Consider the following 72,089-nt stretch of genomic DNA (forward strand, 5'->3'; position numbering starts at 1 on the left):
GACGCTCCTTCTTTGTTAGATAAGAGTTGGTCCCAATTTGCGCCTCCTTTCTCTGTGCATGAACGGTGACCTTCTAATGGGCAAGCATGCCTTACCTCTTGGCGAAAAAAGTGTGAAACCAACCATACATAAAGAGCGGGAGTACAGCAGACAATCCTCGTACTGCTCTTCTCACATCTTCGGTCAAAGGTGTCATATAGGTCGGCTAGCATAGCGACGACCGGGCTTTCCTAGTGGTTATGATAGGCAAGGAAAGCGTCGATCGCTGCTAGGTCCACCAACCCATCCATATTTGGAAAGAGGATTCCTCCAAAGATCAACAGTGCGAGAACGTCTATGAACAGGGCCCATTCGCTTCTACCTGCCAAGATTCTTGCATTTGCCTCCAAACATTTTCTCGGTACCCTGACCACCCTATTTTCGACTTGCTTTTGGCGGTCTAATTCCTGTGCCGAGATTTGGACTATTTTAGAAATTCTAGCTAATGAGGGATAGGACCCTGAGAAGAGGTATGGTTTCCTTCCCCCTAGAGGACATCTTAGGATTTCTTCGAATTCTTCCACCATGGGTGATAGCTAGAAGTCCCCAAAAGTGAAGCACCTCAACGGCTGATCATATACTGGGCGAGGGAGGCAATGGACTCTGTGGAGACTTCTACCATGGCTAGGTCCCAGATTTTACCGTAAGCTTTGCGAAAAGCTTGCCGCTGGAGCTGACCCATCAACTGCCCTAGCTCTTTTAGGCTGGTGATTCCTAGGCTCTTGACCTTGACTTGATAGAACCTCTTTTTAAGTGAAGGCTTTTGACTTGATCCCATGTTTTACTAAAGTGAACCCAGCACGAATAAAAACTCCGACATCTATCATGGGTGGAATCGATGAATGCATGAAAAAATACATATGATACAGATGCAATTTATGAACACAGGAGCCCGAGAAATTGTCTCCTTCTTAGATACAACATCTAGGGGTAACACAGTGCCCAACATATGTATTTAAGAAGGTGACATGGACCTTCCGTTGGTTTGCCAAAGAGAGGGGATTAAGATGGGACCCACGCATGATGCATATGCGAAAGGTACAACACGGGGATGTACATAGTACGACAATATTCACAGACAAATATAAGCAAAAGGACACTTAACACTTATGCATGGCAGTGTGAAAAAATGGCACGCAGCGTGTTTGCCCCGCGCCCCTATTTAAGGGACCTATATGGGAGGGAGCTAAAAGGGCTTTTAGTGATAATTCCCAAGGTGGTCATATCTCTCTTGATGGTCTCTAGAGGTATCATCCCCTTTGAAGAACATATTGCAGCAGTAGGGACTACTAGCAACAATATGTTATCAAAGAAAAAAAACTCTAGATGAGGGTTCACTGTAATCAAGCAAGTCGGAGACCTAGCATGATCACAGATTCACCTCCACTCCTTAAATTCCCATGAACTCGGGTATAGGGCCCTTTTTTTCAAATCACCGTGTGTGCAAATAGTGTTGGGTGTTTGTGTGCATCAAATGAAAATATTTACCACATGCATACATTTTAAAACACACTAAAAGCATCAAAGAGTTATATACACAAGAACATAAGGAAAATAGAGGGAAACAAACAAAGGAGGATGTTATGATAAAACATTGCACAAGATTAAATGGCCTAAGTCTCAAAAAATAGTCCCCAGAGGACTCGTCAATTGTTGCAACCTACCCTTCGGCGGGAGGGCGACGCGTGACTCGCGGGTGCGATGTTCCAAGAAAGGAATACACGCGGAGTCGCCACCAACGTTTATTTGAGGAAAACGTCGGGAAAACTGGAAAAGACGTGGTCTACGCATTTTAAGTGAAAGGTTCGGGAGTTGTATTTACGCACGGGGAAGGTATTAGCACCCCACACGTCCGTCACAAGGGACAGCAGCCTTTAATTAAATGTGCAAACATGACTTCAATTTGTTTTATGTTCCCTTTTACGTCTTTTTGTACCTTTTATATTTTTTATCTTTTTGTGGTCGACAAGGGTATTTCCCTTGCTCCTACGTATCCCTCGATTGTGATAAGGAAATCAGACCTACGTAGTTCTTTTGTGAACAAAGCGTTTTGGTAAGGGTGTTTCCCTTCTCCTACGTATCCCTCGATTGTGATAAGGCATTGGACCATTAATGATTTCTTTATTTTTGAAAGAGGTAACAAAGTTACATATTGATTTTAGGCTTTTTAGAAATCTACATTTAACCAATAAAAGCGGAAAAGACCATTTCAAGGCGTTGGACCTTTGAAAATGGCTTTTTTAGGTGATGACAAAAGTTTGGTTTATGAATTGATTTTAGCCTTAGTTTCACTTTGGTTATTAGTCGATTCGATTCAAGAAAGAGAAATCCCAAAGAAAAACGTCCGATTGATTTTTTGATTTATTTTACTAAAAGATATTTTTTATTATTATATTATTATTTTACCACTTCTGGAGGAACATCCTGGAAGGCCCAAGTGGGCCTTCTTGCTATTTGCACCCTCATTTTTACTAAGTACACCCCCTTGCCTTTGTTTGGTGATTCTTTTTTCATAACGTTACGAAACTTTACGAATTTCGTAACGACACTTGTTTTCCCTCGGTAATGTTATGGAACCTTGCGGATTACATAATCATCCCCTTTTTTTTACTTTCGGAATGTTACGGAACCTCACGAATTGTGCAACAATGCTTTCTTTTGATTTCCGGCATGTCACGGAACTCCACGAATTGTGCAACGATGCTTTCTTTTGATTTCCGGCATGTCACGGAACTTCACGAATTGCCTAACGATGGGTGCCAAGTACCTCGAAGTGGTCAAACGAAAGTTGCATGCCACCAAAGAATGGTCCCCGGACAAAATTAGGGTATGACACAGTCATATGCATAATGTCCCAAGCCTTGGCACTGAAAACACTTCACATCCCGGCTCTTTTTTTAGGATTGTTCTTGGAATTTTGGAGGAGTTTTTGATGGTATAGGTGCTGCATTAGAGGTGGAAGCCCCTTTACTCTTGTCCTTCCAACTAGAAGAACCATAATTAGTGGAACTCCTTTTGGCCACACCTTTCCTCTTCAATTGTTGCTCTACTCGGATTGTTTTGTGAAGCAAATCCTCCATTTCAACAAATTCCTGCAGCTCAACAACATCATGAATATCACTATTTAAACCACTAAGAAATCTAGCCATAATTACCTCTTTATCCTCTTCTATATTGGCTTGAATCATGAGCACCTCCATTTCTTTATAGTATTCCTCAACGCCTTTGCTACCTTGGGACAACTTTTGAAGTTTGAATTTTAAGTCCCTAGTATAGCTTGCCAACACATACCACTTCCTCATGATCCTTTTCATCTCAACCCAAGTTTCCACCAAAGGCTCCTCATTTCTAGCTCTCTCCCTTTGCACTTTGTTCCACCACACAAGAGCATAATCCGAGAATTCTACGGCTGCTAGCTTCAATTTTTAGGCCTCCTCATAGGTGTTACATGAGAAGATATGCTCTATCTTGAGTTCTCACTCCAAATATGCCTCCGGATCACTTTTGCCTTTAAAGGGAGGAATGTTGAGCTTGACTCCTTCAACTCAGTTTGGCCTTGGACCACCACCATTTCCTCCTTTCCTTTCTTCCTCATGACGTTCACGATTCTCTAACCGCTTAATTCTTTCATACAACTCCTCGTTGTTCTCTCTCAATAGTCTTTGCATTTGAGCATTGAGAGCATCCAACAAGAATCTTTGTACCCCATCCAATTGATGTTCACCACCACCTGACATATTCAAAATGAAAATAATAATAGTTATAAAGAAAATAGAACCTCACCACACTCAAGTGTATCTCTCAAATATGGCTTTTTTTAAAAAAAAATTGTGCACACTTGCCTTTTTCCACTCTAGATTTTGGAAGCTATTATAGCATGAACCATTCAGCCCAAATATATATATTTTTTTAAATAAGTTTCTGCCCTTTTTTTAACAAGAAATTAAAGGCCTAATTTTTGCAATTGTTCAACCTCAATAAAAAAAATAGCATGAACAAGGTAATATAAAATGGCAAAGAATAAATTAGAAGGATGTTACCAAGAAATTTCAGCCTAAGCAATCTTGAAAAACCCTTGAACTGGAGCTCTGATAACCAAAATGATGTAAACCCATTTGCACAAGGATTGAGGATGGATCTTCAAATTTTTTTTTATTACTTGTATGAAAATTCAGAAAACGGAATGGACAAGGAGAGAGAAAGAGGCGAGTTTATGGAAGGTTGAATGGAAGGGATTTGGTTCAAAGTCTAAATGTGTTTGGATGGAGAATGATGAAAAAAGAGAATAAAGAAGGTGATTGGAAGAATCATTCCTCCGGAATTGGTGTCACACACAAGATGGTGTTCCTTGATGAACCAATTTCTTGAATTACTCAAGTAACTAAGGAAATTCACTCTCACACTTTAGAAGGTGATTAAAACTCAAATTCAAGGTCTCTCCTTTTATTAGAAAATGTGCAACCCATAAATAGGAATGACATCAAGTTGGTTACAAAAGTGAGAAGATAAAAGATCACCAATAACAACAATTAATGGTGTCATTATACCTAATTACAACTAGAATTAAGACAAAAAAACATGTGGGAAAATGTGCAACTCCTAGTTAGCCAAGAGGCAGACACAAGCCTAGAGTTCCCACCTTATTAAATCTTAATTTCTTCAAATTAAAACAAGTCCATAGGTGGTGCAAATCCAAATATAATTGACAGTCACTTTAACACAAGTTTGAGCCTTTATTTCAACTAACAAAATACTAATAAAACCACTCAACAAAGGTGGCACCCTCTACTCTTCTTGGAACATGGTACAATTGACAATCTGAATCTTATCCACTTGTAACTTGGGCCTAAATTCAGATAGCATGGTTAACACTTGTTGAAGAGCTTCCTTGGTCTTCTTTGTTCTAGCCCTTGACATAGGTCCTCCAAGTCCTTCTAAAGGTTCCTTGCCCTTAGTCCTTGTCATGTCCTCATCACTCCTACTAAGTAAAATCATAGGGAGACTAGTCAGGATCACCCTGTTTTGCAAGAATGCTCCAACCATGTGGGATTGACACAAGCTTAAAGGAGCACTCAAACTGAGTGTTTTACCCCCAAGGCCTAGACTTCGAGGAGTCAATCGAGGCCTCTCTCTCCTGATTCAAGTCCAACCCAGAAATTATTTTAACACAGAACTACTCAATTGTTTTCAAAATTTCAATTATTTTCAAAATGTTTTTAACTTATTGCACTTCCAGTGATTAAACTCGTCGAGTTCCCATAGTGGAGCCCATCACAAAACTCATTGCGCATGAACTCGTCGCCCTTAAAGGGTATTATAGTTGTGTGACTACACAGTTCATAGCTCACAATTCATCGCATACTTCACTTATTCTCATATATCATATTATACATTCGTAGCAATGTTTACAAGACCCAACCCATATACATATACATCGACTCGAATAATTTTCAAAATCATATCATAGCAAAACTATAACATCTTTAGTGTCAATTAATTAATAAAATATAAACTCTATGTAATATACACACACTAACCAAATCAAAATAGTAAGTATAAAACACTGATATACACCCCCAAGTCTCAATTAACTAACTACAAAACATACTTAACAAATAGATAAGCATGTATTATAATAATAAAATATATCTAACTTCAAAGCTTTTAAATATATTTACATGTAGCAAGTATATATAACATGTCGCAGGAAATTGAGTTATCATGACAAAAAAGATATATGTAAATTTTAAAAAAATCAAAAGGATTAGGAAAGAGGAAAAATAAAAATTCTACTAAGGTTTATACTGTGGAAGCAATGTCTTCCAAGGTTATTGTGATGATGCCAAAGAATCAAGAGTTAAGCAAATTCCAAAGATTAGAGAATCAAGATTCAAGATTCAAGAATCAAGTTTCAAGAATCAAGATTCAAGAATAATCAAGATCAAGATTCAAGACTCAAGATTCAAGAAACAAGAGAAGACTCAATAAAGATGAGCTCTAAAAAGTTTTTCAAAACATTGAGTAGCACAAGAAGTTTTCACAAAATCATTACCAAAGAGTTTTACTCTCTGATAATCGATTACCAGAAGGTAGTAATTGATTACCGGTATTTTAAAACGTTAAGATTTCAAATTTCAAGAGTTACAACTTGTGTTTAAACATTTTTAACTTGTGTAATCGATTACACAATACTTGTAGTCGATTACCAGAGCTTCTAAATATTTTAATTTTCAAAATTTAAATGAAGAGTTACATCTGTTGATGTGTAATCGATTACACCTTGATGGTAACCGATTACCAGTGACTGATTTCTGATTTCGAAAAATACATTTCCAAAATTCACAATTCTTCAAGTGACTTGTTAATGAAGATTTTTTCAAAAGTCACAACTTTTTAAATGATTAGTTTTAAGAAATTACCAAGAGTCACAAGCTTTGACTTGAGTCATCAAGAGATTATAAATATGAGACCATGGCATGAGTTTAATAGAATCCTTCAACATCTTAATCAATAATAAACAATCATCTATCTTTCAATCTATCTTTCAATATCTTCTTTCATCTCTTTCTACAGAATTTTCTGATTTATTTCTCTTCATCTTTCTAAAAGTTTTTTATCAACACTTTTTCTTCCAAGAAAAGTTCTTTGTTCAAAAACTTGTGTTATTCATCTTTTTCATTCTCTTCTTCCTTTGCCAAAAGAACGAAGGACTAACCGCCTGAATTATTTTGTGTCTCTCTTCTCCCTTTGCCAAAAGAACAAAAGACTAACTGCCTAAATTCTTTTGTGTCTCACTTCTCCCTTACAAAAGATTCAAAGGACTAACCGCCTGAGAATTCTTTTGATTCTTCCCTTCCCCTTAAGCAAAAGATTTCAAAGGACTAACTGCCTGAGATATCTTTTGTTTCCCCTTTACAAAGATTCAAAGGACTAACCGCCTGAGAATTCTTTGTCCCAACACATTGGAGAGTACATCCTTTGTGGTACAAGTAGAGAGTACATCTACTTGGAGATTGTAATACTGAGAACAAGAGAGGGTACATCTCTTGTGGATCAATTCAAGTGGAGGGTACATCCACTTGGTTTTTCAAAGAGAACAAGGGAGGGTACATCCCTTGTGGATCTTTGACTTGTAAAGGATTTTACAAGGTTGAAAGAAATCTCAAGAACCGCAGGTTGCTTGGGGACTAGATGTAGGCACGGTTTGTGGCCGAACCAGTATAAATCTTGTGTTTGTCTTCTTCTTCCCTACACTCTTTAATTTCCGCTGTGTACTTTTAATTATCGCTTTTACTTTTGGTTAAAGTTTTTGTTTATGTTCTTTACTTTCTTAACTCAGTAATAAAAGCCTAATTGAATCTAGTAACATTAAGAATGATAGATTTTTAATTTGTCAAGACACGTTCATAATTAATTCAACCCCCCCTTCTTAATTATTCTGAGGCCACTTGATCCAACATATACAAACAAGAAAAACTATATCAATTCACGCTAATTAGAAGGAAAAAAACCCCAATTTCCAAGGATTCACACTCAACATAGGAACACATCAATTTCGCAATAAATTCACATCGGGATACCAATTGGTCTGTCAAATACAATCACTCCACAATTAAAAACATAAGAACATAATTGAATTTCATAAAACAACCCAAAATAACCCAAAAATTGATCCTCTAGGAATCCCTACACATGTTCGTTCTAATCCTCAAGCATGAGTAACACATCCCTTATCTCGATATAGTTACTGAAACGTTCTCCGTTAGCATGGTGGCATTTTTGGTGCTCTCTAGAGCTCCTCCTCCGATTGCTTTGTTAGAGTTCTTGAGAATCAGAGAAAAAGGAATAGAAATGTTTTGTAAAACTGTTTTGGGGTTAAAAGTTCCTTTATATAGTGGGAAATATGATTACCTAATTCTTATCCTTTTATTTATTTATTTAAAAAAAAAAAACAAAGGAACGGGCTGTTACATATGCAACTCTGTAAAATATGTCGTAACACTAGTTGTTGAGTAATCTTTGTCTCTAAAGAAATGCAGTTCAAGGCACTCACCACATACAGGGTTGGTGGAAGCTTCGGTAGAGACACAATTTTCCTACAATCATCTAACCCTTCCCTTGGGAATGGGTTCTCTTGATGGGGCAGAGACACAAGTTTCCTACAATCTTTTAAATTAAGTTCTCTTAGCATTTAATACAATTTTATATTTGTCATTTCCTCTGACGCCGCTAGCGCACAGGATTTTGGTTGGTAATCAAAGGGAGAAGACCACTTTTAGGTCATGGTTTCCCTTCTTTTTCTTTTGTTCATTTCACTTAAATCCAAATATGTAAGCTTGGGGAGAGATGACATTGATAGCGAAAATGCACATATAGTGGTGCCAGATAAATTCAATGTATTCATTTCCTCTTATTCCACTGAGATTTCCTTTAGAGATGAACAACCATTGAGATTAAGTTCTCTCAGAAATTTTGAATGAAGACTAAGTCTTTGAATCACTGTGTAGTCACTTAAACCTAAATATGTAAGCTTGGAGAGAGATAACATTGATGACGATAATGCACATATAGCAGTGCCAGATAAATTCAATGTATTCATTTCCTCTGATGCAACTAAGATTTCCTTGAGAGAGGAACAACCACTAAGATTAAGTTCTATGAGAGATTTTGAATGAAAGTGAAGTTTTTCTATCACTCTACATTGACTTGAATCCAAATATGTAAGCTTGTGGAGAGAGATGACATTGATGACGACAATGCATATATAGCGGTGTCTGATAATTTCAATTTTGTCATTTGCTCTGATGCCCTTGAGATTTCCTTGAGTGATGAACAACCATTGAGATTAACTTCCCCGAGAGATTTTGATTGAAGGTGAAGTCTTTCAATCACTCTAGTTACTTAAATCCAAATATGTAAGCTTGTGGATAGAGTTGGGCAAACAGGATTGAGCCCACAGGCCACCTGAAACCCGCACGGTATATAAAATTTTTTAGAGCTCATTTAAATTGCAAGCATTTTAGTCCGGTCCGTTTTACCCATGGGCTTTGGGGGTCCCACAGGCTTTTTATAATTTAATATAAAAATATAGAATACTACTAAATAAGGGACATAAACTTAGTAAAAATAAAATTAAAAAAATATATAAAATTTATGTAATTTGTATATGGTTCAATGGTTGATGAATGGTCATAAAATATTTTGATTTGGTATAAAATTAAAGATTAAGTAAACATGATGTAAAAAAAATGTTTTTTAGGTGGCTTAAGAAGTGAATTTCCTTATTATTTTGGGCAAATAATTTTTTTATTAGACATTTCATTGTTAGTTTTTAAAATGGGTCAAATTTTATATTTTAAAATTTAATTTTGTTTTTTAATTATTTTTATTTAATGCGGCTAAACCCGCGGGCTATGCAGGGCGGGTGCGGGCTTGCTAAAATTGAGCTTGTTTGAAATGTGGGGGCTTCGCGAGGCGGGTTTGGTGGGCGAACTTACCCGCATGCCCAGCTTTACATGGAGAGATGACATTGATGACGGAAATGCACATATAATGGTGTCAGATAAATCCAGTGTTGTCATTTTTTCTAATGTCAGTGAGATTTCTTTGAGAGATGAACAAACATTGATATGAAGTTCTCTAAGAGGTTTTGAGTGAACATTAATTAAGGCTTTCAATTTCTCTACATTCAAACAAGTTCAATTTTTCCATTATCTCTTATGTCACTGTGATCTCCTTGAGAGATAAACAATAATAGGGATCAAGTTCCCGAGAGATTTTGAATGGAGGTTGAGGCTTTCAATCTCTATGCAACACCTTAAATCCAAACATGTAAGCTTATGATGAGATAAAATGGATGGATGGAGCTGATGCAAGCTTACACAACCACTAAGATCATCTTAGTACCGTTTCAAGTTTTTCTGCTTTAGATAAGTCTGGGATCTCAATCAAATCTGGGGAGTATTTAAGGTCAATTTTCTTTAAATTCACAAGATTCTGTAACAAGAAAAAACCATCACAATGTTCAGAAATTATTAAATTCATAATCACGGCCTTAACTAAAAGAAAAATCTAATCATTCAGATGAGAAAGTGGTGAATAGTTAAACATAGAAGAATCGTATATCGTTCATTAGTTTACACATTGTTAGTTGAATTATACATTTCCTAGGGTACTATTTGATATAGACCAGAACTCCAGAAGGGAACCTGAAGGAGGTTTTCCCGAACAGTTCTGGAAACCGCATATGTTAATGATGAAGTAGTCTGTAAATGGAAAACAAAACAAGCAAGATAAATTTTGTCAAAAGTGCTGGCAGGGTATCCCAGCAAAAATGACAGGCCAGTCCTGTATCAATTCAACATTGGAATTTGTGATATGCGTGGCGAGAGAGGCATCCTGCAATAGTGGTGATGTTGGAGAGACAGGCTATCATGCATACCCATCATCGAGGATGGACCACTTTTTGGATTTGCAGCTTGGCTTTCAACTACAACATCTGAGATTTCTTTTTCACCATTATACATGTCAACCTGCTGTTGGGATGAGTTAAGACTTGTTGTATTGTCCTTACAATCACATTCTATAGTCTTTATTATAATGCCGCATTCCATGTTATCAGATTATTCGGATTGCTTGGAATCATTCCTAAAAGAAATTCCCAATCCTTTGCAAGGGAGGCATGCAAGCATGTTTAAATTTTGAGGCTCAATCTCCATAATTTTTGTTTTATATTACCCTTTCTCATAATATGATATTTTCAATTTATTTAAGGATTAATATAGATCTTTGTCATAACTACTATAATAGAATAAACGGTAAAAATTGCAACTTGTAACACAATCATGATGTATTAAACTCCTGAGAAAAAGTCATAAGCATCAACATATGAATGTATAAAATTCATAAGCATGCGTCTACATATGCCTGCACTTTTACATCTAAATTTTGAACCATCAATATATTACTAAAACAACTTGATATCACTTATATATTGTCCCCTTTTATTTCTGAATGAAGAGAAATAGATGACCATACAATTGCAGATTTGACTCTCCCAACAAGCTAATGTTCATTTCCTGTCAATATTCTCTACAAGGGTTTCGAAAGAAAAGCTTTTCGGCATGTTAAGATAGTAAGTCATTTTTTATATTTTTCTTATTTTACCTCTCCTTCAGTGTATTTTAGTCTTCCTGTTAGTTGTTGTTTTTAAGTTTCCCGCATTTTCACTATCGCATATTCAGACTTGGTTAATGGAAAAGAGCTCTAACACTTCTCTTCGCTTTGTTATCCCTTATTCCTATTATCTTCTTCTCTATATTTGTATTTGTATTGTTAACAATATTACAATAAGAAGCATAATTTTCTAGCAGCAAAAGTATTTTTAACAAATAATTTCTATATTTGAAGGACTAATTCCATTAAGAAAAAAAAAGTAGTCTTCAATGAAGGAGTGGGTGAAGTTTCATATCGATGAAGTAATCACAGAAAATTATCATTTCTGGCTAAGCCCTCCTCCTCTTCAATGCAGGAAGTTGTTCGCCATCAATGGATTCTGATTCAAAAGTTTCCTGCTTAAACCCCGATGCTGTGGCATATAATGGTAAGACCCAAAACCCTTTTATGCTTTCTTTATCTCCATCAAATTTGAATACAAATGCTATATCCCAGGAACGATCATACACTTCACTTATTCTGTCATATCTGCTGATGTCAGGATATCGAAATATCACGTCTGAAATTAGATTTTCGCAACATGTATACTTGTCGTCCCAGCCATCCCAGATATCCCAGACCTTTACATCATCCTGATAGATAGATACCAAAATATCACGGGAGGCTGATCCCTTAGAAAGAATGATGCAGTAAATGAAACCGCTTAAGTGAGATATTGGGAGACATGGAATAGTAATTGAACTCTATTGTATGAAACCATTTTATATGAAAATAGGGGAGGATCAATTTAGTAAAACTTTTTCCCTATATATGTTCCAAGAAAGAGATAATTTGAAACTTAAAGTTATTAATTATATTCTTTCTGAAAATGGAAAATTCATTTAGGGAATTTCTGATACAAGTATTCAATTAGTTAGGACTTGTTTAGTCTTAAATTGGGATCAAGACAAAAAAATTTCTTCTATAGAAAATGTGCATGCTTCTTTTGTTGAAATAAGTATAAATAATTTGATTAGATATTTCATAAGAATTGACTTATACTTGACCATACATGGTCTCCTAGGAAGGCAAAATAATTGTTGATGGATTGGTAAGTGCATCAATTCGTCCAAGTAGTAAAGTTAAAATGAAAGTCCGAGTGTTGATTACAGAAAGTTTAATTGTTTGTACTTAGGCAGATGAATATTCTATTAATAAAAGAAGTTAAAGAAAAATTGATTTGAAAAAGTTAGGAGAAAAACAATAATTTAAATTGATATAAAATTAAATCAAACCAGAGAAGAAATTAAACAAGAATTTAAATTGATTAATTAAAGATAAAAAAATTAGAGAACCCATAATATTGTAGAAGTAAATTAAGAAGATAAGAATGTTGGAAACTTAGCCTACCAAAGTTATTCTTTGATGTAATGTTAATGATTTTTCTATATTTATAATTATTTCAATTTACACTTACATCTACTAGTATACTCTAACATTGGACCTCCGCATGATAAAATCTAATTTATCTATTTTTTCTCACAAATCTCTTTCAGAGCTAAAATAATAAATTGCATTAAGAATATATATGTATAACAGGCTAAACAAATATCAACCTATTCCTAGTGATTACTTTATTTAGATATTATTTCCTAGTTCTGTTAGAAAATAATGTCTCCCAGCACTACCCCTAAAACTTACTATGCAAATTGGTGATCAAGTCACAAGCAATAATATTAAGCACAAGAAAAGATAATGCAAATGTAATATGCATAAATAAATAGGAAGAGAAATTGTATCAAAAGGGGTTTAGTCTCTCATAGTCATAGGAGGTTTTACAATTGCAAGAGGAGAATATTTAATGAAGGGAAATAAGATAAGAAAAAGGGGATGGAAGGAATGAATGATTCCTAATGATTACTTCTCCTTCTTCTAGCATTTGTCTTCTATTGTATTCTCTTGAAATTTCTGTGTGTTTTTTCGATTTTCTCTCTTCTTCTTTCTTAGGAGCATATTAGCTTAGTGCTAAGTGGGCTTACCGTGCTAAGTCTGCCTTTACTTTCCTAAATTAGTCTATTGTCCTTAATTAGCCCTGTTTTCCTTAACTAGCTTTGTTTTCCTTAATTAGCCATGTTTTCCTTAATTATCCTTTTTTCATTATTTTACTCACTAAGCATCACAAATTCATCACTTTTAAAATTCTCTAGACAAAAACTTAAATGATGTTAATTTAACAATTATTTGCTTAAAAAGGAAGAATTAGGAGAGAAAAATTATAAATTCCTATATAATTTAACTCCAAAATATACTTATAATTAGCGGTTATCAATAATCTTTGACCCATATGTTAGGATGATGTTGGTGTAAGTAGGGTATGATGAAGCAATGTAACATGTGTTGTAACACTAGTTGTTGAGTAATCTCTATCTCCAAAGAAACGCAGTTAAAGGCGCTCACCACATACAAGGTACATGGAAGCTCCGGTAGGGACATGAGTTTCCTGCAATCATCTATCCGAAGCACACTCAATGATGGTGGAAGCTCTGTTAGAGACACGAGTTTCTTGCAATCTTTTAAATTAAGCTCTCTCAGTATTAGAAGGTTTTTTATGTATGTAGGGAAGCTTGCAACACTACTTCCACTTAGGTCTAACACTTCTATAGTTGAGAAGTTACTAATTGATGTGAATGAGAATTTATTAAGAGATGAACAACCATCAAGTATGAGAAATTTGAGATATTCTCAGCGAAGGTTAAGCCTTTCAATCACTCTCCAGCTAGATAAGTCCAATTTTGTCATTTCATCTTATCACTGAAATTTTCTTGAGAGATGAACAATCATTCAGTCTCATTGCACAACAATGTTTTCTCCTAGAAGAATTAAAATTCTACTTTTAATCCTGAACAAAAGTTTGAGCAGTCAAGATCTCTTAACTTTTGTTCCATTAATACTTTAGTTTCCGTCCTTAATTTTCACAATCAAATCATGACGTTAAATAAATTTTATTATTATTTTATTATATTGTGGTGATTCGGCTTTTGGCGGTTGAAAACTATCAGAAAATTACTTACATAAAGTTTTTAAATGGTATTAGAAATTTTGGGAGCTAAAAATGGTCATAAATTGTTTCCCTAGTGAAAAACTAAAGTCTCTAGTAAAACCAATCGCAGCAGAAGTACAACTCATTTAGAACACGCAATTCCTCTATCCCCACGGAGTATAACAACAATTCAAAGCTAAAAGCACACCACACTTGTTAGGAAAGAGAATATTACAGGATCGAATGCTGTTAGAGATAGTCCAGCTGGTGGTTAGCACTTAATAGGAATATGTTTGGTAGAATAATTCTGTTATAGGACTAGTGCGTATCAGTTATCCTTGTCGGGTGTGTGTCTGTAGCATCTCGAATGCTCTAATGAAAGCTATATATTGAGCCACGATTGTATGAAAAGGCAGAAAAGAAAATACAAGTTCCTTTCCATTTCTTCCTTCTTGTGATATGGAGGTTCTAGCCCTTGAAGTTAGGCTTTTTTTCTTCTCTGTTTTGTTCTGGTTCATAACAACACCACACCACATGGAAATCACACAATTATAATCAAACAAGGACTCACATACACAACGGAAGCACGTCAAATTTTCCATGTGGCACCGAATTGTGCGAAGCACATGCGTACAAACTCCATATCCGGATTGATTCCAGTTCCAAACTCTCCCTTGGGAAGGATTGGAGCACCAGATTTGTGAGTTGTAAGGATGCTTTTGACCACATACTCAGTGCCAACTTCAGTCATCTGAACCTCAATTATTACCATCAGATCTACTTGCACAACACTCTTTCTTCCTTTCACAGAAACAAATTAATTAATCTAACTAAATGTTTCATTTTTTTTTATCATGTTATTGCTATGAAATATCTATAGGTTTGACTGATGATTAATGTTTATCGAAAAATTTAGTTAATCATTTTTAGTGGAATTATTTTTTCTCAATAATGTTTTTTATGCAACTAACAACTTGTTATTGCAAATATTAAATTATGTGCAAAGCCAATGAAAAATTAAAAATAAAAAGAAAAAGACAGGATTTAGCTAAAAATAAGGAAAATGAGAAAACTCTAGCATGCACTGGACTAACCCATAAAGGGGCACTGAACTCGTGAAGTTCAATTCCCCGGTTTCAGTAATCTCGCCGATTTTGGAATCAGACGTGTCCACTGCGGGTACTATTTTGCTGATTGGGGTTTATAGAGTGGGATGGTTCCGAATGATGAAATTAGAAGAGGGATTTTCTAGAGTGTAGAACAAGAAAATAGCTTTAGATTGAAAAATGGAAGTTGCTATTGGCTAGAACTTAAGAGAGAAGGTAGTCGGCGTTGGTGATCAAGAACTGGGAAGCACACCGAGAAAAGGATACGTTGAATGATCGAAGTGGACTGGCGATTTTTGACGGTTTTAGTTGCCAGAATTTTACTATTATTTCACCAACCATTTTTTGGCAGTTGATAATTGTTCTAAAAGGAAGCCTACATGCAGGATATGACACGGGTACAATACAACATGGATACAAGAATACGACAAATTTTTTGAAATTAAGGATACAACACATCTAGATGCATTAATAAAAAAATTATATATGAATGCAAAATAAAATAAAATACTGTTGGCGTTAAAATACAATTATGCAAATGATTCTGAGTGCTGTCAAAACAGTGTAAATATGGAAATTCTGTTTTAACAAACATTGCAAACACATACCAGAAAAATAAATCTCCTATGTATAAGAATATCTAGAACAGGGGAAAAGGAGTTGTCATGCTCGAAGAGAGGAAAGGGGTATGTCGTGTTTTTGTTTATGTTTTGAGCAGAGAAGAAAAGTTATGTTTTGTGTATGATTGGACTTTTTTTATTTTAAAAATTCTAAAGTTAAAATAATAAAATAAAATATAAAAACACCACATAAGTGAAGCTTGACACCACACTCTAACCCAAAACCTTAAGGCTCAGGTTTATGGGTCTTCTCCTCACTTATATGGTACTCAACCTTCCCATTTCTACCCGACGTGGGACTTCACCTCACACTTGTAACCCAACACATCTCCCCCTCAAGTGTGAGTCTCTTCCACATGGTAGTCTCCCCCTCTAACGAAAGTCTTTTATCATCCACGAGTATAGTCATGGCCACCTGCGGTACTTGCCCTGCCCGCTAGCCATTCTGGCCACCTGCGGTACTTGTATACTCATATGAGTCACCTGGCTCTGATACCAATTGTCGAGGAGATTCGAGGGGTACACCAGTGGACCACGAGCCACCACATAAGAAAGTCTAACACCACACTCTAACCCAAAATCTTAAGGCTCACCAGCATCAATTAACAACAAATAATGCAATGAAGGGGAATACCTATCTGGTGGTACTGAAATTCTGCTAAATTTTCTTGGAGGAGTTGATGGTTTTGGTTCTGACTCAACCTCTACGCCTGTACTTTGGTTTCTGTTGACTACATCACTTTCTGAAATTTCTTCAAGTGTTGCTTTCTCAGAAATTTCTGACAGTTTACCTGCACATGTAGATTTTGCAGAAAATTTGTCCTTATAAAATAAGTTCTCATTAAAAGTAACATTCTTGCTTTTGATAACTTTCTTGGTTTGATCATCCCAAAACCTGTAGTCATACATGTCAGATCCATAACCAATAAAATAACACTTCCTTGCCTTCGGATCCAATTTATCTCTACTATTAGAGTCTGTTAGTATATATGAAACACAACCAAAAATTCTCAAATGTGAAAGTTTTACCTCCTTTCCAAACCATACTTCTTCGGGCAAATGATAATTCAAAGGAACTGATGGTCCTCTACTGATGAGATATGCTACTGTGTTTATTGCTTCTTCCCAGAATGCTTTAGGCAAGCCAGATTGGATCCGCATACACCTCGCTCTCTCGTTCAAGGTTCTATTCATCCTTTCTGCAACACCGTTTTGCTCAGGCGTTCATGATATTGTCTTGATCATTCTAATCCCATGTTCTGAACAAAAGTCTTTAAACTCCTGACTATCATACTCCCCGCCATTGTCAGATTTCAGACTTTTAACCTTTAGACCTGATTGATTTTCAACTTTTGTTTTCCACCTTTTAAACATAGAAAACACATCAGATTTATTTTTAAGAAAATAAACTCATACCTTTCTGGTAGAGTCGCCGATAAAGGTGACATAATAGCATGAGTTTCCAACAGATTTCAATGGGGCTGGCCCCAAACATCTGTGTGCACTAATTATAGCTTTTCAACTTTAAGAGTCTTCCCTGTCCTTGAGAAGTTGACCTTTTTCTGCTTTCCAAGGATACAATGTTCACAAGCACCAACATCAACATGCTTGAGGCTTGATAGCTTACCCTTTGTCGCCATAAGCTTCATTCCTTTTTCACTCATGTGTCCATGTCTTTGATGCCACATGGTTTAATTATTGACAACCTCAGTAACTGCTACCATATCCTCATCTGCAATCATGTAAAGAGATCCTTGCTTCTTTCCACGAGCCACAACGAGATTGTCTTTTGTTACCTTCCAAGCTCCATCTCTAAAAGTGGTGTGATGTCTCTCATCACCCAACTGCCCTATAGATATAAATTTCTCTTTAAGGCAGGAATAGGTCTGACATTGTGCAATGTCCATAGGGATCCACTAGAGATTTTCCATCTGCAATGTCCATAAGCAAGAATGTTACTTTTAATGAGAACATATTTTATAAGGACAAATTTTCTGTAAAATCTACATGTGCAGGTAAACTGTCAGAAATTTTTGAGAAAGCAACACTTGAAGAAATTTCAGAAAGTGATGTAGCCAACAGAAACCAGAGTACAGGCGTAGAGGTTGAGTCAGAACCAGAACCATCAACTCCTCCAAGATAATCTAACAGAATTTCAGTACCACCAGATAGGTATTCCCCTTCATTGCATTATCTGTTGTTAACTGGTGTTAGTGAGCATTAAGGTTTTGGGTTAAAGTGTGGTGTCAGGCTTTCTTATGTGGTGGCTCGTGGTCCACAAGTGTACCCCTCGAATCTCCCCAACAACTGGTATCAGAGCCGATGGTTCAAGTTGGTGACCGGCTCAGACGAGTATGCAAGTATCGCAGGTGGCCAGAATGGAGAGCGGCACAGCGTGCCCCGCAGGTGGAGCGGGGTGGCCAGAATGGCTAGCGGGCAGGACAAGTACCGCAGGTGGTCATGGCTATACTCGTGGATGATAAAGACTTTCGCTCGAGGGGGAGACTACCATGTGAAAGAGACTCACACTTGCAGGGGAGATGTGTTGGGTTACAAGTGTGAGGTGAAGTCCCACATCGGGTAGAAGTGAAAAGGTTGAACACCATATAAGTAAGGGGAAGACTCATAAACCTGAGGCTTAAGGTTTTGGGTTAGAGTGTGGTGTCAGGCTTCCTTATGTGGTGGCTCGTGGTCCACAGGTGTACCCCTCGAATCTCTCCAACATCTCTAGTCATCTTAAGCCATATCTCCAACATTTTTTTAAAAAAAAAACAAATATGACATCGATACATTTTCATTTGAAGTATTGAAACTTCATAGGTTAAATCAAATCAGCCACAAAACATAATAATAATAACTAAAAATACTAGCAAAACAAAAGTTAAAAAATCTTTCACAATCAAACTTTTGTTAAGAAATTAAAAACATAGTTTACCTTAATATAAATTTTAGGAAAAATTATGTTTGTAGTCTTTAAACTTTTATCAACTTTTATTTTTAATTTCTAAACTTTTATTTGATTATTCTTGACCCTAAAACTATGGTTTCGTTTGATTTTAAGTCTATGCCGTGGAGTCTCTATGTGACAATTTGTTTTTAATTATTTTTAAATATGTGTCAGCTTTAATTTGCTGGCGTTAAAACAGCCAGAAATTGTATCGATAAGGCATGGAATTTTTAGTTTGCAATCTAAAGTGACATGAAATTTTATCTTGGGTTTTTTATTGGTTGTACTACATAAAGCATTATACTCATGATAGATTGCTTAGATATTGTGTTCAAGATATCTTGATCAAGCCTGGCTTGAATTCTTTGAGCAAAGCCTTCACGAATTCCCACCATAATGCTTCATATAGCACTCCTCTAGTCCCATTAGGCTGTATGAAATGTCACCAAATTAGAGAGCAAATAAACTAAAGCCAAGAGAAAACAATATAAATGAGACGGGCATGTAGTTCAGAGGTGAACAAAGACATAAAACAATATAACAATACTATGTCATGTAGTTACCTACCTTGTGTTGGACCTTTGGGTGGTTCAAGGAGACGAGAAAAAGCTAAGTGGAAAGAAGGGAACAGAGAAAAGCAAAACAATTTGTTGCTCCATTGGTAGAAGAGAATCGCATCATTTGCATGTACAGAACCACCGTTTATCTCAAAGGAGAATAACCAAATACATTGACTGAAAGAAAAAAACACATGAATATTGAATTAAAAGAACACATGAATATTTGACCAAATAAGATGGCAATTCACTTTCTTCAATGATTGAGTTTGTACGTACTTCTATGTTACTAAGCACAATGGATGCCAATTGCCAAATCAGACTGCGAGTTCAGTAATTACATAGAAAAAAGCATGTGTGGGAACCAAATTAAATAAGATCCCCTTGGTTTAACCTTGAATTTAATGAGAGTTCAAACATCAAGGATTTCAGCTGAATATATGACTTCAAACATTTGCAGGAACTACAAAAAAAATAAAAAAAATTGAAAGCAAGTTTAGTAATCAAGTAACGAGATATTCTCATGTACCTTTATGCCAAAATATAGAGCTGCAGCACATTCTAATAAAAAGGAAATGGGTGGGCCACAGGATGATGTCACTGAGTAAAGCTGATAAAACATGGTCAAAAAACATGGCTAGGTACTTTTTTATTTTGGTGAAACATAGGTTAGGTGCTTAGGCATTAGAAAACCATAGAAGATGACAGAATCTAATATAATAATACACAAAATTTAATTTATAAATTTTCCTGCAACTTTACAGTTTGTATTTTCTCTATAGACAAGTTAAATTTATTAATCTTCAACTGAAAGAAACACCTCCGCCAGTCCCATCTCCATTGTCAGGTTGCATCTCTCCATTGTCTATGGCTTGCATTAGGCTTTTGTTTTGGCTTTAGCATTTGAAACTAAGTATTAAAATAAATCAGAAGAGAGAATATCATTTAAATGTCAATGATGAGGAGGAAACACTACTGAATTGCCCACCTGCCAAAATAATAACTTCAGCCAAAAATATAAGACCTTTTTCAGTTTATTTGGTGTGATTTTTGGTTTGGTTCCTAACCCAAAAAGTGTGACAGCTATAAAAGAGTTAATACCGTATATCATTATATGATATTTTCTATTAGTTTAAGGATTATTATTGATCTTTGTGATAACTACTATAAAAGATTAAAACGTAAAAAATTGCAACTTGTTATACCATCATGACGTACAAAACTCCTGAGAAAAAGTCATAAGCATGAATATGTGAATGTATAGAAGTCATAGGCATCAACACCTGACTCCACTTTTACATCTAAATAACTACTTTGTAAAAAAAATAAACAACATTAAATAAAAGAACTATTTTTTCTAAGTTTTGTTAACATTGATTTTGACAAGAGAATGTCATAAAATAGGATTATTTTTTATAACATAATTAAATAAATATTAAAATATTTTTTTAGATTCAAGATACAATTGAAAGTCTCTGATGACACCGGTATAATAACATTCACAATGTTCGATCGAGATGCGCAACAAATTCTAAACACAACAGCGTCTAAAATCCTTCACACCCAAGATGCAAATAAGGCTGACACATCCTCAATATTGTACACGCTTTGCAAGCACATTTTTATGTTTCAAATCAAGCTCATAGCTCAAAACTTGAAAGAAGAATTTCAAACTTATATTGTCACATGGACTTTTATCCCAAAAAATATAATTTGACATGATCCTCTCCTCAAAGAAATTAAATAGGTAATCATATTTATAATTTATTTACATTTTTACTTCTTGTACAAAATGTTAATAATTTTGTCCAGTAATTCATATTTTTATTATAAAAAAAGAGTTCATTTCATCACAACAAATATCATCGGATAAGTCAAATGAAGAACTAATGATAAGTCAAAGCCCAAAGCTACAAGCATCCAAAAGTCAAAAGGTGTATCTTTATTATCGAATGAAGAAGTTTATCAAATCTCACAAAGTCCATTAAGAAAAAAGGCGAATAAACAAACTGTCATAAGTCAAAGTCCAAAGCTTCACCTATCCAAGAAGTCAAAATATATATCTTCATCATCAAAAGAAGAAGAAAGTCCATTAAAGAAAAATGTAAAAATAAAAAAATTGTCATTAGTAAAAGTTCAAAGCTACAAACATCCAAAAAATCAAAAGATGCATCTTCATCATTAAATGAAGTTTATTCAATATCAGATAGTCCATTAAGGAGAAAGGTAAATAAGGAAACTCTTCTGACATCCTCTCATAAATAGTCAATTTTACTTCAAAGTTTATAAAAAGAGCACACCAAAGAAAATAAAATTCAACAACAGGTCACCATGGTGTTTTTTTATTCGCATCATTTTTATGTGTTTTACGATAATGATGGACTATTTTTTTTATTAAATATATTTCTTTGGTTGTTTTATTATGTCAAGTTCACTTTATTATTATGTTGTTCTTATAAAATTTATACATAACTTTTACATTTATCTTCTGTTAATAAACTTTAATTGAGTGATTAACCTTTAATTTTGAAATATTTTCTTATATATATTAATAAATAAATAAATCTTAATTTATACGTAATTTTTTTTATCTTTTTTATCCAAAAATGACACAAAATATGTTTTTTTAATTTTCATTTATTAAACAAATAATTTATTTAAATATTTCTTTAATTATTTATAAACTTGAGCAAAGCACGGGTCTGTGTCTAGTTAGTTTGTAAAAGCCGTATATTGACTTTAGAACCGTATGCATTCCACTAAGTAATTCTCATAAATTTTTCCCTTTTAACTAAGATATCTCGCATGCTACCTGTTTTTGATTACTACGGATATTATTTGTCTTCAATTACTACATATTAAAAAACAAAATGTCTCCCATGGCAAATCTATTTTAAACCGTTAGGTATACATTTTTAAATCAATGGTTAGAATTATTATTTTTTCTTTATTTCTCTCTTTTTTTTAACTCCTACCCGATTTACCTTTGATTTTCTCTCTCCAATAGTCAGCCATCGTGCACTGCCAGTGCCTGGAATCACCATTAGCAGAGATGCCTCTCCTCTTCTTCCTCCCCTTGTAAGAATGCTCCACGAATGCTACAGGCACAACATCATCATCATAATAATAAAGCCAAAGCCCCTTCTTCCAAGGGCAAGGAAACAAAGGGGGGAAAGGGGTTCCACGCAGAAGAAGACCCAATTACATTTTTGAAATTGGCAGAAAACTTCACGGCGGTAAGAAACCCATAAATGCAAAATGAACAGGCAACACAATAATAAAGTCTATAACAAAGTAATAAACAGCATAAATAAATTTTCTCAAATTTGCAAGAACTTCTAAGGAGCACTAATGAAATATAGAGCGCAAAATAAAAATTAACGAAAACAAAAACACAATTTTTTTAATGTAGAAAACTCTCCTCAATGCAAGGATAAAAATAACGAGTCAACCAAAGAAATAACTTCACTATAATCAATGAAGATACAAGAAAATCTCCAACAAGTACACTAAGACTTGCTACAAATAGTTAAATAAAAAATAACCTCAAAATATAGAGCAGATAATGTGAAACACTTATCTCTCTCTATAGATATCTTTTCTCGTCCAACCAGATAATTTGAAGTATCACACGCTTAGAAATTTGATCGAGGTTGTACCCGAATCAAATAAACATTAAAATGTAGTAACTAGGAAGTGATCCTAGGTCGTTTCCCAATGAGCAATGATAAATCAAATGTTTAGGAAATAGTAACAAATTGGGGGGATTGTTTGCTTTTGTAAATTAAATAACAAGTAAAATTGAATTAGAAAAATATCAGAATTAAAATACGTTGCTTCCCCTTGATTCACAAGCAAGTCTATTATCCTAGGTTGCGAGAATTTATCCTTTATCAGTTTAACCACTTAATTCAACCCTAAATTAAATTACTAAGCGAAATTCAACATAAGGAATTCATTATGTGATTAAGCATCACATACACCAATTACTCATAAACGATCATTAAGCATGAACATAAATTAAGCGCAGAGACAATTAATCAAGCACTAAGCAGACATGAATTAAAAGCAACAAATTCAGAGTAAGTAGTGAAGAGGAAAAACTAGACAGAATTTAACAGTAATAATAGAATCTCAAAGAGAACTGTGCTTGATCCTCAAGAGAAAACAACGTTGTGGACTTAATTTTCCATTAATCAAATAGAGAACGAAATTTTATTGATAAAACTAAAAGTTTGAATTGGAATTTAAAAAAAACGAAAATAAAAGAGAGAGAGAAGAGAGACTAAAATTGAAAACGAAAAATAGAAGAGAGAGGAGAGAGAGCTAAACTAGAACCTTGGTGTTGTTATATAGTTTTTCAGCCCCAAAGCTTACAAATCTCTTTTAAATCCAAGCCCATAAATAAATTAAATTCAAATCTAGATAAGATAAGATAAGATAAGATCTAGATTAAATAATATCTAGATGAGATCAAATCTAAATAATATCTAGATAAGATAAAGATAAGATAAGATCTAATTTTGTAGAATAAAATAGTCTACCCTCTTCAAGTCCAAGCCCAATTCTGGATTCAAGCCCAATGCTTCATTAATTCCTGAAATTAGATTAAAAACATCAAATTAGTTTAATGGGCCCAAATAATAAAATTGCCTAATTAATTTGACAATTAAGATTAATCAGTACTTAAAATGGTGCAAAAAGGGTTAAGAAATAGGAGAAAATAATGGCACATCAAACCTGTTGCCCAAAAATCATCTCGATGCAACGATGAATGAATTCGCAGTTGTAATTTGAAAAATGTTCTCCAGTGGGTATGCGAAAATCACAATAATTTTCTCTCTCCTTCTTTCTCTCTCAATGATTTCTAACTGTTCTTCTCTCTCAAACGAGTCAACTCTCACTTTATCTCACTCTCTAATTTGACCCCTCTCCACTTAAATAAGTGAGACATGCATGTCTTCTCACTTGGGCCTTTACTCCACATAGGAAGGGAGCCCAAAAAACCCAACACAAACATCTAAGCCTGAGTAGAATAAAAAATGCCTATATGGTGATTTGCAATTCTACATGCTTCAATGTTCACATTAGCCCAATAAGTTATCACAAATACTCTTTGATTTTTTTTTTCAGAAACCTAATATTTTTCATTTAAGATCTTTTGGATATGTTGTATATGTTCAAATTTTCCCACCAAAATGAACTTCAATGGTCCTTAAAGATAGTTGAAATAAATGTTGGGTATGAATCTTGATAATAAAATATCTTGAATCATCATCGGAAAAATTAAAAAGATAATTCATTTAGAAAACTTAGAGAGTGCATTCAATTAGGATTTAAAAGAATTTTAAAATATTTTTTTATAAAAAAATATTATGGTATTTAATTAAGATTTTTAAATAATATATATAAGTCTCGTAGTATTTAATAAGACTTCTAAGATCTTAAATTAAAATTTTTTATAAGTTATAAAAAGTCTTTGGTATTTTAAAATATATAAATTTTGATGGACTATTTCTTAAGAATGATTTCAATGAATTTTATCAAATTTTTTTGTATAAAACATCTATCAAACAAACTCACTTTGTTAGAATTTTTTCTTTCTTTTTCTATTGGTTACCATACTTTTAGTTCTCTTATCACATATACTCTATTCTCTCTTTAATAAGATATGCGTGTCATATATTATTTCTCCTATTCTTTTGGAATAAAAATTATCAAATATACTTCTTGCTTCTACACTTTTTCCTTTGTTTTCTAAATTAAATTAATGTTTGTCTTATTGTTAAGGCTAATCATGTGACACCCTCTACCCCTCACATATATACTAATAAGGAATAAAAAATTCAAATATTAATTAAAAGTATTTTTAAAACATTTTTTTTACAAGTCTTTCAAAAGGGAAAAAGGTTCACATTCATTTTCTTTTACATCATATTCGAACTTGTCCAAATAAATAATAAAGTATTCTCGACTCAACATGGTCGTCTAAGTTTCATCCAATTAATATATAACTTATATCCTAATGTCACATCCTATTAGAGCGTTGTGTTTCCGTGTCCTCTAGCATGAGATTCTTCATAGTCATCCACATATTTTCTGTTCCCCCGAACACAAGTTCAAGATCATCACAGGATCCAAACACAACCACACACAGGGAGTGAGTTATCACATTCCTAGCTAATAGAGAAACAAGACAATTAAATATACATGTTATATAAATGAGATACCACTTGTTTAAACAAACATAGCTCACGTAACTTTACCACTTCGTCATTCAAAATTCATTTTTCAATCATCAATCACATTACACAAGAATCCCACACTCTGATCAAGATATAATAACACATCAATTAGCAAGCATATGCAACAGTTATGCTAAGACTCAATCCTATATGCAATGTGGTGCTATGTCAGTGAAAAACCACCCTGGGGCGCTTAGGAGTACATAACAAGACACACCACACAATGGGTTTGTCAGGTCACTCTCACTAAGTAAGATCATAGGGAGACCAGTCAAGGTCACGATGTTTTGCGAGAATGCTCCAACCATATGAGATCAGCATAGGCTTAAAGGAGCACTCAAACCCGGTGACCCCAAGGCCTACACTCCGAAGAGTCCGTTAGAGCCTCTCCCTCCTGATTCAGGTCCAACCCCTAAAATATTTTTTTTTTGCATGCAAACACTGCTCATGAATTATACAATACTCATGACCTTACACTCGTGTTTTAAACACGTTCAACACAATTGCGCTACGATTTAACACTGGCTCCTAAATAGGAAACCTACATTTTCTCTTTAACACTGCGCATCAACGCTTTTCTCAATATAACACTGGTCGGGTTATTGTACAATTCATAGCTTACAACACAAGTAATTTCACATCAAGTGTTAACTACACACTTATCCACAACTAAAACTCATTCCCAATTTCACATCTCATAGTGTCACAATCCACCATCACATGTTTTCACATATCTCACAAATTAACACATGTTCAACTTTACACTTATCCTCAATCTCAATAACAATATTAGAATCTCAAAGCAACATGTTATTCCACAATTCATCATATACTCACAATTTGAATCATCATTTCATATCCTCAATATAACAGTTTATACAAAAGACTATCACAACATGAGGACTAAAACCCCTCAAATAATATTACACACTTATATCAAAATCATAGGTCAAAATATATAAATATCAAGAGCACAATTTATCAAACAATTTTCATTTGGACATCAATATTTTATTTATAATCATAAAGGAAAAATTGCAATTTAATAAACATCCCAAAATAAAACCCCAATTTAATCCTCTAAGGATCCCTACACATGTTCTCACTAACTCCCAATTGTGAATAACTCATCTCTTACTTCTAAGCGGACTCACGTGTCTTCCGACAGCGATAACATCATCTCGAGTTGTTCCCTAAGATTCCTCCAGTTTCTCCTTCGACTGCTCCGATAGAGCTCCCAAAAGTCAGAGACACGTAAAAGGGATTGAAGTCTCCATTTGGACTATCTTCATGCGATTCATTTTTCTCTCTCCACGAACATCATCTCGCAAATCCCAACGGTCAAAGAGTGCGCAATTGAATTTAGAACAACATATCCAAATTTTACAACAATCCAACGGTTAACGAAACCGGGATCATAGTTTTACCAAGATAACTCTGGGTTTCTACGGGAAAGAAAAGGGCTACAATGCGAAGGGTTTTTCTCTCAGTTCAGACATGATATCGAAATTCCCAACGGTGAGAATGCTCGGAATTGTGTTGCGAACGTGGTGCTCAAATTTCACGACGATCCAACGGTGAATGAGTCCGAGATCGTTGTTTTTTTGAGACAAGTTTGGTGGGCTGCGGGAAAAAAGAAAGGGTTTTGAGAGGAGAAGGGAAAAAACAAAAATGAGGGAAAGAAGAGACAACATCAGTGTGAAAACTGACCTAACACTGTTTATAGCTAGGTTTACTCTATTTATTTATTATTTTATAAAGATAAACTCTATTTTATTCTCTATCAAACAAATAAATAAAATATCATTTTTATTTTCTCTCAAATCATTATTTTAATTAATAATTATATCTCCTTATTTATTTATTTATAGAATCTCATCATTTTTCTAAAACTCTATTTATTTATAAATAAAAATTATTTTTTTAAATTAGCTTACGAAAAATGGGATGTTACAAATCATGTTTTCATTATATTGACTATGTTCATCATTTGTTTGATGCAATGTTTTTGTAACTGTCACCCTTAATTTCGTCATCCACATAACTCATAACTCAGCTGCTACCCATTTTCCACCATCACTACTTCCTTCTAGTATATGTTTATTATTGCACCACATTAAACATATCATTAGATTTATCATGAAAAAATTGTAGTAATTAAAAAAATTAGAAACTAACGTATGATTTTAAATCTATTATTAAATCCAAAAGTGAGAATGAGAAATGCTATTATAAGAAAGGTTAGTACAAAAAGACATAAAGTTAGAATCAATATAGCTATTAAAAGATTCAAAAATTATATTAATTTTATTTTTTTTCTATCCAAACCTCATCATTTCTTACTATTTTTTCACTAACTCTTATAATTTTGGATGTATTTTTAAAGAATCCTTTCAAATTTTATAAAATCTATAAAATCATTTCAAATATTTTAAATTTTAATGATATAAATTCATTAAAATCCAAACTATCATAAAAGTCTTGTAAAGAGATATGTGAAGTCATAATATTTTTACATAATCTTTAAAATTCATAATTTTTTATGTTAAAATAGTCTTTTAAAATTATAATTCAATACATCTCTCTTAATGAAGCAATTTATTTATTTACTAATGCAAAAAGGGGTGGGTATACAGACTCAAATCCACAACTGGCTTGTTAAGCCCACAAATCTAGTGGGTTTTATCTGCAAACCATTTAACCCGTCTAAGTCTAATGTGTGAGTATTATTAATTTATTGTGTTATGATTTGATCGGATCAAATTATAATAGTGTAACTTAAACAATTATGTCATCATTATATAACTTGATATATAATATAATTTTTGATATAGAATGAGGTAGCAAATAATTTTGGATTTATATGAAATTTTGCACATATGACCAATGTGAAAATAACTTTCAATCTAATGGTGGATTTTAAGAAAAGATTATTCAATTAGAAGTTATTAAATGGTATAACTTAAGTAATTATTACACAATTTTATAACTTTATGTAGAATGTGATTTTTTTATAAATCCAACATTGAATTATATCTACATATTATCAAGATAATTTGTGTGAATTTTTGTCAAAATTGAACAATAATAAGGTAATCAAACGATCTATATTTTAATATATTTTGAAAAGTTTATATTAGGTCAATTTTAATCTGAATGAATGAGGTAACAAATAATTTTGGATTAATATAAAATTTTGTATATATGATCTAAGTGAAATAAAATTTCAATCCCATTATAGGTTTTAAGAAAATATTATCCAATTAAAAATTATTGAACGGTATAATACTTAATCAAAGTTAAAGTTAATGTAATTTGATCTCTCTCCTATATATATATATATATAATCTGTCCAATCACATTTCTTTAATTGACGTGTTATTTGGTGGTGGAATGGTGTTCTACATGTTTATTTACTTTTTCTCTCTTCTTTACTTTTTCAATTTTTCTTTCGGTTGGTTTGTACTTGTTAGTGGTTACTAAGCTTGTAAAGCAGGTTAGGCGCACGCCTAATTATTTTTAATTTTTATAAAGACAAATGTTATAAGAAGTGAGGCTGAATTATGATTTTAGAAGAAGAAAAATTAAAGCCTTTTTTTGAAAAAAAAAAGTTAACGTTTAAAGAAAAACTTTGTAAGAAAAATAATAAATTTTTACAAAAACTTGTTTAGACAATGAAAATAGATTTCGCAAAACATAAAGTATTTTCAAGATGAAATGAAATTCAAACCCCTATATTAATTTAAAGCAAAAGATAAATACAATAAAGACATATAAGATATAAAGAATTATACTAGTTTATCTTTACCACTAAGGCTATGTTTAAGTTTTGATTAATCACTAAGTTTCACTAACTTCTCACAAATACAAGTATTACGTCACAATCATTTCTCGCTCTACAAATCAAGATTTACCCTAAGTTTGTTACAACTCAGTATTCTTTGTCCAAAAAGTTTCTATTGACTCTATGCAAATCAAAAAGATTTGTTGATTGTTTACACAACGACTAACTCTTATTCGTCTTATAAATAGATATATAATTTCAACATTTAATCTTTTCTCTCAAAATGTTCAAAGTGTTTTTTCAAACTATACAAGAATTTATAAATAGTTTTTTACACAAAGAATTTGAATGCTAGCACGTAGTTATGACCATTTCTCCAAAACTTTTGGTATTTATAGACTTTCATTTTCAAGAATATGTTGTCTCTCATTTGATAGATTTCTTCACTTAAGCAGCTTGCCTCTAATACTTGTGGCGGTTGGAGCACGTCCTTGTTCATTCAAGAAATCCACTTTGATTGACTTTCGCGTTGATAACTTCGACAGAGAATCTCTTCCCTCGAGTTAAGTTTGTCTTAATCAGAGTGCACTTCTTGATGTTGTTTGACACTTTCAAAACTTGAAATGTTAATATATTTTAGTGTGATAGATTTTAACTTAAAAATGAAGTCAATATTTTTCTTCTAATTTATACTTTTTTTTTTTACTTTTTTCAAAAATATTTTTTATTATAGTTTTTCTTCAAATTTTGGGTTTGGTGACTAGTCCGTTTATCTATAGGCCTTTGCTGTTCGGGCAAGGACCTTGAAAAAAATCTATTTATTTCATGCATCAAACTTATTTGTCTAGTCTAAAAAATGAGTTTTGGACCTTAAATAGGTTAGACTGGTCCATATGCTCACTCCTATAATTTATAAACAACAACCCGATTGGATTCTAATTTGTAATTGTAGAAAATATATTGTAGTCATTTTACTTAATTAAAGCTTTTCTTTCACTTGGGAAACTTAGGATGTGTATGGTTTGCATTTTCATTTCTTGTTTTTGAAAATTGTTTTCATTTTCAAAAGATTAAAATTCTGAAAACATGGTTTGACTTATTGTTTTCTGCTTTCAAGAAATAAAAACATTGAAAATGCGTTTTCAAAAGGGAATGTATTTTTAGATTTGCTTAAAATTACATCCTTTGTCATCGCATTTTCATTGCAAAATGAGGTTTTGGTTTCAACTCAAAATAAGATTGTATTGTTTTCAGTTTTTAATTCGTTTAAGAAAATATTTTCACTAAAAATATTTTCAAAAATTCAACCAAATCTATTTCCATAACCATTGTCTATTTTATTGCTCGAGGACTCATTATTATTTCCTATGATCTTTTTTATTAATTATATACTAAAATGAAAAATTATAGTTTTCCAATGTAAGATTTCTAGGAAAATAAAAACTTTTCCGCCGCCAAACGTCCTTTTAAATAATTTGTAATCCTTCAGACATGTTTTACCTATATCCTGATCCTCTGGTATTTTTGTTTTGTTTTTTTTCTTTAAGGTTATTTTATTTAATAAAAAAATCAAAACAAATTTTCCTAAAAGATGATAAAAGTATTTTACCCCATAAAATATAAACTACACCTTTCACATTTGACCACCCCAAATTAATTATTGGCAAACATGTTACTAGATCCCACTTCCTACCAAAAACCAAAACGAAGCCCCACCACTCAGATCTTTTCTGTCTCCACTTTCCATTTGTGCCGCCAGTCCGCCACCACATTTTTTCTCGTCTGCAAAATACACTGTCAGAAAAATAGCAGCAAAGAAAATTTAAAAAAAACACCATTTTGTTTAAGTAGATTCTTCCCTTCCTCCCTTCTAATCCAAAACTTCTGACGTTGACTTCTTACCACCCTTTGCTGACCCAACCTTAAGCCAATGTCAATGCCGTTTTGCTTTCGATCACCGCCCATCCCTTCCAACCCAAGACAAAAAATTAAACCCACCATTCCCAAAAGCACTTTTTCTTACCCCTTTTTAATTCCCCAAAAGCACTTTTTTTCTCTCTCCGTGTCTCGTTCTAATTGATGCATGTATAGGTGAATGAATGCGCTATTTTTTCTTCTCCACTCTCACACTCTGAACTCTTAAAAAAAGCACTTTCCCTATTTTATTTCCCTTTCGGATCTGTCTCTGATTCTCCGTCTCCTCACAATGCGCCTCTGATTTATAATTTTCTCTTCTCTCAGGTCAGAACTTCTATTCTCCCTCTCTCTCAAATTCCGCGAAATCGTGTCTTCGAATTTTCTGCTCTTCTTCTTCTGTTAACTTTAGCTTCGCAGATTAAAGTAATTCACCTCGTTTTTTCTTCAGCATTTCTTCGTTTTCTGTTTTCCCTACAAATTCACATGAAATTAGCGTTTTCGCTTTGTTAACGAGTTTTTTTTCTTCGAAATTTCTGCTTCTTCTTCTTCTTCTTTTGCTAACTGTAACTGAACAGATTAAAGAAATTCACCTCGTTTTTCTCTTCAACATTTCTTCGTTTTCTGTTTTCCCCTACAAATTATCATGAAATTAGTTTTTTCTCTCAGTTAACGTGTTTTTCTTTTCGAAATTTCCGCTTCTTCTGCTAATACTAACTGAACAGATTAAAGTAATTCACCTCGTCTTTTCTTCAACATTTCTTCGCTTTCTGTTTTCCCCCTACAAATTAACATGAAATTAGCGTTTTCGCTCAGTTAACGTATTTTTTTCTTCGAAATTTCCGCTTCTTTTGATTATTGTAACTGAACAGATTAAAGTAGTTCACCTCGTTTTTTGTTCAACATTTCTTTGTTTTCTGTTTTCCCAACAAATTCACATGAACTTAGCATTTTCGCTTAGTTAACGTGTTTTTTATTTTTGTTTTTGTTTTCAATGTTTGTGGCTTAGATGGTTTGGCGATGGCATCGAAACGAAGCGCGAAGTCGAAAGGATTAGGGTTGAGCGGTTCCAAAGCTGCAAATTCTCCATCATCCTCAACGACGTCGTCTTCGAAGCTGTTTCTAGAAACTTCCGTCGACGGTATGAGCTCGCCGGCGTCTTCTTCCGCTCGGAGCAAGACGCCGTGTTCGTTTTCCGAGAGCGTGCCGTTGGACGCGAAGGAAAATGTGGCCGTGACGGTGCGGTTTCGGCCTCTGAAGTAAGTGTCGCGTCTCTGAACGTCGTCGTTTTGAGTTTGATGGCTGTTAATTTGACTGAGGTTTGTGTGTGGAATTGGCAGTCCCAGGGAAATTCGTCAGGGAGAGGAGATAGCGTGGTATGCGGATTGAGAGACCGTGGTGCGGAACGAGTATAACTCGTCCCTAGCGTATGCTTATGGTATGTATATGCAAATTTGATGTTTATGAATGGGGTTTTTGTCGTTTACTTTTGTTTGATTGGTATGGACTGTGTAATTAAAATATATATGTTAGGAATTTGCGAGTATAGTTCTTTGGAGTTTGAATGTGCATTGTACACTTGTACAGCATTAGGTATTGAACTTCTCTTCGAATTATTTTTGAGAAAGGACAAACCATACATGCAGTTAGTTCTTTAGGAGTTTTTGGTGCTATTATCCTTTCAGAATTTGGAGTTTCACCTTGTTAATCTGAATATTAAAAAATTTGCGTTAAATGTGAACATAGATGATGATTATGTGAAACTCTAATTATGATTGGACAATAGCACCAACAGTATCTAAAGAACTATACCAAATTTTTGCCCTTTTGAGAATAGAAGCTTGTGAAGGTGATAGATGAAATAAATGGCGAGATTATTGTTATCATATTGATTTAATTGATGAAACCAAAGCCAGAAGTATTAGTATCTTTTTTTGGATAAGAAGAATAAACTTTTATTAGAAGAAAGGAAGGAATAAGAGGAGAGGGAGGATAGGAATCATTATAAGGCATAAGTTAATAGGTAAGTTAGACATTAAACAAAAAACAAAGCAACTAATAATGCGAAATAACTCTTTAATTCCTTTGGAAATCTATGATGGGGACTCCTCTGAAGAATCTGTGTACTGAAGACCCAAGAAAGGTTAAGCATTAAAATTCTGAGCTTTGCTTATGAACTAAAGGTACCAAAATAAAGTTAGCATAGGACATTGCCTTATAACTTTTCCGTCCTTACTACTGCTGAAACCTCTGAAATTAATGATTGGGAAATGATCAAGTTTTTAGGAGTGAGGACACATCACATGCTCAATTATCAGCATATACTCCAAAGCAAGGCTCCAAATTTAGCATGCTGTTGGACAATGTAGTAAATATTTTCCACCTTTTTTGAATTAAAACAACAAATCAGACACATACCAAGTGAGAGGGCCTTGTTTGACATATGAGTCTGCAGCATACCTGTAGTATTTATCCTGTTGAGTACTGGCCAAATAAAGGACTTGACCTAAGAAGGAGTTTTGGATTTCCAAATGGTTTCTCGAAAGATATTTTTCTAGGTTTTGAGAATGGGGTGATATTGGTTGAAGGATCTAGAAGTAAACTAAAAAAGGACTCCAATTCCAAAACATCCTGCTGTATCCTAGATAAATGCACTTCCAAGAAATGGAGACTTGAGTACTCTGAATTGCTATGATATGGTGATGATGCAACCAAGCAATACTGAAGAGGCAAGGAAAAGCATCAGAAAGAAATATACCCTAACTCTCGGTTCTTCCAAAAATCAATTGCGGTTTCACTGTTGCCTACCGTTTTCAACATTATTTTTTTACTAATTTTGGAAAATAAGAAAGAAAGAGAAAACAAAGTAGCATTTTTCTAATTATCAACAACAACAACAACAACAACAACGCCTTATCCCACTAGGTGGGGTCGGCTACATGGATCAACTTCCGCCATAATGTTCTATCAAGTACCATACTTCTATCCAAATCATTAAGTTCGAGATCCTTTTTGATAACCTCTCTTATAGTCTTTTTAGGTCTTCCTCTGTCTCGAATTGTTTGCCTTCTCTCCATCTGGTCTACTCTCCTCACTACAGAGTCTACCGGTCTTCTCTCTACATGCCCAAACCACCTAAGTCTATTTTTCACCATCTTCTCTACAATAGGCGCTACTCCAACCCTCTCTCTAATAGCTTCGTTTCTAATTTTATCCTGTCGAGTCTTACCACACATCCATCACAACATCCTCATCTCCGCTACACCTACTTTATTCTCATGTTGGCTCTTGACCGCCCAACATTCTGTACCGTACAAAATCGCCGGTCTTACCGCAGTCCGATAAAACTTTTCCTTTAGCTTGATCGGTACCTTTGCATCACATAACACCCCCGATGCTTTTCTCCATTTCATCCATCCTGCTTGAATGCGATGATTCACATCCCCTTCAATTTCTCCATCATCCTGTATTACAGACCCAAGATATTTAAACCGTGTGACTTGAGGGATAATATGGTCTCCTATTTTCACCTCTGAGTTAGAAACCCTCCTTCTTTTGTTGAACTTACATTCCATATACTCCGATTTGCTTCTGCTTAGGCGAAAACCATGTGTTTTTAGAGCTCGTCTCCAAGTTTCCAACCTCTCATTCAACTCCTCCCTCGACTCTCCAAGGAGGACTATGTCATCTGCAAAAAGCATGCATCTCGGCGCTATCTCTTGGATTTATTCCGTGAGGACATCCAGAATTAAGGTAAAAAGGTAGGGGCTAAGGGTTGACCCTTGATGCAAACCAATTGTGATGGGAAAATCGTCTGACTCTCCACCCTGTGTCCTAACACTAGTCGATACCCTATCATACATATCTTGGATAGCTCTAATATATGCAACCCTAACCCCTTTCTTCTCTAGAGCTTTCCACAAAATCTTTCTAGGCACTCTATCATACGCTTTCTCCAAGTCAATAAAAATCAAGTGCAGGTCTTGTTGGTCCATGCGATATTGCTCCATCACCCGCCGTAATAAATAGATCGCTTCCATGGTCGACCTTCCCGGCATGAAACCAAATTGATTCTCAGTAACTTGAGTCTCCTTTCTTAATCTCCGTTCGATCACTCTTTCCCATAATTTCATGGTATGACTCATGAGCTTGATTCCCCTATAATTTGCACAAATTTTGTATATCCCCCTTGTTCTTATAGATTGGCACTAACGTGCTTCTCCTCCATTCCTCCGGCATGCGTTTTGACCTCATAATTTCATTAAAGAGTTTGGTGAGCCACTCAAGACCTTTATCTCGAAGAGTTTTCCACACTTCAATAGGTATGTTGTCTGGCCCCACCGCCTTACCGTTACTCATTCTTTTCAACGCTTCCTTTACTTCCTGTTTCTGAATCCGATGATAGTACTTATAGTTCCGATCCTCTTCTCTTGTGTCTAGACTGCTAGAGTCATATCCATATCCATCATTAAATAAGTTGTGGAAATACGCCTTCCACCTTTCCTTGATATCTTTTTCATGCACTAAGACTTTGCCTTCTTCATCCTTAACACACTTTACTTGATCCAAATCTCTAGTCTTCCTCTCTCTACCCTTAGCAAGCCTATATATAGATCTTTCTCCGTCCCTGGTTCCTAGAGCTTGGTATAGTCCGTTAAAAGCTTGGGCTCTTGCCTCACTCACCGCCTTTTTGGTTTCATTTCTAGCTATCTTATACTTATCCCAAGTTTCAGAATTTCTACACCTAGACCACTCCTTGAAACACTCCTTTTTTACTCTAACTTTGCTCTGAACACTTTCATTCCACCACCACGATTCTTTACCCCTAGGTCCAAAACCTCTAGATTCACCCAACGTCTCTTTAGCCACTTTAATAATCTCTTGGGACATCTTGTTCCACATATCATTTGCACTTCCTTGTGATTGTCCACACCATCCCTCCCATATCTTTTGTTGGAAGATTCCTTGTTTCTCACCCTTCAAGTGCCACCATTTGATCCTTGGTGCTACCATAGGACTTCTTCTCTTTGCCCTCTCTCTAATTCTTACATCCATGACCAAAACTCTATGTTGGGTAGTCAAGCTCTCTCCCGGGATAACTTTACAGTTCAAGCAATACTTCCTATCAGACTTCCTGATAAGGAAGAAATCTATCTGAGAACATGTCCCTCCACTTTTGTAAGTGATAAGATGTTCCGCTCTTTTCTTAAACCATGTATTGGCTATAGAAAGATCCAAAGCCTCCGAAAACTCCAAGATGGATTTACCCTCCCCATTCATCTCCCCTAGGCCAAAACCCCCATGCACCCCCTCAAAACCTCTAGCCACGCTACCTACATGTCCATTGAGATCCCCTCCTAGGAAAACTTTCTCTCCTTGGGGTATATCCTGAAGTACCCCTTCTAGATCCTCCCAAAATTTTACCTTAAAGTGTTCTGCTAACCCAACCTGAGGTGCGTACCCACTAATACCATTAAAGGTGTCCTGTCCCACTACCACTTTTAAGGCTATGATACGATCTCCTACTCTTCTTACATCCACGACATCCTTCTTCCACTCCTTGTCCACAATAATCCCTACCCCATTTCTTAATCTGATTTTTCCCGTATACCACAGCTTAAATTCCGAGCTGTCTAATTCTTTCGCTTTTTCACCTGTCCACTTAGTTTCTTGTAGGCACATAAAATTGATCTTCCTCCTCACCATAACATCCACTATTTCCATAGATTTTCCAGTAAGTGTGCCTATATTCCATGTGCCAAAGCGAATCCTCCTGTCATGAACTAGCTTCTTTACCCACACTCGTTCACGAAAATGTGGGAACCCTTGCTTACTTTTCACTACATCCGGGCGGCGATGCAGCGGCCCTTGCTCTTTTGACACTGTACTCGAGCCATACAGCGTGTTGCTTCCGGGCAACGACCTAGCATTCACATTATTACGTAATTGATCCATGTCATAGAGATTCGACAAAGTTTTACGTTGACCGTCGAAAGCCTAACACAACCCTCTCCTTTTATCCGGGCTTGGGACCGGCTAAGAATAGCAAAGCCAACCTAGGCAGGATTAGTCGGGATTTATGTGAATAGGGAAAAAATGAGAGGTAGGCAACCAATTGGGTAGTTTTCAGTGGCTCTTGCAAATGGGCAGAAAAGTTTTTTTTTTTCTATAATTTCTTACTTCCTAGCTCTCTATCTTCTGCATTTTCCCTTTGTAACCAGAACACTGTTCTCTGGAATTTTCCCTATTAATTCCTTAGTATATTCAGTTCCTATCACTTTATTTGGAAGTTTTCTTTGGGAAATTAATTATGCATTTTAAAATACTAAGTATATTGATGGACAATTTTCAATATGATATTCTCACGAAGTATCTGCACACAGCATTTATCATGCTCATGGATGGATGGTTAGTAACTCCTAAATAAACCTGCTTAGCTTGTCCTCTTGATGTTCATGGGAATTTGATTTATATACAGCACTATTTGGTGCCCCACTGCTGAGTTATGTTATTTAATATACTGCTTTCACTATTGTCTATATTTTAATTTGATAACAGAGCATAGACATGTTGGGTCCACAAATTTCAACCTACTCAGCAGCAGGAGCCATACAATATTTTCCCTGGTGAGTTTACAAGGCCTTAAAGGAACAGTAATATTTTTTTTATATATTCTTTTATTATGTCCTAACTATATTGATGTGTATACTAAATTCTGTTTGTGCTCACATCTTGACACATACTTATGTGCAGTTATATGTGATAAGCATGTAGCACATCCTAACTATATTGATGTGTATATCATATGCTTAGAAGGATTTGTTTTTTGTGCCAAGAGTAATTTGTTTATGATGTGATGTAATTGCATTTTTTTCCCTAACTTTTGGCTATCTTGTGATAGACTATAGAGAGTAGTCCATGTGGTGAAAATAATGAAGGAGAAGCAATAACACTGTCTCAACTGGTAATTATTGAATTGTGTTTTAGAATTTTTTTCCACTTCCTTTTCTTTGCACATGTGATTTATTCCAAGATTTAACTTTGCTAATGATTTTATTATTCATGCTTTACATTTTTCTATTGTTGCATTTTTTTAAAAAAAATATTTTACTTATATTTGCAGAACCTCATCGATCTGGCAGGTTCTGAGAGCTCAAGGGCTGAAACAACTGGCATGAGAAGGAGAGAAGGATCTTACATCAATAAGAGTCTTCTAACTCTTGGAACTGTGAGATCTTAAACTTTGTTAGCTCTTCCTATCAGAGTATTTTTTTATTTGTGATATGTGTCTTTTCACCAACCTTTGCATGATGTTCTGTACTAGTTGGATTTATTTCTTTTTGGTTGTCTAGTTATTTATTTATCATTGTCAATCAGACTGGATGGACTAGCCTGGACTGGACTAAAATTGTGATGCATTTATCTCTTTTGCTGAATTCCTCAATTCAAAACTATATCATTTGCAAAAAGCATGCAATTAAGGATAATCTTTTTGAGTGCCCTTGGTATCCAATACTAGGTTAAACAAGTAAGGACTCAAGGCTGAGCCCTAACGTAATCCTATCCTTATAGGAAAATCTATAGTCTTGCCTCTTGGATTTCCTACATTAGTAGTTATCCCATGATACATATATCTTGTATTAATCTAGATATAAGATACACGAACAGCTTTCTTTTTCCAAAGTCTTCTACAGCATTTCTCTTGGAACCCGATCATATGCTTTTTCCATGTCAATCAAAATCATATGTAGGCCTTGTTCTTTGCGTCAATACCTTTCCATCCACCCTTGTAAAAACCTATATTATAATTACTGTAGTCTCTGAAACAGTCTATCTCTTTCTCTCTTAGTAAGGGTAGTTATCTTTCTGTTATAACTGTGCTCTGTCAGCACAGCTAATAACTTGCTCCAGACTCCTCTGAGTCTTCTATTATGTATATAATTATGAGCTATCTCATACCAAATGTGTAATTAATGAATACATTTTTGTATTCAGAATTTATCTCTGTTTTTCAATTTCTCTTTCTCTCAGATTCTGATAATAACAGATGAAGACTGTATCCATCCCTAGGCCTAGAATTAGACCTGTTTAATTTTATTCCTTAGTCAATTATCACTAGCCACAAATAATGGATTTGACATTTACTTCTATTCCTTTTCTTGCTTTGGGTTATTGTGTATATAGCTCTCCAGTTGATCTGTTATTCAAATGAATGAAGTTTCTATTTTCCAAATTCTGAGTCTGACATGTTCATACATCCTCCTTTCTTTCTTTTACCATTGATCTTGTTACCTTCACACTCTTCCTTTTTCTATATTCTTCTAGGGCTTGGACCTTCTCTTTCTTAGATAAGTTTACTCTGTACATGTTTGTCATCCAATGGTTATATACATGCATATTGTTTACCTGAATGTGTGGAGTTCTTTGTAGCTTTTTGAAATGTGATTATTTTTGTTGCACAGGTTATTTCAAAATTGACTGAAGGAAAAGCTAGTCACATACCTTATAGGGACTCCAAATTGACTAGATTACTTCAGTCTTCTCTCAGTGGTCATGGACGTATATCTGTAAGGCTTACTTGTGTATAGATTTTCAGAAATGCGATTACATTCATTTCTTTATTAAAAATTAATTTTATTATACTGATCTTTGTGGCAAAAAGTTGAAACATAACTTGGAAATTCTGATAGTTTGTTTTCATTTAAAATACAGCTCATTTGCACAGTAACACCTTCATCTAGTAATGCTGAAGAGACACACAATACGTTGAAGTTTGCCCACCGGGCAAAGCACATTGAAATACAAGCAGCCCAGAACACAGTATGTTGAAGTTTTATTTTTTTTAGATTTTTATTTAATTTCTATACAACATCCCTCCCCCATACCTTCGCATAATGAAGAGCCTCCGGGCAATGGGGTACGAAGTTTTTATTTAATTTCTATACAACCTGCACAGATCAGAGTACAAAATACAACTGCTGCTCCTAATTAGGGAATTACTAGCATGTTCCCCTTGTACACAATGCAAAGTACAACATATACTCTTTATTCAATCAGCCTACTAAGCAAACACTCACACACACGCAACACACTCCACTTGTAACCCTGTTGTGTTACCTCCCCTCTTGGTGGTCAATCTTTGATTTAAAGCCAACCTTAAGATGATATTATTCTTGAGAAAAAGGAAAATAATTTCATCAAGTTTCTGTCATGTAGCATATTGAAATTTTACTTGTAGGGCATCCCTAATAGTGGATAATTGAAAATTACCTGTATTACCTACTGTCCAGTGCTCATGGCTCCAGAGAACTTTATCCCTTCTAGACCTGTCTAGCTGCATCATGGAATGCTTTTTAAATTGGTAGCAAGTAATTTGAATGTGAAGAATTTATATGGGAAGGTATTTTTGAAGATTTTCTTTGTTAGTGGTTGGATGGAGTGTCTAGTTGGAATGAGATGCGATAAATTCAGTATGCAAATCATTTCATGCAGTCTAGGAAGAGCATGTTCTTGACTTAACTTTGTTAACCTGCCTCTGGCGTTTCTTGAGCAATTATACCCTGTAAATATTAAAATGGTTAGAAATCGCTTTTATTTGATTTTTCCATTTTAATGAAATCCTTCTAATTGGAAAGATCTCATCAAGTAATCTTGTAGCATCTGTGCTCACTTATTAATTAGTTTACATGCTAAATTGAACCTACAGATTATTGATGAAAAGTCACTTATCAAGAAATACCAACATGAGATTCAGTTCTTAAAGGAAGAATTGGAACAAATGAGGCAGGGTATTGTCTCAGTTCAGTCAAAAGAAACTGTTGAAGTTGACTTTGTGCTTCTAAAACAAAAGGTAGATAATGTTATATTATAAGATTTATATCAGACTTCTTTTTTGGGTATCTTTTGTCAGCTTAGAAATGGTTTTCAAAATTTGAATTTTCTATAAATGTTTTTCTAGGCATTGAGTATAAAGGCAATATAGGTAATTATTTTTCAATTGTTTTGCCTCTACACTATATTATGTGTGGAGTGGGAAATGAGTGTAATTAATTATGTTTTGAAGTAAATTTCCTGCACATTGAGTTCATTGTTATCCGAAGAAATTCAACATTCTGAATTTAAATGGTTATCAATTGTTTTGTGTGATATTTAAAGCTAGAAGATGGTCAAGTCAAGTTGCAATCAAGATTGGAAGAAGAAGAAGAAGCTAAAGCTGCTTTATTAGGAAGAATTCAACGGTTGACTAAATTAATTTTGGTCTCCACTAAAGCGCCACACACAACTAGATTTTCTAACCGTCCTGGTCCTCGTAGAAGACATTCCTTTGGGGAAGAAGAGGTATTTTTCTTTCTACTATCAATTTTTTTCTTCTCTAATATCAAGAAATTTAAATTTCTGTTTTACATATTAATGTCTCAAGATGACAATACTCTGCTTAATTCATTCCTTGTATATGCATTTTTCTAATTATCAATTTTGTTTACAGTTGGCATACCTTCCCTACAAAAGGAGGGATTTAATCTCAGATGACGAAAACACTGATCTGCATGTTAATTTAGAGGGAAATGCTGAAACAGCTGATGATTCTTTTAAGGAAGAGAAAAAGAGAAAGAAACACGGGTTACTAAATTGGTTGAAGATATGGGTAAGATGTCCATTGATTCCTGTATAAAGTTAAATATATAGATATGTTATATAAAGACTAAATAAAGAAAAAATATATAAAAAATCTTAATCTATTATGAATCTCTTCTAAAAATTTGGTTAATTTTCTAACACTCCGTCTCAAGCTAAAGCTTAGTAATCTTTAAGCTTGTCAGTTGTGACAAATTAACACTCTTAAAAGAAAAATAACAAAATATAAAGCGGGCTTCATAAAATTTGGCTGAAAAATTAACTCACTAATATTGGAGTCTGATATATGAGTATTGCTAGAAAGATATTGTAGCCGGGTTTCTGGATTGATAATTTTTCCTCCTTATTTGTCTCCTATAAATGCTTGTTGAGAAGTTTATCTAAGCTGGACCTAAATTAATAATCTACTATATGGTGAGTCAAAATACTATCCCAGTAGTCCTATTTGTAGCATGTTTTTGTCAGCTGAGTTCAACTTGCATTTTTTTTCTTTTCATGATTTGACTCAACATTTCTTTTGTTACAATCTGAAGTGCTTTGAACATCTGATATTTCTCAAGTGGTATGATGGATTTTTTATATTGGGGTATTCTTCTCATGTTAAAGTTCTGTTTCTTCAAGTTTTTGTGTTTCACTATTATTTCTTTTTAATCAGAAACGAGATACTCGGTTAAGTGCCTTGTCAGGCACCAGTGAAAAATCATGTGGAGCAAAATCTGTTAGCACACCTTCTACTCCTCAAGCAGAAACTGGTAATAACGCGGAGTCCAGACATTTCCATTCTCTACCTGCACAAAGCTCTCCATCAGCAGATCTTGTATCAGTGGCAAGAGAGGTTAAAGAAATTTATGAGGATAGTTTATTGGGACAAGAGACACCTTTGGTATGTTATTGACTGCTTTTTTTTTCTTACTGCAGCTTTTGAGAAAAGTGCCGTTTTGTATGGCATATATGATTTTGTTTATTTTGGGAAAATAATTGCTTAGAGCTTTTCATTATAATCTGCTTTGGCAAAAAATTAATTAATACTAACACAAATCTAGCATCTGAAAAATCTCATATTAGTGATTTTGCCAAAACCCAATTAAGCAATTTATGTCAAAAGTCATTTTTATGCTTTTCGAAGTCACCATAACAAATCTCAGTTCTGGTAGCGATGCATATATTTTAAATATCCAAATTTTTACTTAAGAGTAAAAATTTGTGCATAAAATGTCCTTGTATAACGAGGAAAGAAAATTTTGAAGCAAAGTATTTTTTTATTCCTGAGTGATGAGTACTGTCAAACATTGTCTATATGGTTTGTGGCCAAATTCTAGTATTGTAATATTTTTTTATCTGTTGATCTTTGTTTCATTTTATTTGTGGGAACCTATATCTTTTTATTTAATCTTAAATGCTGAAATATGTATATGGAGTTCTTGCTTGAGATGTGATGATGAGTTGACGAGTGTATATGTTATGGACATCTATATTTTTGTCTTTCTATATGCCAATTTTTTTTCTTAATTTTCTAGGTAAGTGTTAAATCAATTGATGAGATTGATCTTTTGAGGGAGCAACAAGAGATTCTATCAGGAGAAGTTGCTCTTCATTCAAGTGCTTTGAAGAGATTGTCTCAGGAAGCTGCAAGAAATCCTCAGAAGGATCAGATTCATGTAGGTTACTATCTCAAAATAGATGTTTGTCTGTGTGATTAGTATGATTACTTTGACTATCATGGCAGTATATCTGAGAGTTTGCATATTTTGTGGTTAACTCATACCAAGGTGGAGATGGAAAGGTTGAAAGATGAAATTAAGGCTAAGAAGGAGCAAATAGATTTGCTGGAAAGGAAAATTGCTGATTCTTTCATTGTGAAGAATAAGTTGGATGAATCAGGAGTATCACTAGTATGTTCATTAGACGTCATCGTTCCTTTGTTTCACTTGGTTCTTCTCCCATTTAATGCTGATTGTTTTGTGCTGCAGAGTCTCACCGAACTGATGACACAGTTAAATGAAAAATCCTTTGAACTGGAGGTGAACATTACATACATCTTGCTATATTATCCTACCAATTATTGCATTAAAAAAAGTCTGTAATTGAAATTCAAGCATTCAACACTCAATATCTCTTTTGTGGAGCTTATGATAGTTTAAATTCGTTTTTGGTTCGTAAACAGAGTTGGTGTGGTACTTTGTAATCTGAACCAAAAGTAGATAGCAATTTAGTTTTTTGTTATAATTGATTTTCTGTTAAGAAAACCTATGCTCTGATCATACAAGACTGTGATGCTCTTATTACATTATTAGCAAACTTACACGATGAACATATGCCTTGCTGTGGATTGTTTTCTGAAGAGTCTCGTGTCACCTAACTGTTTGCTAATTCAGGTCAAAACAGCAGATAACCATATAATTCAACAACAGCTTAGTCAGAAGGTGCAAATTCTTAAATTACTTCCTTCTATTATTTTTTTCATCTTATTATTAGTTAAACGAGTACTTTGGCATTCTCAGATCCATGAATGTGAAAGCCTTCAAGAAACAATTGGCTCTCTGAAACATCAGCTGGCAGATGCATTAGAGTTGAGAAACTTAAGTCCTCAACCTTTCTCTGTAACCAAAGACTACCATGGTGAACCTCACCATGACAAGGAAAGTGCCATGATAACCAATACCAATGAAAAGATTCTTTTGCAAGAGCAGGTATTTTATTTATTCATTCATTGTGGGATCTACATTGAGTGGTGCTATTATGATTTAAACAGGCTAATCCCATGTGATTTCTCTTAAATTTTTCATTTCACCCTAGGAGTGGTGATTAGTGCTACTTTTTATAGTAGTAGTTATACTTATACCAGGTCTTGGAATTTCACATTAATCCAAAACCATCTCATTCCATAAACATCTTAAAACTAGCATATTTTTTTCTTTAAATTGAAATATTAGCCATTTAATCAGGACCTAATCTTGTTTGAGTTTTCTAAAATTTGCCATGCAAGATCTGCGTTTGGTAGTTTCTATGTCATTTGTTGTTTTTATTTCTTCCCCTTTTCCTCTTTCCATTTCTGATAATGAAATTCATCCTGACCGTTTAGTCATCTTTGGACCACTATACGTACCAAATTAATTCCTTGTGTATGAATCATGCGATGCCAAATGAATTTTAAAATCCAAGAGCAAGCTAAAAGCTCCCATCTTGTTTCAATTTATTTACTTCTAACTTCTTTACACTCAAGGAGAAGAAAACACAATTAGACAGATAAGAACTCTATTAACTGAATTGCTCGTACTTGCCTTTTAGTGCTGCATTGTTGTATATTATCATCATCAAATGACATTTACATTTAGTATTTTCTATATATTTAAGCTATTATGCCTATTGTTCCCTACAATTAGGCAGGCGAGATAGAAGGGATGAATCAAAAGTTGGCGGAACTAACAGAATCAAAAGAACAGCTAGAACTTTTGAATCAGAAACTGGCAGAAGAGAGTTCATATGCTAAAGGGCTAGCTTCAGCTGCTGCAGTGGAGCTTAAGGCATTGTCAGAAGAAGTTTCCAAACTCATGAACCAGAATGAGAGATTATCGGCTGAGCTGGCAGCATCGAAGAATTCTCCTGCCCAATGTAGAAATAGTGGACCTGGAACAGTCCGAAATGGACGAAGAGAAAGTCATGTTAGACGAAATGATCAAGGTGGGTCTAACTCTGATATCAAGAGAGAACTTGCCTTGAGTAAAGAAAGGGAGCTTTCATATGAATCTGCTCTTTTAGATTGGGATCATAGAGAAGCCGAGCTTCAAAGGAAGATTGAAGAATCAAAGCAAAGAGAAACATACCTAGAAAATGAACTTGCCAACATGTGGGTTCTTGTAGCAAAGCTAAAAAAGTCACAGGGAGCTGACACTGATGTTTGACATTTGATATGATATTGTATTGTATTGGGGAATTTAAGTCAATCCATTACGACAATTAGATTTCAGTGGGAAGGATTTGAGCGAGAGGTGTGCAATGGTTGTTAACAGGAAAGTGTGGTTGTTAGCAGGAAAGTGTGCATTTTTGTATTTGATCCATAGAAAGGGTATCCAGTAACCCAGTTTGTGTATACAAATGATGTTTGCTTCCCCCTAGATACCTTTCACTTATTTCCCCCTCTAAATACCATAGTTAACACAAATCACATAAGAACGAAAATGCTAAAGCCTACGAACCATTCATATACATAATGAAACTGGAAACAGAAAAAGAAGTGGAGTATGCTTTTGTTTTGTGAAGCTTCTTATATATAGGGCTGCATTTTCATTATAACTTTCGAAAAATCTTTAGATTCAAACTTGAGTTAATGTTATTTAACACTTAAACAAGATTTTTCAAAGAGATTCTAATTTCAGAATCAACATTAGTGTTTAAACCAGAAATACTAGATTATGATAACTTCATATTCATATTCTGAGTCTATATATGTAATTATATATATAACAGGTGTGGGTCTAAGTGAGGTGTGTGGTATATATAGTATATATGCTTGCATTTATACCCGCAATATAAGCATGCTTTAAAGGAATCCTTTCTTCGTTGGGTTTATTAGTTTTTGTTTTGTTTTGAAAATATTGATGTTTTTTAAGTCATATAATTCATCTCCTCATTTAATTTTTTCTTTACTACATTAAATAATAAATGTTATGTATATACACGTCATAATGCAATAGCTATAGATAAGAATGAGTATGAGTAATGTACTTAGACAGGCTAGCTACGCTTGTAGATTGTTATAAACTATTTAACTGTGTTTTAGGTGAAACAAAATCACCGACGGATCTAGAGATGGGTAAGAGGGGGTAGGGGTGGGGTGGTGGATTTTTTTTTTCTTTATAATTATTTAAATATATAAATTTTAATAAATAATCATTTAATAAATAACAACTTTCAAAGATGTGGATCCTCTCCAATTGGAAACAATTGGAGAGTCTCCAATTAATAAATTTTCAACCATTAGATTAAATTAGTGGGCCAAAATTTGGTCACGTTTTTAACTTATTTATTTATTTTAAAATAATAGAAACGTCTTTGATTCTACCCACGACAATATTGGAAGAACTTTTGAAAATTCTTATCACTAAAACGGTGGATGAGAGAGCAATTAACCTTTCAGTAACATCACCAAAGAGGTCGTGGATTTCACCAAAGAAGGAGGCATATGCGGCGAGACTTGCTCTGAGTTGTTGAGCCAACTCATCGAGTGAGCGATCCAACTCGGAGCATTGAGTCTAGAGCTCAATGGTGAAGGTGGGAGCCTTGGTGAGGGAGCGTTGTGTGTGGAGTCTGTGACGAGGAAGGAGAGCACAGAGGGATAGAGGTGAGAGGGTGGAGGCAGCATCTGGAGCCACTCCATTGTGAAAAATTAAATTTCAGAGGTTGTCAAAGTTTCTTCGCTGCCGTGTGGGGCTGTTCTCTGGTAAAACAAGTTTACGAAGAATGATTGCATGAGAAAGGTCAAGAATTAGAGACGTTTTGGAGAGGGGAAAGCTATATAGGAATAATACTGTTGTTTTAAAAAAAGTTGGGTTTAAGTCAAGCATAGGGTAGAACTTGCATGTGTAAGAGTCATAAGTAGCAGTGAAAAGTACTTGTATCTTTGATGAGTTAGTGGAAACTTAATATTTTGCCAAGAACTTGACGTAGTCTCGGCTTTGAGACGAACCAATATAATTTTTTGTGTGCCTCTTTCTATTGCTTTAACTAAGGATTTGAATTTGTTAATAAATCTTATATCTCTTTTTTTTACAAATAAAATTGTTTTTATCATCGTTCAATAAAGTTTGAATCAAAACTTCTCTAAGTGTTTTTAGGTTTATATACATCAGACGATAAACGTGTTTTTAATCTTAAAAAGAGATTCAAATATCTAAAAACAAAATTCAACCTCCCATTCTTGTGTTATTTGATTCTACACAAATATCATGAGAGTCCTAAAGGAATTTCATAGACATTGTGTTCTCCCTAGAGGTGCAAACTCATCCTTTAAAAATTTTATTGCTAAGTGTGATAACCCAAATATCTAAGCCAATTTAGACCTATATCATTGGTGGGTTATGTTTATACAATTTTGGCAAAGGTGCTTGCAAATAGATTAAAAAAAGTTATATGGAAGGCGATTGATCATTGTCAAAGTGCTTTTATTGGGGAGAGACAATTAATACAGTGTGTTGGTGGCTAATGAAGTTGTTGATGAGACAAAAAAGAAACAAGCAACCTTGCCTTATTTTTACAGTAGACTTTTGAGAAGGTGTATGATTCTGTTTCTTAGAAGTTCTTAATCTACATGCTTCATAGGTTGGCTTTCATGCTACTTGAATTAGTGGGACCAAAGGATGTGTTGAATCCTATTGCTCCTCGATGTTGGTGAATGATAGTCCTACAAATGAGTTTAAGTGCTTCTATTTGAGACAAGGGGACCCTTTGACACTATTTCTTTTCCAAGGGGTGGTTGAAGACTTGAGTGGTTTGATGAGAGAAAGTAAAGAAAAAGACTTCTTTAAGGGGTATAAGAGCATCTTTGTGGAAGAACCCATTTTGGGTTGTTGGATCACTTTTTATCGGTCCCATAATGTCTCATAAGATGCACTAACTTTTGTTATTTTTTGCTCAAGTGTTAGAGCCCAATTTGGGTCTTGGATTTTACTAGCACAAAAGAAAAAAAAACAGAACCTCTGGTCTCCTAAATGACATTGAAAATGATTTTTTTTAAAAAAGAGGAGTTCTTGGGAGTTCTTCCCTTAGAACCAAGGTTTTTAAAATCGAACCAGTCATTGAACCAATAATGGCATTGGTTCAAGGTTCAACCGTGGTTGACTGTAATTGAACTGGTAATAATTAAATAATATATTTTTTAATTTTAAGTATAATGTATTAATTCATATAAAAAATATAATATTACCTAAATTCCCTTCACTGTGCTAGCATGAAAAACTTTATTGTAAGATGTCTATCAATTGCACACCAAAACTAAAAATAATATAATACAATGCATTAATTTTTATATTACCTTTCTTGCATAACTTGAGAAAAGAATATTACTTTTTTTTTAATCTATTCTACCTGCCATATGATATGAACTTGTATAGGAAAATATATATAAGTTCTTGTATGTGTATGCTACTTTTTATGTGATAGGATAGTTACTTTTTAGCTTTTCAAATTTTGACAGTGTAAAACACTGCATATTACATAAAAACATGGAAGCCCTTTATAGAAAAGGATGAAAGCTGGTTCAAATCTCAAGTTAAAACATATATATAATGCAACTTTTCAGAACCGTTTAAAACCAGGCGAGAACCATTTTTTTAGGCTGGTTTATCAGTTCTTAATTTGATCGATTTATAGACAGGTCAACTATCAGGTTCTTCCGAATTGGTCATCCAATTGATTTCTAGTTTGGTCGGTCAAACCGACTGATCCAGTTTGATTTTAAAAACCTTGCTTACAACTCAACCTCTGGCACAGAGAACTCTTGAACAAGAACAATAGTAGATCCAGTGGACTCTCAAGAATCCCTATTAAAGATTCTCTAAGGTGGGTGATAGGGATTGTGACATTAGCATTTTGCAATATGCCGATGATACTATTTTCGTTAGAATTTTGCTAAAGAAGAAGAAGCCAAACATTTCATGACAAATTGGTCTGAAACACTATGTTTAAAGGACGCAAACATTAGTTGACAAATTGGTTCAAAATGGTGTGTTTTGAGGAGCCAACTCACTTTACCCCATGGAGGTGTCATGTCACTCACGTTTGTGTCACGTGCACATGAGGGTTAATGAAAACGGAGAATATTTGGCTGTCGGACCAATTTGTCACAACATTTATAAATTTGTAGACTTAATTGGTTATTTCCATCTTTGAGGGGTCAAACTACCAGCAAATCCATCTTTCAGTACCACATTAGTCATTTATCCTAAAAGAAATGATTTTAAAGGTCAAAATATGTTTTTTTTTGTTCGTATAAATATTAAAAAGTTTAGAATCCATCCTTGCAAAATTTTCGGTATATATTTTTTCCTCGCAAAATTGAAATGTGTTGTTTTTTGGTCTGGAGTTAGGCTTGGGTTATCCAAACCTACGTGTCAGCGGGTCAACAGTTTATCTGAAGCTTGCCACGTGTCAAGTTCTTGTTGGTTATCTTTTGGGTGCTCGGTGAACATAAGGTTGGTGTTATTTCTAGTGGCTTTTGGTCTTCAATTGATGTTGTTTTGACTTTAAACACATTCTCTGGTCAATGGTAGCTTACCCCATTTAGAATTTGAGTAATTCTTCACAAAGAGGCACTGTGAGAGACCCTGTGAGAAGGCACATCATCTGTTATTGGAGTACTTGTATGTGGTGGTGGTTGGAACTTGAAGTAGGTGGTGATTTGAACTCGAATGTGATTGTCTTCCCGAACAACAAGATAATTTTATTTAACTCTTTGACTTTTTCATTCTATTTGGGGCTGGGTTATTTGATTGTGTTGTTTGTGGTTAGGGTTCATTTGGGTTCAAAGTGGGTAATGTTTGGTTTCGTTTGGGTTCAAAGTGAGTTTGATTTGTGTTAATGGGTGTGTTGATGCGAATGCAAACCGGGTTATGTTTTTTGTAGGTTCGATTTGGGTTATGGTAGTTCGGGATTTGATATTTTCGAACTAAATTAGGGATTTTGGTCATTGTTAACTGATTTGTGTTTGTTTTTTCATCAAGTATGAGGTTTTTAGTTGCTATTCACTCCACGGGCTCGCAGGTTATGAACCCAACATTGAAATGGGAGGAAAAAGAGGAGAATGCCATTCATGACTTGGATATTGACACATGGTCATTTCTTGAAGTTGTTGACCTGATACACGATCTTGAGTATTTATTAATGGTGGGATTAAAATGTGGTGGAAAGGGGCTGGTGCTAATTAAGAAACCTTAAGAGATTTCTCCATTGATCAAGACATTATGGATTTGGCAAGGTATGCTTTAAGTCATATGTGTGAAGTTGATATTTATGTGGTATTTAGGGTAAGTGATTATGAAGAAGTTACTGGGGATAAAGTTACTAGGGGTGAACTTACGGGGGTAATGAGTTGTTCAATGACCAACAAATTGTAGAGTTTGACCATACAAGGGTTAGGGCTATGTGTAAGACAAAGGAGTGTCCATTCACAACATATGTATCTAGGGTTGGTGAGACCACTACTGTTCAATTGAAAACACTGGAATTAACCCACATATGTGCCAAAGTTTTTTACAATAAAAATGCCAATCCAAAATGGGTTGCAAAGGTGATACTTGACAAGTTCAGAACATCTGAAAGGTTCACATTGCCACAAATCATGCAGGAGATGAAATCCATTTATGTTGTGGGAATAACCAGATCTTGTGCAATTTTTACTAGGATAACACTGCATCAAATTGAAGGTGATGCAATTAAACTATAGACGTTGCTCAGATGCTAAAGGAGTGAACTCATATCCATAAATGCAAACAAAACCTTTAAGATTCATGTGAATAGACCTATTCCTACTTTGTCACCATGGTTTGGGTCTTTTTACATGTGTATGGATGCTTGCAAAAGAGGTTTTATAGATGGTTGCAAACCTTTTATTGGAGTAGATATGGTTGTCACCTTAAGACACAATACGGAGGGAAAATGCATGTAGTTATGGCCAGAGATGCTGATGACTAGTATTATCCTTTAGCATTTGGTGTTGTTGAGATTGAGAACAAAGAGAGTTAGAAATAGTTCTAAAATGAGTTGTTGGATGACATTGGAGATTCTAAAACTCACAAATGGGTTTTCATTTCTGACAGGAAAAATGTAATTAAGTTTATGATGTTATTATGTAATCTTATTATATAATTTGTATAATTCATGACAAACAAAATGCATTTTTTTTGTAGGACTTGTAAATGCATTTCATGAGATGGATGTTAGAATTGAACACAGATTCTATGTAAGGCATATGTATGCTAAAAAAATTGGAGAAGGAGCTCTGCTGAGGGACTTAGTGATGGTTGCTTCAAAAGCAACTTATTTGGAGGTATATCCAGAGAAAACAAATTAGATCAAAGAGATCAACAACAAGGCTTATGATTAGTTGGCGGAAGAATTTCCCAAAATGGCATGGTGTAAGCATGCATTTACTACTTACTCCAAGTGTGATGTTGTAATGGATAACTTGCGTGAGTCTTTTAATAATGTAATTCTACCTGCTAGAGATAAGCCAATAATAGCTATGCTAGACTGGATTAAAATTTATTTGATGACTAGATTTAATGTTATGAGGGAATGGTTGGAAAAAAAATCAAGGTAAGATAATGCCAAGACCTATGAAAAAGTTAGACCGAGATACTGAAAAAGCCAAAAATTGGTTTGTTGAATGTGTTGGAAACATGTTGTATGAGGACACGCACACACTATTTGCTAAAAAGTTCATTGTAAATCTAGCCTCTAGGACTTGTTCTTGTAATCTGTGGATATTGGTAGGCATTATACAACAAAACAGGAAGAAACTAGAAGACTATGTTCATGCCTACTACCATAGAGAGACCTATGCTAAGTGCGATAGTCACACAATATGAGTCCTATAAATGGTGAAGATAGATGGCCAAAGGATACTGCTGATCCAATTCTTCCACCTATCTAAACTAAGAAGAGAAATACCAAAAGAAATACTAGAGATGCAAAAAATATGGACACAACACTCGAACCTGCAAAGAGCGACTTGTGGCAGTTGGTGGATCTGAGGCACAAGCTATTGGATATGAAATTCCAACAGCAAGAAATAATGTTGCAAATGCTGAATCTAAGGTCGGAGGACTTGGATCTGCAATTCCAACAGGAAACAATGTTGCAACAACTATTGAATATGAAATTTCAATGCAAGAATCTCAAGTTGGGACATCCATCCCGAGTGGGAGTATGTTTAGAAAAAAGCAACCAAAACCGAAACAAAAGGTAAAAATTGCTACACTCTGTTCAACTTGTGTGGAATTTGTATTCTAAACATGTCTATTCATGCAGGCAAAGGAGAAGGCATGTTCTACCCTAAGCATGAAGGACATCAACAAAGAAAAGGATTTCCTTGCAAATTGTACTCTAGCACAATTGGTAACAAAGATTGTGAATCAAAATATGGTAAACCAAAATAAGATCTAAGAAGGCCAATGGAAGGAGGGGTCTATTTCTGGATTAACACATGTGAAAGGGAATCAAGTTGGGTGTTGATGTGTGGAGGACAATATTGGTGGGAGGTTTTTGGGTGTATTTGCTGACTGGGTGAGATTTTTTTTATTCAATTAAACAATGAGAATATTCTATGTAGTCTTTTTATGGAATCCAAAGTACCAAACATTGTCTATTATTGCTTTTTTTGACTAGACAATGGTTATAATATCATGTATTATTAAAGATTATCCTTATCAATATTAAACTTTGTTTTTTGTATTTTACATAAACTTTGTTATTTCATTCAATACACGAATAATGCTATTAAATTGCATTCAAAGTGAGTAGGTTAGGATTACCCAAGCTTAACTCTAGACAAAAAAATAACACATTTAATTTTTGTGAGGACGAAAAACATATAAAAAATTTTGCAGGGACAAATTCTTAACTTTTCGATATTTATAGGGACAAAAAACATATTTTAACCGATTTTAAGTATGGGGATTAATTGCTGCCTTAAATGCACTTCTTCTCTACCTCTTTAACTGCTTTCACATTAATATTATATGTTTAAGTCTCTAATATAATTAATTTTATTTCACTAAATATAAACGGTTAGGAAAGAAATTTTTTTGTGAATGTTCTAATTTTATTTTTTTCCTGAGTTGTCTATTAATAACCCAAAAAAACAATAATTTTTACTTAATGAGAAAACATTTATTATAAATAACATTAAATGTTATATTTTTATTATTTCTAGTTTTAAATGCTATTAAATGTTATTAATTGATATCATCAATGTTATTTTTTATATATAATATTTCCCGATATTAATTGATAGTAGATCCCTATAAATAAGAAAGTTGTAGGACTTAATTTGAACACAAAAGCTAGGCAAGATGACAGAAGAAGATCCTAAACACAAGTTACTGAAGAAGCTGAAGACCTCTATATTGTTTCGGCTTAGGGCACTAAACCCTTCAAGCTCCATCAACTCAACACATTCCTCCATTATTGAAGATCGTCTCCAACATGTTCTCAAAGGCTTTCACACCCCAACTCACCCCCCTTATGCCTTGGTATGCTCTCTTCATCACCCAACTTATGTATGCATCTTTTCTTTAAATATTTCTTTTTTTTTTGGTTGACGTTAATTAAATAAACTTGAGCCTTTTTGGATCATCACAATATTGGAGTGAAGTATTCATCTGCAAAGTTACTGATTGACATCCGTTGAAAAATTGGTTGAACATCTTTAGTAAGATCTAACTTCTCAACCACATGTTTTTGAGCGGTCTTACCATACTCAAACTCAAAACTTTATGTGAAAGATTTGAGTGTGGTATATACCACTCGAACCAACCCATGCTGGGGGATATGAGTCTTGAGTTGCAATCATTGGTTGGAAAAGAGAAAAAAAATAAAGAAAATAGAAAATAAAGATAATGATATTTTATTTTTGATTAATTATAAAAGTAAAAAAATGTTTTCCAAAAATAAAAATTCACTTTCAAAACCTTTTTTTTTCCTTTTCATTTTTTTTTCCGGTGGGTGTGTACTTTGTAGATGATAAAGAGAGCAATAATGGAGTTGATGGAGGACAGTGGATCGACTGAGGAAGCAATCTCTGAGTTCATAAAAAAGGAATATGAAGATTTGCCTTGGGCCCACGAGAAGGTTCTTGATGTTCATTTGAGGAGACTTTGCCTCGATGGGGATCTTGTGTGTACTGAGGGTGGAAGATATGTGCTTGTTGATCATGATGATAATGTGAAGGAGACAGAATGTAACCTTAGCCATAGGAGAAAGAGAAACGGTGGAGTAAATGTGACTGAGAATGACTCAAGCTCTCAGTCCAAAAGTACTTGATTAATTGTTGTAAGTTTTGACTTTTAATGTTGATTATTGATCCTTGTCCTTCATTTTCTTCTACTGTTATAGTTTGTGTTAAGATTCATATTTAATTTGTCAAGGCCTCAGGGCCTTATTTCTTATTATGAAGCTATAATAAGGAGAAATTAATTGAATGATTAATTTTGTAGGAAAATTCCTCACAAGAATCAAATTGGCTGCAAGAAGCATGCATGATTGGATAAAGGATAGATTTACAAAACATAAATTTTTTATTATGCGTGTTACCTTCCTGTATATCAAACTATGGCAGGATAAATATTAGTATTACAATAAGAAATTTTGTTTTGGGCACAGAAATATGTGTCATTATGTTATTGGCATGGTTATTATTAAAATCCTATGATTAACCGTTTCCATTCATTCATATCTTGATATGGTTAGCTTATAGTTTATACCTTGTAATAAATTGAATATGCATGATTTCATTTATGTTTTGATACAATATGATTGCCTATCGAGTTAAAGCATCAGATAAATCAAATATAATTTTAAATCTTACGAAATAAACTGAATTGCAATTATTTTTTTACTTTTCTTTTATCCCTTACAAAATAAACTAATATTTTAATTTCATTTTTTCTGAGTTGTCTAAATATTTCATAATTTCTTATTCCAAGTACTCACGAGAGAATCACATAAGCATAATTTTAAAAATTAAACCAATCGTATAAGCATAATTTAAAAAAATGGACCAATTGTTGACCTAGCTGAGACACTTAGTTGATGAATCACTAGTCAAATTAGTGGCTTAATAATTTTTTTAAAGGAAAAATTGAATTTTATTACGAGGAGAACAAATATGACCAACAACATAAATAATTACAAAGCTACCAACAGAAAGCCATTAAGCAACAAGCTATATGCTATTAAGACAATCCAAAGGAGATGAGCTGGGCGGTATCTAGGAATTTTGGGGCCTTAAACAAAAATTAAGACAGGGGCCTACCTTTTTTTTTTTTAAAAAGGCAGGGCCTATGTTATAATGTTAATATAGACTCATAATTTTTGTGTTATTTTTTTGGCTTTTTGAGCTACAAAATTACTTATTAAAGTTTTATAATCAAGTAACTAATGCATTCAATCTATCTTGTAGCATGATTGATCTCAAATATGATTTAATCAATTTTAATTTTGAAAAGCTTCTTTCAGCGGTCGCAACAATTATAGATAATGTTAATAGTATCTTATATGCAATGTATAGTTTAATATTTTTAATGGCGTGTTAATTTCATTTGTTAGAACTTCTTTCAATAACTTTAATTCTGAAAACAAATCAAGACCATCAATATCAGAATAGTCCTCAAAACTCAAAATCTTTTCAAGATTGATGCAATATTTTTTCAATTCATTTTCACTCAAAGTTTTAAATTTATTTGAATCAAATAAAAATACAAACATGTTTTTATATTCTAAAAATTGTTCAAATCGACTCTCAATAGAAGAAATAGATTAATCTAATATATACAAAAAATAATCAACACGAAAAGAATCTTCAGTAGAATGAACTATTTCATCACTAACAATGTCATCAAAATGTTTTTTTCCTATGAATCTTACGTTTTTCATTGAACTTGGGCTCTATATCTATTTCAATAGTCTTCATTTCTTTGGTGGATTCTAATGCAGATGCAAAACCATTTTCCCTATAATGTTTCAAATAAGTTATAAGGCCTCTTAAGTGATTTATAGCAACATCTATATGCATATTTTTAGATTACATGATCTTACTTACAAAATTCACAGTAAAAAGTATATCACACCAAATATTCATTCCCAATTAAAATTCAAAATTCTCCATCTCATAAGTTGCTAAACATATGGCTTCACTCTTTATCTTAGGATCTTCACTAGTTTTCGATAATTGAACAAGTGCATCCGTTATTTGTTGTGCTTGAAACTTTATGGCTTTGACACTTTCATTTCTATATTCCCATCTAGTTTGAGATGGAGATTTAATTGAAAACTTAGATACATTTTTTTGTAAGATTTCCCACCGTTTGGTCAAAGAAGCAAACAAAGAATAAATGTGTTGCAAAACTCCAAAAAAGAAACAACTCTTGTACATGAATTGGCCATATCACCTAGAATTGAATTCAAATTATGATAACCACAAGGAGTATAATATGCTCTAGGGTTTATGTCCAACAATCTTTTTTGTACTCCTTGATTTTTACCTTTCATATTAGACCCGTTATCATACCCTTGCCCCCTTATATCATTAATATCAAGGTCATATTTTTTTAATACCGCAGTAAGTTCCTCAAAAAGACCTTTTTCCGTTGTGTCATTGACTTGTAAAAACTCTAAAAAGTATTCTTCTATTTTGATGGGACAACTGAAAGTATCAACACACTTGAAAGTAAGAGTCATTTGCTCCTGATGGCTTACATCCATAGTACAATCAAGAATGATAGACAAATATTTTGCATCTTTAACTTTTTTTTAGTATAATATATTTTATTTGAGAAGCTAACAATTTTGTAAGGTCATTCTATATAGTCTTACTCAAGTAATGATTATGAAGGTCACCATTTTTTATACGCTTAACATGCTCTTGCATAACTGGATCAAATTCCACTAACAACTCAATCAAACTCAAAACGTTTCCATTGCCTTTTTGGTATATTTTTTCATTTGTCCCATGAAAAGCTAAATTGTTTTTATAAAGATATTTAATTATAGTTATAATCCTTGCCAAAACCTTCTTCCAATGTTCCTTCTCTTTGTTAATTTGTTCTTGGATCTCCTTATCAATTGAATTTTTCTTTCTCAATCTTGTTGCTAATTCGATCCTGTCATACCCTAATTTCGTCCGGGGATTATTACTTGATGACATGCAACCTTTGATTGGCCGCTTCGAGATACTTGGCACCCTTTGTTGCACAATATGTGAAGTCCCGAGACGCGCCGGAAATCAAAATAAAGCATGAACATTGTACAACTTTCCATTGCATTGCATTGTTTCATGTGCGGTCAGCATTACCAAATTTCACAACAAAGGTTGCATGCGTCTGCATCCCTAAAAATCATGTTAACTGCATAGATTTCCTACATCTCGTGTCCAATCTTTTTGGATGACCTGCCCTCTCGATGAGTCGATCTCTTGCTTTCTCATAAAGGTGGACCCTTGGGTACTAGTACCTATCACCTTTAGAGGACTATATGTCCTCGCTTGCAGAGGGCTGCACGCCCTCGCCTTTAGAGGGCTACGCGTCCTCATTTTCAGTGTGCTCCATATCCACAGCTTAAGAGAATATAAGGTCCTTTGCCCTTAGATGCTTAACCGAGACTTGCGCTCCCGGTTAAGGGGCCAGTAGTTTCCTTTTATCGGTTCCTGGGCCACCCCTTGATATTGGAGGGCAACCAACTGTGCGAGCACATCCAGAGAGGGAGACTATGACGCATCTACTATGCATACCGGGGCAAGATTTCACCCGTGCCGCTGCAAAAAGATGAGTGTGGATCATGCGCACCAACATGACCAATCTTACGTGGATATGGATGACGTTGCTATTTAGCAACATTCTGCCCAGCGACCACAATGCCAATCTCCGCCTGCAGATGTATCGGTTGGGATCACGCCCACAAGACGCCCAGTGGACCCGAAGAAGTCCAACAGGGCCCTGGGGTTTCCAGCTCTGGTTACGAGCCTCTATAGTCCTACAGGGTGCCTGTTCCCCCGACAAGGTCACGTCATCATGGCATAGGTAAGTATGCACATCGCTCAACTGATTTCTGATTTCATCTATTATTTGCAGGGATCGCGCCTGCAAGACACCCAGTGGACCCGAAGAAGTCCAGCAGGGTCTTGGAGTTGTCAAGCTCTAATTACGGGTCTCTGTCAGTTCTACGGAGTGCCTGTCACCTCCAGCAAGGGCATCAGGCCCCCTACTAATCGAGCTTTCATCAAGAAGTACTGCGTCCCCAGGCAGGCACAGGGCAAAATACCAAAGCAGCCTGGGGATGGCCGGCAGCGGGCAACAGACGCACCGCCAACACCTCTAGAGTTCACCTCAGCTCATCCACAAAAAGGTTAGAGCGTTGCTTACGACCCATGGCCGACCAATAGGCGACCAAGTCCAAAGCCAAAAGTAAGCAAAGTACTAGGTTCGTGACCGACAAGCCATCAGGCGTCCAGCTCAAGACGTTAAAGAAGCGCTACTAGGAGGCAACCTAGTACCTTTTAAATCTCTGCTTGTTATTTGATCACTTTTGTTTCTCAAGTCATAGTAGGACACACCTAGTTGCTCATGATCCTAGGAATTTAAATAAAACAAGCACAAGCTCGGAAGGTAGTCATACCTCACAAAATATATATATGTATGATTAGGTAGTGAAAATACCTAAGATATGCATGTATGTAAACAAAAATACTTCACAAAATATATATATGTATGTTTAGATATGCATGCATGTAGCAAAAAGATATCTCACAAAGTATATATATGTATGTTTAGGTAGCAAGATACCTTGGATATGCATGTATATAGCAAAAATATCTCACGAAACACACACACACACACACACACACACACACACACACACACACACACACACACACACACACACACACACACACACACACACACACACACATATATATATATATATATATATATATATATATATATATATATATGTTTAGGTAGCAAGATACCTTGGACACGCATGTATATAGCAAAATGTCTCACAAAAATATACATATGTTTAGGTAGCAAATACCTCATGGAAAACAAACAAGAAAAAGAAATAAACAAATGATAAAAAAAAAGAGAAAAAAGAAAAATAAGTTGTCTAGCTGAAAAACCAACATGCTTTTAAAAAGAGATGACTTCCAACTTTTCTTTGAAAAAATTCACTGATCATGACTAGTTTTTGAAAAAATGTGTATACACCTTAAGGGTGAATGCTGTGAAAATTTTCCCGGACGCCCAAAATGGACTCGGATGAATGCACAAATTGATAAAAGAACATATTTTTGGAAACGTTGGGTTGACTAAAAATAGAGGAAATGAATCCTGAGCCTTAGCATCACATGACCATAAAAATTTGACACTTGAGCGTCCACGTAGATGCCAGCATGACCAGTTTTGCATAAAATTTCCTAATCATCATTGTTGCATGTATATCATGGAAATAATGTGGGACGTCCCCTTTATCCCCGAACCGCTGGCCAAACCCTGACATATATCGTGACCAACCGTTCTACAAGCCTTGAGCCAAAATCCCAACTTATCATGAACCTTGACCCAGGGTGAGAATGTCAATCCTTGCCCTCGGAAGAAAACACAAAGAGAAGGAAAATTCCCAATCCAAGAAAGGGAGAAGACACAAGAAAAGAAAGAAAATTCCCAATCAAAGAGTGGGAGTAAGCAAAAAAGAAAGAAAAATTCTCAATCAAGGATCGGAAGAAAACAGAAGAAACATGCAGAAAGGTCTTTAGACCAGACAATATCTGAACAATACAGAATTGTCACCAAATAAACAAAAAAAGAGAGAGAAAGGAAACCACGACCTAAAGTGGTCCTCTCCCTTTGATTACCAACCAAAATCTTGTGCGCTAGCGACTTTCTCGCCCTGCACTAAACAAAAACAGAAAGGAAAAGGCCCAAAAACACTCAAAGCCAAATTTCCCACCAAAAGAACCCATTCCCAAGGAAAGTCCTATTGATCCATGATCACGCATGTAATCTTTGATTTGATAGGAAATGATTTGCAAAATCAAGTCATGACATATCTATGGTTCGGAATTAGGATAAAACACTTACCTGTGTGAGATTGATACACTTTGAGTGATTTTCTTCTATTTTTGTTGAACCCAGTGCTTCCTCTAAATGGTCATTTAGAAACGAAATGCTAATATCCAAAATCTCATTTACGGTTATGAGAAAATTTCATCAGCATACTCTCCTTCCCCGATAGACACATCATTTTTCATCCAAAAAACATTTGATGCTCTGATCAGTTGGAAGTTTTTTGTCTCTTTACTAAAGCATGTTCGCATTTTAGTGAAGAAAATACCGAGACTATTTTTAGTCTCACAGTAGCAAGAACTACGTAGGTCTGAGTTCCTCATCACAAATTGAGGATACGTAGGAGCAAAAGCCCTGCTTTTGTCGACCACCCCACTTTTTGTAACCGTGTCCCAAGAGTCCGGTGGCATGCGGAGCTACATGACCGTGGGATCCCCAAATCCGTATGTTCCATCATTTATCATTCGTATGTTATCTTGTTTCTATGACTTGAGGGACTAATGTTTGTTTTGTTGTTGCGATTGTCATTTTTTTTGTGCATATATTTTGTTTGGACTATTGCGTTAGTGCTTACTTCGTTGTTGTCAATAGTGTTTGTTGAAATTTTGGAACCGTGTAGAGTTTTTCATTTAGGAATGTCGTCCTAAAAATAAAATGAACAAAAAGTCATGATAACGCCAAAAATAAAGCGTTGTGAACGAATGTCGTGTCTATGTATACAAAGAAAAGAAAAGAGTTTTTTATATATGTAAAAGGAAAATGTGTATAAAAGAATTTTGTGTGTGTAAATAATGTATGGAAAGAAATTCTTGTGTGTGTGAGCAACGAGTGTATATAAAGAAACTTTTGTATGAACCACAGGTGTGTGTTGGGAAAAACGAAAAAATCTTTGAATGTAAATAGGGTTTGTATATAGACCGTGTGACGTAAAGAGAAAGAGTTCCAATGCGTGTACAAAAAAAGTTTTGTCATGTATAAGAATGTAGATGTACAAAGAAAAGTTTTCCTCATAGAGGGCCATGGGTGTATAGTTTTGTGAATATAAAAATGAAACAAAAAAAAAAGAAAGGAAGACATTGAAGGTTGACATGTTATAGTTAGGAAGCATAAATCATTCGTAGAGAGCAAACATATCTTCTGGAAACAAGGGACTGACGCTAAGAGTTTATTTTCCTGAATAACCGAGATAAGAATGGATGAATTCATTTAACTGATGAAAGAACATAATTGGGAAACGTTGGGTCTGTTTGTGTAAATTCTCGACCGTAGTATCACCATGCCATAAACGGGATGCTTGAGTGCCCACATGGCTGTGGCCATGACTAATTTTGCACGTTGTTTCCAAATCATCATTGTCGCGCGTGCCTTGTGGAATAATATGGAAGTTCGGCCCGAGACCGACACCTTGACACCCAAATTTGTTTTGCCCCAGATATCAAGATCGGGTTCCCACAATAAAAACCCCCATTGAGACGCAACCTTAGAATCTTTTGAACCTTGGCCTATCAAAAGAAATCCCCATCCTTTCCCCCGAAGCAAATGATAGCGGAATCTCCTCAAGGGAGGGCGAATAGAATGCTAAAACCAGATTTCCCAAAGAAAGGAATGGAGAAGGAGAAAATAGAAAGAAAGAAAATAAAAAGATGAAAATAAAGAAAAGAACAATGAAAAAGAAAGAAAAAGAAGGATTCCCGATCGAAGATCGAAGGGAAATAAAAATGGAAAATCGGAGGAGAACAGAGTAATTCCCAATTAATGCAAGAAAGAGAATAGAGAACCTTCAGACCAGATAAATTTTCGGCAAGATAAGTGACCGCCGGCAAAGGAAAACCCATTTTTGGTGTCTCTTCCTTTCGAATTGCCATTCAAAGTCATTCTCGACTGGCGATATCCCGCCCCACATAAGAGGAAAAGACCGAAACACCCAGCTTCCTCTCCAAAAACACTACCCTCGAGAAAATCCTATTGGTCCGTGATCGTACGTTTGATCTTTGATTCGATAGGAAATCGTGTGCAAAATAAAGTCATGGTGTAGTTATGGTTTGGGAATAGGGTGAAACACTTGCCTGTGTGAGTTTTATACACTATGAGTGATTTATTTTCAGCTTAGCCCGCTATTTCCCCTGAATGTTCATTTAAAAGCTAAATGTTGACATCCTGCCCTTCATTTTCGGTTACAAGGAAGATTACCCTTGGCATGAGTATATTGTTTCTCTAAGATATGGTGCTCTCGCGAATGATTTATTTTTCTTTGCAAAAAGCATGTTTGCCCTTTTTAGGTGAAAGAGAAAAAAATTGGTGGACCGTTCGGTCTTGTCGCCTTTTTTTTCGGAGCCCCATGAATTGCGTTTTCGTTCATGCATCCTCCACCCACGAGTTTGGAGCCATGCGTAGTGATTGCTTAGTGCAATTCTCCATCCTCGCCTTTTTTTCGGAGCCCCATGAATTGCGTTTTCGTTCATGCATCCTCCACCCACGAGTTTGGAGCGGAGCCCCATGAATTGCATTTTCGTTCATGCATCCTCCACCCACGAGTTTGGAGCCATGCGTAGTGATTGCTTAATGCAATTCTCCATCCTCGCCTTTTTTTAGGAGCCCCATGAATTGCGTTTTCGTTCATGCATCCTCCACCCACGAGTTTGGAGCCATGCGTAGTGATTGCTTAGTGCAATTCTCCATCCTCTCCTTTTTTTCGGAGCCCCATGAATTGCGTTTTTGTTCATGCAACCTCCACCCACGAGTTTGGAGCCATGCGTAGTGATTGCTTAGTGCAATTCTCCATCCTCGCCCTTTTTTTTGGAGCCCCATGAATTGCGTTTTCATTCATGCAACCTCCACCCACGTGTTTGGAGCTATGCGTAGTGATTGCTTAGTGCAATTCTCCATCCTCGCCCTTTTTTCGGAGCCCCATGAATTGCGTTTTCGTTCATGCATCCTCCACCCATGAGTTTGGAGCCATGCTTTATGATTGACTAGTTAGGACCCTCTAGTGCAATCCTCCATCGTCGCCTTTTATTCGGAGCCCCATGAATTGCGTTTTCATTCATGCATCCTCCACCCAAAGAGTTTGGAGCTATGCTTCATGATTGACTAGTGAGGACCCCCTAGTGCAATGCTCCATTCTCCAATGTGTTCTTCACCGTCAAGTGCGGACCCTCTTGAATGGGAAATGTGATCTTTGTTATTTTCCCGATTGATCCCTTTGCCAAACGTGTATATGTATATTATATTATTGTTGTTGTTGTTTGTATTTTGTTTTGTGTTATGCAGAGAAAGAAGAAGGAGAGACGGAGGTCGTCATGGACTAATTGCGGAAAGGGCGAAGACGGACGAAATCAGTGTCTTATCTTTGCTTTCCTCTTATCTCCGATAAAAGGTAAGTAAAGAGGGGCAACTGTCATACCCTAATTTCGTACGGGGATTATTACTTGATAACATGCAACCTTTGATTGGCCGCTTCGAGATACTTGGCACCCTTTGTTGCACAATATGTGAAGTCCTGAGACGCGCCGAAAATCAAAAGAAAGCATGGTTACGCGATCCGTGAAATTCCGTAATGTGGCGGAAACCAAAAGGAGGTGTTGTTACGCAATTCGCGAGTTTCCGTAACTTCTTCGAAAGCTAAAAGAGAGTAAATACATGATCCGTAAGGATCCGTAACCTTACGGAAAGAAAATAAGTACCGTTACGAAATTCGTAAAGTTTCGTAACGTTACGGAAAAAGAATCACCAAAAAAGGTAAAGGGGGGGTGAACTTATCAAGATAGGGGTGTAAATAGCAATTCAAATCTAGGCCCTTCCGAAACATTTTGGAAGTTGGGTTGCTTAAGGAGGAAGCAACTGGGCGGCAAACTCCTCCACGTTTTTGAAAAATGGTTTCCGAGGCTTCCGCGGCTTCCGTAATACTTCCGTAAAATTTCCGAAAACCTTGGGTAAGCATATTCCACTTAACATTGGTGAAAGGGAAGAGAAAAAAGATGAAAATCAAATTCGAAAACACTTCCGTACGGCTTTCGTAACTTTTCCATAAAATACGAAAAGGGGGGTGAACTTAGTAATTCGGGTGCGGTTAGAAATCTTCTTCATTAAGTCTCTGGGCGGCAAGCACCTCCCTTTTTTTCTATAAATAGGGGAGGGGGGGAGCTGTTTCAAAAGGTTCAAGACCCTTGGCTATGCATTTCGGCTATTTTGGGCAAAAAACACGTTTTCGTGAAGAAAAATCGAGTCGAAGTACTTCCGTAACTCTTCCGTAAGCGATTATGTGGAAATTCTTCATTGTTCTTCGTCGTTCTTCACCATTCTTCATCCGTTCTTCACTCGTTCTTCATTCTTCAACTGGTAAGTTTTCGAATCTGAGACTTTCAATTCATTTCTTGTTTTGTGTACTTTCACTTTAATTTCGTTTACTTTTAGTTTTCTTTTCTTCCGTTTTTAACGTGCTTTAATCGTTTATTTAAGCTGTTTTCTCGCCTAATAAATGATAAAATGAATTTCAACCGATCATTTGTGTTGTAATCTCGTTTAATCACTGTTAAAACAAAATCTAACCGATCGTTCACGTTGTAACCACGGTTAAACCAAAAAGAGGTAAAATAATAATATAATAATATAAAAATATATTTTAGTAAAATAAACCAAAAAAAAATCAATCGGACGTTTTCTCTTTGGGATTTCTCATTCTTAATTGAATTGACTAATAACTAAAGTGAAACTAAGGCTAAAATCAATTCGCCAAGTCAAGCTCGTCCACAAAAAAATCACTAAGAAAAGGGATTTGAAAGTTCATTATCTCTGTCTTTCTTACCAAGTTAATGGATCATTTTTAAGGTCCAACACCTTTAAATGATCACCTTTCAAGTAAAAAGAAATCATGTGATTCACCCTTAAGAAAGAACTACGTAGGTCTGATTTCCTCTTCGATGGAGGGTACGTAGGAGCAAGAGCTCCGCTTTTGTCGACCTCAAAAAATAAAAAGAACTAAAAGTTAAGATAACACAATTTCCACAATTCTGAAAATTAGGCTGTTGTCCTTTGAGACAAACGTAAGAGGTGCTAATACCTTCCTCAAACATAAATACAACTCCCGAACTTAGAATTTTCATTTCGACCGGTTTCCTTCGGTTTTTCCGACGTTTTCCACAAATAAACGTTGGTGGTGACTCCACGCATCTTTCCTCCTTTGGAAAGTGCACCCGTGAGCCTCGCCTTCGCTCGCCCGCAAAAGGGCATGTTGCGACAGATCCATTTATCCATATTAGTTACATGTTCATAACTTGTTCCGTGTATTGTTTAAATCTTTTTAATACAGTAACCATCTTCGATCATATTTTTCTCGATTTGACATTACTTTTTGGAAGTAAAATGAAGAAAAATGTCTATTATTTTCAACTTTTGGATACTACATATCATTATATCAAATTGGACCATTGCCAACAATTAAATCTCTAAAGTTTTCATCAATATTTTTCCATTGTCCTGGATCATAAATATTTTTAGAAACTTCATTTGATGTACTATTGAGCTCCTTATTTGTTTCTAAACTATCTCATAATTTTTCATTATCCTCTTGTTCTTGACTAGGATTAGGACTATTCATATTGTTAAGATTTTCTACCTCTTGAATGTTTTCGTTATCAGTATTTTGCTCTACCGTATTAATATTATTTGGAATTTCAAGATGAGAATTTTTGGCCATATTTGTATGTGTTGAAAGAGTTGTAAAATCCTTTTTAGGAATAGTAACAAATTTATGAAGAGCACCTTGTTGAGATTGAATCAATTTTTCAATTCTTCTTTTTTTTTTCTTCAATTTTTCAAAACCAGATGCATACTTTCTATTTGAAATATTTTACTAATAGACTAAAATAAAAATAACAAGCAAAATCATTTTAAAATTAAAAGAAGAAAATAATGAAATAATAAAACCTGGAAAGTGAAAAATTAAATCCATGAATGAAAATTTCTTTAAGCTATGACTATGTACCTTCACATCTACGAGTATCCAAAATCCAAACCGTAGTGAAAATCACTTTGCCTGCACCTACAACGATAAACAATAAAAAAAAATTAGATGTAACAATTGTAATTTGTAAATGTTCATTCAATTTAATTTTAATTCAATCAATTGCTTTATAAATTACACTATGAGAAGTTAGTGTAATATAAAAATGAGTGCCAACTAACCCAACCAATTCTGCAGAGATTGAATCAATCGCTTTAAAAGAGAGTTTTTTTTTTGGGTATATGTTCACATACATGTGGTGCTTAGGAATGGGGACTTATATTTTGTGGATTGGCCTCAACTTAGTACGGTTGTGCAGGTGGGAATTATAGAAATTGGTATAACAATACTTGTGCATGATTTTTTTTTGGGAGGGGGGGGGGGGATAACAAATACTATATCTTTGATGTTCTTTTTCGGAAACACTAATGCTTTTGATTATTACCTATGTAAAGACAAAATTATACACTTAATACAACGTGGTTTATTTCCATGCAGTATTTTAGTAGAAAATTTGTAATATTTCAAGTGTTGGCATGTAGAGCACTGTATATGTGGTTTATTACATTTAATATTTTGTAATATTGTGGTAAGGTGACACGTGTGAATATTAAATTTAACCACTAGAATATAGTGTTGCCTATGAATTCAACCACCAAATGGTAGTGAGTGTAATTTGGTGTCATTATAATTTAACTTGGTTTGTTTCAGTGATTATGCTTCGTGTTAATACCAACGAATATAGTGACGTCCATTAATACAAGTAACATAATTTTTAGTGACATTTTTTTTTCTGAGTTATTAAAATAGTTTTTATGAAGTATGGATGTTACCAGGCGAAAATATCAATATGCATATTACTCGTTTAAGGCCAATTTTTAACTAAATTATACAAGAAGCTTCGTCATCTTCATTTTTTTCCCAAATTTTATTCATTTTGAACAAGAAGCTTTAAAATTAGAATAACTATCAATAGAGAGGTCAGATTTGTTTAAAGCCAAATTTTATTCATTTAAAATGTCTCATTGATTCATTAGCAATTAAATGATTCATTGATTCACAAATTACTAAAGAGGCTTTGTCATCTTTTTTTCATACTCATCCTCAACATCTTACACTTGAAGAAGAATCATCCCTTGATTGAGACATTTCAACAAACATCCTAAAAGCAACAAAAATAATAGAACTTCTTCAGTCGAAAATTTGGGGCAACAAATGCAAATCAAACACCAAACATAATGACATAAGGCTACATAAACACAAGACTGCATTCAAACACCAAACCTAGCATCCACCAACACCAATACCTCAAAATGCCAAAAAACAAAGAATTGGGAGATAGAGAATACAATTATATGATCACAAACATGCTTATAACATTTCAATATGTAAATTAATTTAAAATAAATCTGAAACACAACTATTGTTTCACAAATGAAGTCCTCTTTAGGATCTCGTGCATTCCCTTGCAACGTTCATTCATGCATCCCTTTTTTTTTCTAACATTACTAGTTGCAAAGTTCAAAGGAAGAAGATAAGGGTATTTTTGCCCAATAAAAAATGATTAAAAAGCATGTGTAGATCACATGACCTATTAAGGTTGATGTTGTGTGGTCCAAGTGTAATGCATATTAAATTAAATGGCATGTCTTGAGTTATTTTTTGAAATGCAAAAAATATCACTTTTTTTATATCTACACTAACTTCCATAGCTATTTGAAATATTAAATTGGCACTCACTTTTATATTACACTAACTTCTCATAATTATTTGAGAAATATTACACCGACATCCCCTGCAAGGAAGATTGTTCAATAAGTGGGTATTATGTGTAATTAGAAAAATCTGAGGAGGTGTTAATGTCATTAATTTGTTCTTTCCTTTATTGTTCAATCCTCTAAGTGATCACACTTTATATTGGTAATAGGATTGTCGTAATCCATGCAATCTCTTTCACCGATCTCTTTTATCCTTACAAAAAAATGGTTGGAAATTCTTGCAATGAACCCGTGCCTACATCCAGTCCCCAAGCGACCTGCGGTCCTTGAGATTTCTTTCAACCTTGTAAAAATCCTTTTACAAGCAAAGATCCACAAGGGATGTACCCTCCCTTGTTCTCTTTGAACCTAGTGGATGTACCCTCCACTAGAACTGATCCACAAGAGATGTACCCTCTCTTGTTCTCAGTCAACAACCCAAGTAGATGTACCCTCTACTTGTACCACAAAGGATGTACCCTCCAATGTGTTAAGAAAAAGATCTCAGGCAGTTAAACCTTTGATACTTTGTGAATGGGGATACAAAAGAATTCTCAGGCGGTTAGTCCTTTGAAAACTTTTGTATAAGGGAAAGGGAAGAATCAAAAGAATTCTCAGACTGTGTCGTTTTGAATTCTTTGACAAGGGAGAAGGGAGACACAAAAGAATTCAGGCGATTAGTCCTTTGTTCTTTTGGAAAAGGGAGAAGAGAGACACAAAAAGAATTCAGGCGGTTAGTCCTTGGCGAATTCTTTTTGTCAAAGGGAGAAGGGAATGAAAAAGATGAATAGCACAAGTTTTCAAGGTTTAGAAAAACCAGAAAACTTTGGAAAGCTTTTGGCAAAAGGAAGAAGAAGAAGAAGTTCAAAGAGACTCAGAAATCAATGTGGAAAACTTGCTCGTGTAAAGAATGAATTGGAAAAGATTGATTGATAGAATGAATGAATGAAAATGAAAAACAAAGTGAGTGGTTGAACCCTTAGTTAGGATCTGGCAGGCCTAGAAGCCAATGTGATGTATGATGTACTCTTCACTATTTATCAATGCAATACCAGGTTTTTCTTTCCTATTTTCTTTTCTATTTTTATCTTGCATACTCATCGTTATATTCTGTTAGGGGTTAGATGCTCGGGAAAGGGTAACTCCTAAATAAGATTTAAAGAAGATATGCATGCATTAGTTTTAGGGGTTAGACGCTCGGGAGAGGATAACTTCTAATAGAGCAAGAAGAAAAGATATCATAATAAAATCATTGCTAGGCATAGAGTGATTGCATTATGCCCATGCGTCAAAGCAAACATCTAGAATTAGAACTTCATGCATTTTATCTATTGAGTCTTTGCAAAGGCATTTGGGGGATAGATAGGTAAAATAGGCTTGTAATCGTGAGGCATCAGGGGCAAGTAAATGAATAGATGTGGGTGGGATAAAATCACCTGAATTGGTAAAGAAAAAATCATAAACTCATACATCCTAGGCAGGCTAGGCAAGTCAGTTCCCAACATTATCTTATCTTGAATTTATCTTTTTTATCTAAATCTCTTATCTTTCACTTTTCTAATCTTCTACCTTTTTCTTTATCTTTTAATTTTGTCTTTAATTCTTTTATCTTTTCCTTTATCTTCTAATTTTATCTTTTCTTATCTTCTATCTTTTTCTATTTTTTTTATTTTAAATTTATTATCTCTTGCTTGTAAATTGGGTTTGCATTAGTCTAAGTACAAACAAAGTCCCTGGGGATTCGACACTCGGACTTCCGAGAGCTTTACTACTTGTGACGATTTGGTACACTTGCCAACGAGTTAACAAGTTTTTCGCGTCGTTGTAGTATAGTGGTAAGTATTCCCGCCTGTCACGCGGGTGACCCTGGTTCGATCCCCGGCAACGGCGCCAAAAAGTTGTTGATACTTTGGCAAGTGTACCAAATCGCTCTCAAGTAGTATAACTCGGAAGTCCGAGTATCGTTTCCGCAGGGACTTTATTGCACTTGATTAAATACTTCTCAATTTGTAAGTATAAGTAAAGATAATAAAGACAGAAATAAATGCAGAAATAAGGGTGATTACTAAATCAAATAGTTTAAAAGGAAAGACAATTAATAAAGATGCCAAGACCAGACAAACCCAATTAGCCTACGATGCATGTAAATATGATATTCATTATCAATGCACTGGTATTAGTTCTACCCACATCTGTTAACTACTTTCCCCTGAGGCCTCACATTGGCAAGCCTATTTTAACTACCTATCTCCCAAATGCCTTTGCAAAGATTCAATAATTAAAATGCATTAAGGTTAAGTTCTAGATGTTGCTTAAATGCATGGGCAGTTGGTTATCATTCTATGCCTAGCAATGGTAACCCAAGGACTCTTTTCTTAAGATGTTCTGTTAGGCGTTACCCTTTCCCAAGTGTATAACCCCCAAAACTAATGCATGCATTGAATCTTAAATATTTATTGGGAAATATCCTCTCCCGAGCGAATAAAACCTAAAAGAAGTTTAAGAACGAATGCAAGATAACAAGAAAAGAATTAGAACAGAAAAACCTGTGAGAAATTCCCTTTGCATTGATAATTCTTGAAGCACACCGTACATCGTTGGCTTTTTAGGCCTGCCAAGCCCTAGCTAGGGGATTAGCCACTCATGGCCATTGAGGGCTTACAATCGGGGGTGAAGGAAAGAATGGGGATAATAAAAACAAGAAATGAAAAGAAAGAAAGGAGAGCTCAGGCTTGAAGTACTGAGAACAGTGTTCTGAGACGAGGTGATGATTCCTTGAGACTGACTCTCTATTTATAGTTGCTGAAGTGGGCTTGTGGGCCTTCGTAGTCGCGCTCAGCGCCACACCTCGCGCTTAGAGCATTCAGATCGCGCGCTGGGCTCGCCATGCAGGCTTCGCCTGTGCTTCTGTTGGATTGCGCGCTGGGTGCCTCGCTGGGCTTAGCGCGCGTAACGGTTTATGCTCCTTCGTGCTTAACGCCACGCTTAGCGCCTGCAGTTGGTTGCTCGCTTAGCGCCTGATGCGCGCTTAGCGCCACTGTTGGGCAGGGCTTGCTTCAGAATTCCTTCTTTCTCTTCATTTCTGTTGCCATTTTTTCTTAATGTACCCTCATTTTTCGTATCTGCAACCAGAAATTCAATTTAATTATTTTTTTCAACTTTTAATTATAAATAACTGCTAAATAATTAATTTTAAGCCAAAATTTGACTATTTAACTACTATTAATTCACAATTATTTAGCAGTTATCAAAATCCCCCAAATTAAACTTTGCTTGTCCCTAAGCAAACCAAAAATAAAAATAAATTTTCAAATAAGTTCTGAGTGTTCCAACACTATCAATGGCTTCAGTTCCTCCTTCTTCCAGTGGTCCCTTCCGCATCTGTCAACATCTTAAAATGGAAGCATACAACACAAGAATGGAATTAATCAGTCCTCTGAATTCTTGATCAAAC

The 72,089-nt window shown here is 34.8% G+C and overlaps 1 protein-coding gene, 1 non-coding gene and 1 pseudogene across 2 annotated transcripts; all 3 read left to right on the top strand.

The window, feature by feature from the left end:
- The first annotated feature begins 31,180 nt into the window (after window positions 1-31,180).
- On the top strand, window positions 31,181-46,156 carry LOC100809256 (kinesin-like protein KIN-7K, chloroplastic; annotated as a pseudogene).
- Window positions 46,157-54,109: 7,953 nt separating this feature from the next.
- Window positions 54,110-55,119, top strand: LOC102664282 (uncharacterized). Its single transcript, XM_014762080.3, has 2 exons — window positions 54,110-54,289; window positions 54,777-55,119. Exons 1-2 carry the CDS (start codon window positions 54,110-54,112, stop codon window positions 55,077-55,079), a joined length of 483 nt encoding a protein of 160 aa, XP_014617566.1. The 3' UTR covers window positions 55,080-55,119.
- Window positions 55,120-70,453: 15,334 nt separating this feature from the next.
- On the top strand, window positions 70,454-70,525 carry TRNAD-GUC (transfer RNA aspartic acid (anticodon GUC)). The gene has a single exon. It is a non-coding gene; the product is annotated as a tRNA-Asp (tRNA).
- The last annotated feature ends 1,564 nt before the right edge of the window (window positions 70,526-72,089 follow it).

This window comes from Glycine max, chromosome 9, assembly GCF_000004515.6.
Source record: "Glycine max cultivar Williams 82 chromosome 9, Glycine_max_v4.0, whole genome shotgun sequence".
NCBI classification, from domain to species: Eukaryota; Viridiplantae; Streptophyta; class Magnoliopsida; order Fabales; family Fabaceae; genus Glycine; species Glycine max.

Excerpts from the sequence above, each read along its gene's own strand:
- LOC102664282 (XM_014762080.3), top strand. The coding sequence starts at position 54,110 with ATGACAGAAGAAGATCCTAAACACAAGTTACTGAAGAAGCTGAAGACC. Across the intron at positions 54,290-54,776 it reads CTCACCCCCCTTATGCCTTG|ATGATAAAGAGAGCAATAAT; the intron begins GTATGCTCTCTT and ends TGTACTTTGTAG.